The 65,609-nt window shown below is 37.5% G+C and overlaps 1 protein-coding gene and 1 long non-coding RNA gene across 10 annotated transcripts; one reads left to right on the top strand and one right to left on the bottom strand.

Annotated features, from left to right (window-relative positions):
- Positions 1-5,598: 5,598 nt before the first annotated feature.
- Positions 5,599-11,590, bottom strand: LOC136710599 (uncharacterized). The gene is made up of 3 exons (XR_010804649.1): positions 11,434-11,590; positions 9,419-9,480; positions 5,599-6,028 (listed from the first exon to the last, which is right to left on the bottom strand). It is a non-coding gene; the product is annotated as an uncharacterized lncRNA (long non-coding RNA).
- Positions 7,722-33,281, top strand: arhgef7a (Rho guanine nucleotide exchange factor (GEF) 7a). Of its 9 annotated transcripts, XR_010804648.1 has the most exons (23): positions 7,723-8,392; positions 11,914-11,997; positions 17,510-17,594; positions 17,896-18,029; positions 18,592-18,790; positions 18,939-19,027; positions 19,680-19,774; positions 20,282-20,377; positions 20,825-20,947; positions 21,058-21,196; positions 21,722-21,781; positions 21,966-22,112; positions 23,513-23,599; positions 23,751-23,829; positions 23,965-24,104; positions 24,811-25,032; positions 25,214-25,307; positions 25,390-25,479; positions 27,757-27,856; positions 27,998-28,052; positions 30,657-30,721; positions 31,720-31,980; positions 32,270-33,281. XR_010804648.1 is itself a non-coding variant. In XM_066686261.1 (22 exons), the coding sequence occupies exons 1-22, from the start codon at positions 8,228-8,230 to the stop codon at positions 28,277-28,279; spliced, it is 2,577 nt and encodes an 858-aa protein (XP_066542358.1). In that variant the 5' UTR covers positions 7,722-8,227; the 3' UTR covers positions 28,280-29,544. The 9 variants fall into 9 exon arrangements, 7 of the variants coding, with proteins under 7 accessions (XP_066542358.1, XP_066542353.1, XP_066542352.1 ...); XM_066686261.1 differs by lacking the exons at positions 30,657-30,721; positions 31,720-31,980; positions 32,270-33,281 and adding exons at positions 25,921-26,091; positions 28,157-29,544 and having other exon boundaries at positions 7,722-8,392; XR_010804647.1 differs by having other exon boundaries at positions 31,720-33,281.
- The last annotated feature ends 32,328 nt before the right edge of the window (positions 33,282-65,609 follow it).

Below are 65,609 nucleotides of genomic sequence, written 5' to 3'. Positions count from 1 at the left end.
CTTAGCGCTGAGAATAAACTACGACAAACTCACTGATAGCAATGATTTTATGTTCTGAGACATCTAAGCCACAAGGCATTGCAGAAGGCAGAAAGCTAAAGTGGAGCTAAAGGAATTCTGCACTTACCCGATTCATGTGTGAAAACATGTAAAACAGCGGTAATAACTGTTTTTCCCTTTCTCCTGTACTTCTCCATTTTGGTGCGTTAAAAGCGCTCCAGCGTTGTGCAAACAGCAGCTGTGGAGCGCAGGATGGGCGGAGGCACCTCCCATTAACTCCAATCACCTCCAACCACCACCACAACTCCTCTTAACCCATCACTTCCTTCAGCTTCTATCGGCTCCTCCTATCTCCAGTAGATCCTGAGAATAGTAGCAAAGGGAGCTGGAGGGGAGGAGGCAAGGGTGAGTTACTGTTGAGCAAGAAACCTACTCCTCCCTTCTTTTTAAACAAGGCAATATACAGACAGTGCCTGGCTAATATTAGATTATGGATATTTACATTCTTATACGGACATTAGTAATGATAAAAGTAAAAGAATTCAGAATGTGTGTTGAAATCTTTACTAATGACTGTTAATCCAACCTATCATCTAATAGTGAGTTAGTTCTCCTCTCTGTTGTAATAACAACCTCCTCTCTTCTGGGGAAACTTCCCACCACATGTTGGAATATTACTGTGACGAACAAGTAGTGTCACTGCCACGTAACTCCAGGGTTTTGAGACACTTGGTATGATACTCACCTCTGGGGAGTTTGGTGTCTTCTCTCCATGTCCATGTAAGTCTCCTCCAGGTGCTTAGGTTTCCTCCCAAAATCCAGAAGCAAATATTGGTAGGTGGAATGGCTGTAACAAATTTTCACTAGTGTGTGAGTTACTGGGAGAGAGTGTGATGTCATGAAGTGCCCAGTGTGTGGTGCTTGCTTAGCATCCAGGGATGCTGGGTAGGCTCTGGACTTACCACCACCCTGAACAGAACAAATTGGTTACAGAAGTTGAATGAGAGAAATAAAAAATCGCCTATGTACTGACATGTTTACTTCCATAGATGATGCTTGACATTGGGCACAGAGAGCATAGGCTGAGAGGAAACTGTTCCAGAGTGACTCGGTTTATTGGCAGTGTTCTCCTTTGAGTTTGTGTGTAAATACTTGAGTAGTAGCTGTAATTAGAAAGCTGTTTGGGTACTACATAGTTTATGTAGAAATCAGCACTGACATTGTTTCTGGTTATGCCAAGGGAGTCTTTATAGTGCATTTGACACTAGCTTAAGGATATGTTCCAAGTGGAAAACAAAGCACAGTAAGTCCCTCTTCATAAAATCATCTTCTGAGATCATCTATGAGTTTTAAATCTTTGAGAAGTATGAATACTTTATTGTACTGTGTCTCTTCATAAAACCCAAGAGCTAATCTTTTGGACTGCTATGATTCCCCCATGATATAGATCCATACACTAAAATAATTTGCAAATAATGCCAGCATGCACATCCTGTGGTGGATACATTTGGGATACAGTGGCACTAGTAATCTAGAACTAATCATCCAGTTTCGGCACCTTATCGGACGAGTAAGGTGTCTTTTAGACCATACTCTTGATTTCAGAATAAATGTCAAATGTAAAGATTCTTACAGGATTTTCCAGTTCCTATGCCAGTACTTGAAGAGTCTTAAGGATTATAGTCCAAGATATTATACCTTATTAATGCTTTATCTGCACTGTATCTGACATGTAAAAAGACAAACACAAAGCAAACAGAATACTAAAGCCTGGAGCAAATAAACGTGTCAGGAGAGATTCTGGAGCCTCGAAAAATTTACAGAGATACTGTCTGAGACACAACTTGCTTGTCTGTGTATTGATTTTTCACTGACTCACAGAGAAGCTGAAGAGAAACAGGACAGTATGAGTCAGCCTGAGTCCTGGGAGACATTAAACTCAACATAGCACCTCACAGGACTACAAAATAAGGGCAACATGTACAACTGACCACAGATTTTCATTCCTCCATATCTCTGTTTCACTCTCATTTTCATAAGTGTTGCTGTTAATGACTGTGATTTGACTACATGGGAACAAGTTCTGGAAGTGACCTGTTATTGCTGCCATTTCATGATGTCATTTCACCTCCTGACTGGAGACTCATGCAAAGAGGTTTAATTATTTCACTGTAAATTCAAACAATAATTACAGTAAATCAGAACTGGACTTATCCCCTTATTAATCAGTCGTTAACAGTATGACTGATTAATATCGATAGAATGCAGATGAAATGGCTTAATAAACAACACCAAAATATATTCACATTCTAAATCATATCTTATTAAAATTAGGATATTTCCTACCCAATTTCCAAAGAAGTTGGGACATTTTGCAAAACGCAATAAAAACTGAAATCGTTGATTTGTTAATTTTCTTGGAGCTTTATATAACTGATAAAAACACCAAGAAAAGATGACTTCACTTAACAACCTAATTTAATTTTGTAAATATAAACATGTTTAGAGGAGTTTGGTGTGTTCTCCTTGTGTCCACGTGGTGCTCTACTTTCATCTCAAAATTAAAAAACCCACGTTAGTAGGTGGATTGGCTACTCAAAGTGTCCTTAGGTGTGAGCAAACATGTTTAGAGTTTGATGCATGCAACACACATGAGACCTGGCATTGTCCTGTTGAAATAACCAAGGACTTCCCAGGAAAACACTTGGTCTTCACAGCAGCATATGTCTCTTTTTTATACCTAGTGTGTACCTTCACATCAGTAGAGACTTTTCACATATGCCAGTTGCCAATGCCATGGTCACTGATGCCTAGGGTGACCAGATCTGAGATGGTGAAAAAGAGGACACGTCTCCGGGGAGGGGAGGGGGGGTGTGCACGACTACTGACGTGCAGTCTTACTCAAGCAAACCAGTCGCAGTAGGGGAGGGCGTGACTAGTTTGTGAACGAAACACTTCTCGAGATTCTATGTAAACTCTAGAAAAACAAAATCCCGGACGTTTGTGAAATTCCGCCCGGACATTTTAAGTCTAAAAAAGAGGACATGTCCTGGTAAAAGAGGACGTCTGGTCACCCTACTGATGCCCAGTACAAGATTTTCGCTTTTGCACATATCACTGGTAACATTCTGGATGGTCCCTTTTGTCAGTTATCACAGTTATCACCATCTGTGAAGAGCGTGGGTCCAGAGAACTCATTAGTGTTTTCCCATACTGATGTGTGACTTTCTAATTGTGTATTAGAGTTTCAGGTTGCATCGATATACTAGGGAACTGTTTATGTTACAAAGGTTTTCCAATGTGCTCTCAAGCCTATTTCTCTATATTTATTGTGATAGCATGATTGTTAATTATGCCATTCAGTAGTGTTACCCTACACAGGCAAGAGGTTTCTCCAGTTGAACCCAATCATTTTACAATATTTTGTATAGTAGACACTATATTGAAATATATCAACATCTAGCATTGAACAGGGTAAATTATCACAATGTTTGGCACAAAGTAGTGAGCCACAACTTATATTTGCTTGCAAAGAGTGAGCTTTTGTTGGATACACTCACTTGTTACCATACAAGTATTAAATTTGTTTATATTTATGATATACATTCCAGTTGTTCAGTGGTAACTCTGGAAATCTATTCTTTGTGCCTTTTCAATTTTAAAAAACCTGAGGAGATTTAACACATGACAGATTCTGCTTTTTATTACATTCCAGAAAATTTACAAACCTTTCTGGAAATGTGGTTTGTGTATAAAAACTGTTTAAATTTCATGCAATAATGTGACATAGACAATGTGCAAGAGTTCAATACACAAATGCATATGGTTTCTAGCCCAAACCAAACAGATGTACTGCAGATCCTTGTATGTCGGTCTTTTTTTGCAGAGTTTCATTATTCAAACAGAGATTCAAATAGAAAATGGGCTGCTTTTGACCTCTCTAGCATTATTCACTGAGCAGAGAGACCCACCTGGACAGGAAAATAATCACATAACGAAACCAAGAAAATGTGCTCTAGAGTGATTAGCAGTGAGATAGATGGGGAGAGAGAGAGAGAGAGAGAGAGAGAGAGAAAGAGAGAGAGAGAAAGAGCGAGAGAGAGCTCTCTTAGAGACTATAAGAATTTTAGAAGACTTAGCTTATTTGAATGCAAAGCCAGTTTGCAAGATGACACATCCACAGCAAAGAGCTTGTGTAGAGCTTGTGTTTAATGGTGCATGCAGGTTTATAGGTGTATTTGTTTACTGAAGTCTGTAGGAGATTTTGAGTGATGTGTTTATTAGATCTCAAGTGCGCAAGTGGAGCACATGTTTTACGTTAAGTCAGAAAGAGTCAGTACCAATGGTCACAACCTACCAGTGGCTTTAACAAAAGAACATGCACACACACATAATCGCATCACATTACCTCACACTAGAAAAGAGTACATAAGAAAATAATTTTTACAGAAAGATTCTTGTATGCACTCAGAAGAATTTTGCTTTGAATTTTCATGATTCCAATATGTCTGATATGTGTAAATAAATTTAAAATGTGATAAAATTCATGCAAACAGAAAGACAAGAATGGTATTTATTTAAAATTTTATGCTATGTGTAACAGTGCAATCATAAATCAAGCTTCTGTTTTTCATTAAGATACTTTTCTTGGACATATGGCCTAGGAAAAAACTTACACTTAAAGAACCAAAACTAAGGTGAATTTTCACACCAAGAACAACTTGTTGCACATATATTTTAGAAACTAAGGCTTTTGTAAAAGCTACATGCTACTTCTCCTAGGCTTGTCACAAGTATTAGTTGTTTGGTTGTTATTTTTCTCAGTGTTTTCACTATAACATTTATTTTGTGAATTGGATGGGTTTGATTGCACTGTATCTATGAAAATACATCTGCAAAAATTAAGAACTCTCAGTTGAGTTGAGCTCTCCTTGAGCTTAAGATTAAATCTTCTGAATGAGTTATCATATATTTAGAGCTTAACGATATGTAGTATTTGTTTATCTGAGCTCAGTCTGTACATTATTATGGCATTAAAATACACTCTTATACAGAACAATGTATCAAGAACTAGGATTAGCACATCATGCAATTTGTTCACTTTAGACCCATAATTCACTTACTCATTCATTGTCTGTAACTGCTTATTCAGTTCAGGATCACGGTGGGTCCAGAGCCTACCTGGGCACTGGACACAAGGTAGGAACACACCCTGAAGGGGGTGCTTTTCCTTTGCAGGGTGACACACACTCACACCAAGGGACACTTTTGAGTAGCCAGTCCACCTACCAATGTGTGTTTTTTGACCATGGGGTGAAACCAGTGCGCCCGGAGGAAACCCACGTGGACACGGGGAGAACACACCAAACACCTCACCGACTCAAACTCACAACCCTAGGACCCTGAAGCTGTGTGACAGCGACACTACCTGCTGTACCACCATGTTGCCCACCCATAATTCAACAGCAGCGTAACAACAAAAACAAAAAAAACATAATAAAATAGTTAATCATAACCATTTATCTGACAATTAATAATCAACTAAAGTTTTACTATTATAATAGCTCTTGCCACATAGAGGTGAACCTAAGAGCATTCAGGAATTTATTACTGACAAATGTTTCACAAAAGTTTTAAATTACATTGAAAAATTTCTAAACAAACAACTGTGTGAGGAAGGAAAAAATGGACAAGGGGTTTCTCTTTAACAGCAAGGCTGAGGTATGTTAATGAGAGTTGTAAGATAAGGCTGAACAATAAACATGACATATTGCCCTCAAGCATGCACTGAGAGAAAGTCTTTGCAGTATCTCTCTTGGTTACAGCTCCTGGTGATGGTTGACCTGAGGGATTATTGGTGGTCCCATGGCAGGCCTGTTACCACAGGTTATTCTGTACTGCCAGCCTCTGGAGTGCAGGCTCTCCCACCTCAACACCCCAGAGATGTTCCTTGAACCTCCACCGGTATCCATGGTGACCCGCTGGGACCTTAGATTCCTCTAGGTAGCCTGTCAGGTCATACTGTGCCCTGAAGAAGAAATGCATTAAATTCACTTTATTCAAGGCATTTCACATAATTTCTGCATGGGCATATTATTACATCAACATGTTTTGTCTTCCACTGCACCTATTTTTAATATTTTATTATGTTGTGTGTGGAAATGTATAATTACATTTTAAGCAGTGAACAAGGTCATTCAGAATGGTTTATTGTGGAATGTGCTATATAGACATCTCGCCTTATCAAACCTTTTCACAGATTTAGTGATAAACCTAGATATCTCACATGTCTAATACCTCTAAAAGCTGTCTTAGAAAGTGATTACAAATGGTTTCACTGCTTGATGTTTGATTAAAACATTGTGTTGCGATAAATACAAAGTGTTTAAAGGCAAAAAACTTATTTTTTTCACTTGTTCATTCATTTGTCTTCAGTAAAACCGTGGACAGGGCAGAAGTCTGTCACAGGGCAGCATATCCTCACACATTCACTCCCACACAATTGTGGAAACTTTTCCTCAACCAATCCACATACTCACATGTATTTTTGGAGGAAACCTATGCAGACACAGGGAGAACACATGGAATTTCTCACAGAAGAGTGGATCAAACCCAAAACCCTGAGGCCTTGAAGCTGGGTGGCAGGGACACTACATGCAGTGCTGCAGTACAAACTATTTACTAAAGAATTTCACCTGTAATTCTGAATAACAAATACATTACTTCATGGTAGATTTTTTTAATGTTCTGAAATTGCTGCATTCATTTAGACAATTCTAATTGCTTAAACTTGATTTCTGCTGTTCAATTCAAGACTTCACTAACTGAATTCATGTTTATCCCTGCATTATCATTTCAGTCTGAAGAACGTCCACATATATACAGAATCATCACTGAATTAGGAACACCTACCTTGTATCTACACACATTATCCATTTTATCAGCTTCACTGACCATACAGGAGCACATTGTAGTTTCACAATTACAGACTGTAGTCTTCCTCTGTATACTCACTGCATACTTTGTTATCACCATTTCACCCTGCTCTTCAAACCACAGAGCAGGTATGTTTTTGGGTGGTGGATCATTGTCAGCGCTGCAGTGACACTGACATTTGTGGTTTAGTGTGTGCTGTGTGTGCTAGGAATGGATCAGACACAGCATGGCTGATAGAGTTGATGAATCCATTAATATCACTGATGAAATGACAATAGTCCACCATCCAAAAGTATCCTGCAAGAAATGTCTTGTGCCCACGAATGAAGGACTAGAGGACGGCCAACACAAACACAAGATGGAGCAACGAGGTAGGTGTGTCTAACCAAATAGACGGTGAATGGATACATTGTCTGATCCACTCGTACCAACGCAACCATCACTAACACACCACTACTCTGTCTGCATCACTGAGAATGATCCACCACCCAAATACCCAAATCACGCCTGCTCTGTGGGGGCCCTGATCATTGAAATTGAGGATTCATAAGTATGCAGAGAAACAGATGGACTACAGTCTGTAATCGCAGAATTACAAAGTGCTGCTGTATGGTCGGTTGAGCGGCTAAAAATGGATAAGTTTAGAAACAAGGCAGGTGTGCCTAATGCAGTGATAGTACCGTGTATAATAGTAGGGTGGGCAGCACCACCTTGTGGACAGCGGTGGTACCGCAAAAGGACCAGTGAAACAAAACAGGCCTGTGTTTTACGAGTAGGGGGAGTGATGCGGTGCTCTGATATAGGCCTGTACCTGGGCTCTGGTTTTGTACATAATGGGGGCAAGGACAGCTGAACACGATGATCAGCCAGTAGCTTTATAGGTTTTAACAATTCGGTCTTTCCACGGTGATATGTCATGCGTCTTTGTGTTCTGAACGTGTTGATCTGAAACGCAGAGAGGCGGTGATCCACAGACGTGTCTTCGGAGCCGAGAGGCGGCCCGCGGGAGTGATGTCATCCGCCGGAAGACGCGAGGTGGCGGACGATGCGGCTGGAGTGCAGTGCGGTGCAGCGGTTGTTGTCTCGTGAGCATTGAGCAGGAGCGCGTAAAAAACGCTTGAAACACAGTCTACAGCCCAGAGAGACGGCACCGCGTTCACACTGATGGAGGAAGAACAGACTGCTTCATTCAGCGGCGACAGGTTGATAAACCGTGGCTTCCATTTTCCATAGGAAACCAACACAAACCAAAACACTACACCGCACGAGGAGAATATCGACGCGTGCGAACATGAATCCCGCGGAGCAGACGGTGACCTGGCTCATCACGCTCGGGGTCCTGGAGTCGCCCAAGAAGACGGTGTCGGACCCGGACGCGTTTCTGCAGAGCGCGCTGAAGGATGGTCTTGTGCTCTGCCGCTTATTGGAGCGCCTGCGCCCCGGCTCCACCGACAAAGTAAGAGCTCCATTTTTAGCTCATCTCTCTCTCTCTCTCTCTAACACACACACACACACACACAAACACTTCTCATTTGTACATTGTAATGCCTCTTTAATGGGAGAATTCCCGTCGGTCCGTCGAGCTGCTGCAGTGGACAGCGCAAAGTGGACAGCGCACGTCTCAGCGCACGACGTTACCGATGTATCACCGTCAGCACCGTGGTGAAAAACACCAGTGTTAGTGCAGGCCTGTGTGTGCTTCTGCTCACTCCTCCGCTTTTTTAATAGAATCGGGCCTCGTGTGTGTGTGTGTGTCTGTTTATCCGTGTCTCTGTGTGTGGAATGACCGTCAGGTTTAGGCCCACTGCAACACTACAGATTAACCTACATTATCCGTGTCTAGTTATGGAGGTACGGCGAGGTTCGAAATCGCATTACGGACAGAGGCGGATGTCTGTTACAGATGATCGCGGTTATTTATGCCAGTCGAAGATGAACCGACGTTAAAATGCAACACGACCGAAAACAGAAACAGGTGCTGCGATCTGTTAAAACATGCTGTCTAGATCAAACGCTGTTGTGCTTGATGTGGCAGTATTAAAAGCCCATTCAGCTTTCCGCGAGTGAAAGGAGCTCAAGCCAATTCAGTCTGAACTGACACATTATTAACTGTGATGCTGTGGTGAAGCTAATTTGCCTCAGTGCAGCAGCAAGAGTAGCACAAAGGAGCTGTGAGAAACAGGCACACAAACAAGATTGTTTTCTGAACATTTGGGGGCACTAAGCCACCAACTTTGGCGCCCTTCCAGTAATTATATCGATCAGGGAAAATTAAACATGGATAATACAAACCTGGACCTGTAAACAAAGTCTGTATTAGTATTTCTGGAAACTCACTGCTCTTCAGATTCTTGAAAATGTCTTAGACGATTTTAACTGGGGGTGAGAGTGTTCACTGTGATGTTTGGTCCTTTTAATTTTGGGAAACCCAATGCAGTTTTAGATATTCATGGCTCAAACACCTGATGGAGCCTATAATTACCTCAAGAGCTGGATCAGGTTTGTCAGAGGCATGAGAATCATCAAACCAGAGGGTCCACAGACCTGAAGATGAAAATTATTATATAAATGAATTAAATGACACACAACTGACTATTTTCCTCATTTTATTTAATCAAATAATTGAGTTTGGACTTTTAACCATACAAGAAATATTAGTGCTTTATTATGGTTAAATGTCAGATTTTACAAATGGATAACCATCATTTTAGAATGAAATACTTTTATTATATTTTTGTGTCAAAAACACAACTGTCATAAAAACCAACAAAGATGATAAAACTAAATTAGAGATATGGTGCTGAAATCAAGATTTATTTTTTATTTATTTATTTGCTATTCTTTAGCAAGTTTTTACTTTAAAAAGAAAATAACCAAGCCTCTTTTTAAATATTTTACTGAACTCATGACCAGAAATGTTGAAATGCATTAAAGGCCTGAGATAATTATAGTGCATACTGGATTTAATTTAACATTTTTATTGTTATATTAAAGCCCATTTTTTTATTTACTGAGAGGCAGAACCACATCTTGCCCTCAGCTCCCTTTTCACTTTGTGTCTGTCGTGTTTTATTTGTTGTTGCCAACTAAAAGAATATTCAGGGAGTTCTTTAATTATAGTTAAGTAAATTCATAAAAGAGGGTTCTAACATTCACCAACCATCCAATACCAAATAGGTCATTAGATATCATAATGCTACAAAATTGTTACAGATTTTACATTGCTTCTAAGGTTATATTATGCACAATAGGAAATATTTTTACATTTGTTTATTTAAGCATTATACTATACTGTTATAGAAATCTTGTAGTTTTCTGATATTGTTTTTTCATGAGTTCACTCATAGATTAAACAAACATCCTGAGGGAGGTGGCTACCACTAACGAATAAAAATACTAAATTAGTGAGATTAAAAATGGTAGGACTTTGCTTGCCATATTGACTAAGGCATTATGTATAAAGACATTTAAAGTTGCCTGTGTACATATGTCATTTTATAAATTCTTTCATTAAAATTTACTGAAAATTTTTGAGTAAATGATAATGAGCCCTTCTCAGTGCCAATCTGAATCTCAACCGTTAAAATTGCTTTGACTAGCTCCAGCTTAAGATGTAGCTATAACCTCATTCATTCATTATCTGTAAGCGCTTATCCAGTTCAGGGTCGCGGTGGGTCCAGAGCCTACCTGGAATCATTGGGCGCAAGGCGGGAATACACCCTGGAGGGGGCGCCAGTCTTTCACAGGGCAACACACACACACACACCAACTGACAATTTTGAGTCACCAATCCACGTGTGTTTTTGGACTGTGGGAGGAAACCGGAGCACCCGGAGGAAACCCATGCGGACATGGGGAGGACACACCACCTCCTCACAGACAGTCACCCGGAGCAGGAATCGAACACACAACCTCCAGGTCCCTGTGTGACTGCGACACTACCTGCTGCGGCACCGTGCCGCCCTTAGCTATAACCTCATGAAATAAAATTAATAATGTTTAATTTTTGTCCCGTTTCATTAAAGTAAACATAATTTTGCCAGACATTTAGTCATTTATCTTTTTTTTGTCATTAAGCTTTAACAGATAACAGCCCTGTATAAGAGGATAGCAAATGAGTGTTAATTTCTCTGGAGATTTAAGATCCCTTCCATTGCAAAATCGAGTTGTTCCTTGTTAACCTGTCTGTGGTGTATTCTTATTTACTAGAAATATAATTTATAAAAGTAAATAATAAACAAAATAAATAAGCTTTCAAAGCCATAGGCGATTATATCTGCTTTGTAACTTGTGTTTAAAATTGGCGAAATTAAATAGCCAGGACATAAACCTAGGTATTCAGGCTAATGAAGGAGAATGATGTAGTTCTGTGCTACAAAATATACATAATATGTTTTTTAAAATAACAGTAAAGGCTACATTTAGCCGCAGGTCCCTTTTTAATTATCAATGCGTATTCAGACTATTTAGCAGAGAAAGCCTATGAATTTATTTTACCTCCATAACACACCCAACAGTTACTCTGCGCCAACTCTCGGTCGTCACTTCCTGTCTGTGCTGCTCTCTCCCAGTGGCTCCCTCTTTAGTCTGTATGAAACGGTGTAATATTTTATCTCAAACTGACTCGCTCTATGGCAGTTATAATATATTGGCTTCTACTCCCAAGTGGTGTACCTGCTGTGCATAAGATGAATGTCTACATGTGAGTCTTGACCGTTTGTATATGCTGCAGTGTGTAAATATGCCCTTGTTTCGATGACTCAGGAGTGCGCTACTTAGGGCTCAAAGGGTGCTTTGGGACCGTCCCCTGTGTTTGGTTCAGTCTGTAGCTGTGGACGGGCTTTGAGCGGCTCATCTTTTTACACTCATGCCCAGTGTTCAAAAATCGTATTCTGCACATTTCACAGAACCCCATAAAGGAGAAAAGTGGAACCTGGGCTCACTCCCCTGGCTGTTTTTGTTGTTTACCTCTCTCAGGTTTTTCACGATCCCAAGAACGAAAGCGAGTGTCTCAGCAACATAAAGGAGTTTCTGAAGGGCTGTGTGGCGTTTCGTGTCGAGGTAAGACGATAGTCATTTACACGAGAAACACAATTAAATGCCTCTCAGGGACTGATTATGCGCAGTTTTATGGCAACGAAGAGGTGAGAGATGATATGAGCAAAAAAAAAAAAAAAAAAAAAAAAAAACAGTCAACAGAGGAGAGAGGAGATTCAGCTACAGTAGTCTCAACCGTCACACTTAGCACGTCGCTACTAACATCAGTACAATACTCTATTATTCTAGAGAAAGGCTCACATTCTGGAAGTTCAACATTTATGTATTCCTAACGACAAAAGTGCTCTTAAACTTAGTCATTGCATTCTCCATAGTCACATGCTATTCACTTATTTAAAGTTGATCATCTCTTTGTTATGAACAGTCTTGCTTTGTTCACGTTGTCCATTCAAATGATACTTTGTCCTTCAGTTTTTTTAGCCCAGCTCTGGCATTATATGGAGATAATATATAATCTGTACTCCGCTTTTTTAATAAAGCTAGGTTTACCTGACCATGGTTCTGCATTTAAGGTCCTGATTTACCTTCAAATAACACTAGATATTTGCCAAAATCAGCGTCCTGTCAACATGAGTGCAATTACACCTCAACAAACTCTTCATTAATATATATATATATATATATATATATATATATATATATATATATATATATATTTGTTCAACAACTTCACCGTACACATCTTTCAAAATAAGCCTAATTTTAAATTATTTTTTGTTTTTTTTTTCTTCTGCATTTCAAGAAATTTATTAAGTGGAGAAAAAACACTGGCAGATCCATATTCGTTTTCATACATATTGGCACAGACACATTTGAACAACTAGGTAGAGTACCATATAGATTTGTAGACATCTACAGCTTTAGACATGGTAAATTTTACCTGTAGTCTGGTAATATTTCTCCATAGTTTGTTGGCATATAGGAATTCTATGGGTTTCATTGTGAAATACAAAAGGCCAGATTGGAGCAGACTTAATTATGCGCATTTATTATGGAACCAGATGGTTTTGGATCAAGCTCATCTATAGGCAAGTGCACTGGAGACCAGTCATGTATGATGGTCATGTATAGTACACATTTTGTTACGTGTATTGGCGACAAAATAATCTAGTGAATGTTTTTATAATGTTTTGCAGTGGAATGATTTGATAGTTTATTTAAAGAACATCACACAGAATATTAATGCACTGTGAATTAGTACAAATCTAAAAATAGCTGAGGCTGACCGATTGTGTCTTCTATATTTACATGCTGTTTTGAACTATGTAGTATTAGAGTAGGGTAGTGCAGTGTTCTCAGCACATCATACAGTAGCATGCTCGCAGAAAGATGCCTTGGCAGTGCCCATGTCCAGCTGGGACATGCCTACACAAGCCCCTCTTTGTCCATGCTGAAAACTGTGTTTGAGAGGTTAGTGCATTGAGCTTTCGATGATTGCTGTTGTGTTAGATAAGAGATGAATAGAGTAACTGTCCATCTAGTGAAAATTTTTGCTGCTGTCACTGCCATGGTCTGTTTACTGTAATTGCAAAAGCCGTTTAAACATTTGTTTCTGGATTTATCCAATATTTTTTTTTTAAACATCTACCGTCTTATCAATTTCGGTGGGTCTTCAGGTGTGCATCTGGCATGTCTCATTACTTTATTATTATTTTTTTTTGCTCATTTTGCCTAACCTTGCTCTGTAATCTTCATCCTACTTATATGCCATTCTGTTAGTCAGTGTCAATCAGTATTTTGACCTTTCGTTTCTGTTTTTGGAACTCCTACATTCATACACATGAGCTTTTAAATGCTTGAGCTGTAGTGCCAGAAGCTGCTTATTCTCTGACATACAAAATTGTAATTTATCCAGGACAGCTTACTAATCTGCTCAAACAGCAGTTACTCCACTTTATGTACACTGTGTGCAGCAATATTTAGCAGTAGCATTTTAACCATTATCAGTCGTTTTTCTCAACTGTATTGTTTGATTAACTACTACAATGTTACTAGAATACATTTATTTATACATGTTTGTTGTTGGTTTCTCCCTGCACGTCCCAGTTATTGGTTGCTTTCTGCAGATTTGGATTAGTCAGTTTTGCTGTTGTACTTTTGTTTTGTGCTATTGCTGACTGGGGTGATCACAGAAACCTAAGTTGGAAGCTAATTTTATGTATCTAGGGCTGTCACCAGCACCGACCAGTAATACAGATGTATGTGTATAGACACACACACACACACACACACACACACACAGTTTATTCATTCTCCCAGGGCATATCTGTAATCAGAGCGGAATTGAAAGGGAAGTGGACTGTGATTTTTCCATGGCTGTCACTGCTCCAGCAACCAGTTTTTATTTTCTACAGAAATATCACACATTTGTGTTCAAGTAAGTATTCATTGTCCCTTAGATTATTGAAATGATCTGTCATCTTTCAAAGTGAAATGGCACACCATTATTTAAAGGGTTCCATATTAGAAAATCTCAGTGTAAATCATCCTTTAGATTGCATAGCAAGCTCATAACTTTACATAACTTTTGCTAAATATTAAAGGGAACATATTATTGTGGGCATTCACAGTACTCTCTGGTTGTTTACATTCTGCGTGTCAGAGGGGAAAAAAAACTGTTGTTTGTATGTGGCTGAAGTTTAACTTGTCTGTAAATTTTTATTCACTGTTTGAATTACCACAGTAACTCATATGTAACTCGAGATGTTTAGATTTGTAACACTTTTGGTAATGCACTTAGCCGTGTCCTGAATTTGGAGGCATTTCCACATTAAGTGATCTGAAACAGCAAAAGTAAGGTAATATTCATCATTTCGGTTCATGCTTTTCAATGTTTAGAGTTCTCTCTGTTGTCTAAAAATACTCCAGATACCTCTGCCATCAGCAGAGATGGAAAAAGACTAGCATACCAGACAGAGCCAGGCAGACTTTTCACTCATTTATAGGCACTGGTGCTTTATAAACACATCAGACTGGTTTCCAGCACCACAAAAAACAGACTGGAGAGCTAGCAAGTGGTGAGGAAACATCTTCTGAATTTTATAAAAAGTGTTTTTTGATTACAAAAATGAACTACTCCTTTAAAATTACTTGAATATGTATACTTAGGTGTCAGAGCTTTAAAAATCACTGCCAACACTTGATGCTCAATGATTCGCTGTCCCAAGCAGTTTGCTGAAAGCGGTAAGATAGGATTAGGGAGACAGATGACCTCAAAACATACATTTCAGAGTTGAAGAAGGATTTGGGAAGATATCAAAGATGGGGAAAAAAAGAAATGTGTGTTTGTGTATATCAGGGACTGGAGTTCTGCAGAATAAAATAACGAATGCTAGTCAGTATCAACAAATAACATAGCAAAGTATCCTCCCATCAGTCAAAAAGCTAAAAACGAATGGATAGATCATGCAACAAGACAATGATACAAAGAAAAAGCAACATCAGAGGAGACAGGGCTTCAATATAATAGGCTTGTGTATAGAAAGAAAGCAATACATAACCAACCCATCAATCTTATAAAATTGTAGTAAATATTCCAGCAAGAATGGGATGAAATTACAACAATGGGGATACAAAACTGCTCAGAGTTTATAAAGGCAATAAGTGGACATGCAAGATATTAGTATTTCATAAAAAGGGCATTTGAACAAACATTTGAACAGTTATCACTGTGTTTATAACTGTTGTTTTCCTGTCTAATATTTTTGACAGTGTTTTTTTTTTTACAGCATCAAATCTAAAACTGTTGTCATTTATATTTGAACACCTGCAATGCAGTGGATACTTTTGCTGAAAATATATCTGAATTGTAGCAGAGGTGTACTACTTACTATTAAAACGATAAACAGTGATTTACACATAGCCCCAACAACATGACTCTAGATTTAGATATAAATATGACAGAGTGAATCCACACTGTCATTAAAAATCCACTGAAATAGTTGCAGCAGTAGGCTGGCTGGCTGTTCATGATACTGCCTAACCTGTACATCCACATCCTACATTTTGCTCCATTGTAAACTGGAATTCCTGCAAATCTGTAACATTTTTCATATTTTATAGAGCTCATGGTATAAACAATGGATACTCAACTGTTTTTGTTTTTAAGTGGATGTTTTATATTGAATTATGCTAAGTTTATAGATTCTATAGTACTTTTATATAATTTAAAGTCAAAACAAAATCATTTGTCAACATTAAACAACAGCAAATTACAGAGAGTGTTCATGCTCACCCTTCATTCATTCATTCATTGTCTGTAACAACTAATCCAGTTCAGGGTCGCGGTGGGTCTGGTGCTCACCCGGAATTGCTGGGTGCAAGGCAGCAACACACCCTGGCGGGGGCGCCAGTCTTTTAGAATATGACACACACAGACACATTGACCCCTATTGACACTTTTGAGTCACCAGTCCACCTACAAATGTGGAATTTTTGGACTATGGGAAGAAACCGGTACACCCGCAGGAAATCTACGCGGAGACGGGGAGAACATACCAAACTCCTCACCGACAGCTGCAACACCATACTGTCCTTCATCCTTTATTACTAGTACAATTAATTTGGGTAGACTTTGTCAGTTTCGCAAATAAATATGCTGGAGTAATTTTCCACACTTTCAAAGTTCAGTCTTATTAGCCTATTAGCATTTTCTAATTATAGCTATCCAAATAATCTTTTGCATATTTAGTGATTTAGTGATTTGTAATGATGTCCCCAGTTGAGTTCCCAGAACAACAGAAGTGTTCATTTTTGGTAAAGCTACGCATAGTTTTTAGGCACATCATTGTGTTTTAAAATGTATGTGTGATATGTGTATAGATATGTATATCCATCTTATTGTGCACGTTTATTTTAATTGTCAAACTTTATTTATTATATTATTATTATTATTATTATTATTATTATTATTATTATTATTATCAGAGTGGGAGAGAAAAATATGGGTCTGGATGCTTTTCTGAACTATGGGGAGAAACGGAGCACAGAATGTTAGGTACTCCTGCTGTTCGTGCTTAGACATTAACATTTTGGTAACATAACATTTCATGAAGCGCTGCAAAACCTACAGCAAAATATATGTGATCTGTGGAATATTTCTAGTGAGCGTTTAGTGCATATTATTGTCCATTAACATGCATATGTTCCCAAATACTGATTATAGTTGCTTGTGATTGAAAGTGCAGCTGTTCTAGCAACTTTCTCCAGCCATTTTTTTCTTTTTATTTGTAACTCTTGGTGACAGTTCTGCTGATCTGCCAGGTCTTATAGGCTTATCTAATGTTATCTAATGTATCTCGTATTCCCAGCTTTGGAATCTTCAGTCGTTTCACAAATTTTGCTTGACTCTCCTTTGGTATGCGAGTAGATTATATTTATATGTAATCTCCTCAGTTATCTGACATTTACAAAGCGTCATTTATAAGTTGGATTCAGAATGTTCTATGGACCTGAATGGTTTGAAGATTAACAGCTCATATAAAAGTGAATTTATCTCTGTATTCTTTCTCTGTAGCCTTTTGAACCTAGTGACCTGCTCCAAGGCCAGAATTTCAGCAAAGTTCTCACTACACTGGTTGCACTCAACAAAGTGACTGCAGGTGAGCTGCACAGATAAGTGGACACTTTTAAAGATAGGAATGTTATGGTTAACTGAACAACCTACCAGCACACTGAAAAGAACTGTGACAGTTTGGTATTTTATCAGCAGTATGATCAATATAAGCACAATATATTAATATGGTGCTATCCTGAACATAGAGTAACACCTCATACACAATTTTAGTAGAAATTACCTGTGTAACATTAGCTGCTACAATTGTTTCATTTATGTTAAGAATGGGGGATATGTTGTTGAAATCATCTTGAATGTTTCTTTTTTTGTGTTCTTGGACTGGATAGATATAGGCATTGGCAGCGACTCTGTATGCACGCGGCACTCTTCCACCCACCGCATCAAATCCTTTGAATCTCTGGTGTCCCAGACTTCATTGGGACGATCATCCAAACTGCTGCATAACCAGTTCCGAAGCCTGGTAGGTGGCAGACAATAAAGTGTTGATATCATTAGCAAGAGAAGAAGGTTTTTTTGTTATATTTTGGTAATGGGTAGGACACGGTAGGTATCTTCTTCCCAAATTCACATATCTACACGGTCAGAAAATTTGTCACTGTGGTGGTACCTTTTACTGTCTCTGTGGGGGTACCCTCAAGGGTACATATTTGTACCTTTAATTAGGGAACAAAATTTTACCTTATTTTATTATAATTGTACATTTTGTAGTTGTGTTGATTTCATACACTCCATTTCATCTCTGGGACTATAAGGAAAGATTCTATAAGGAAAGATTATAAACATCTATCTCTCCTTCCAGGGAAGATGATATAATGTTCCTTTAAGGAACAAAACTGGACTTTTAAACACTTTTGTACCTTTAAAGGTACATTTAAACACCTTTTTTTCTGAGAGTGTAGTGATTAAATGATTGAGTTTTCTAAATTTCTGGTTACTATTAATATGAACACTTGTTATATTTATATACTTGTTATATAACTATAAAAATGTTATAGGTAAACTTTGTCTGTCTTTTTCTGTAGGATATGACGGAAAACAACACTCAGTTAGTGGTGAAAGCTCGCTTTACCTTTCAGCAGACCAATGAGGATGAGCTCTCCTTCAGCAAGGGTGACATCATCAGTGTCACCCGAACAGAGGAGGGTGGATGGTGGGAAGGCACCCTCAATGGAAGGACAGGATGGTTTCCAAGCAACTATGTCAGAGAGGTCAAAGGTTGTGGCAAGTGTCAATCAAGTGAATCCAGCAGCTTTTTATCGTTATTGAGTGAGAAAATGTAGCTGAGTATCAGTTTACTGACTGTGATAAATTGTCATGGTTTGGAAATGTTTTTCTGTTTAAGACTGACCTGTAATATGCTTTATTTTAGACAAACAAGTCTCTCCAAAATCTGGAACACTTAAAAGTCCCCCTAAAGGCTTTGATACAGCTGCTCTCAGCAAAACATACTATAATCTGGTGAGAATTGTTTACATCATTATTAATTTTTTTTTATTTTCTGACAATTTTTTTTTATTTAGTTAAATTTGCACTCTGATTAACATTAGTCATTGATGTTGTTGGATTGAAAAGATTATAATAATGTTTAAATCTGAAGGTGAATGAATAAACAACCATAAGTACAATCTTGTCAAGAGTAGAATTTGATATGTAGGAGACTGGATGTTCTAATGGTGAAGTTTCACTAGCCTAAGGGCTTTGATGTGCTTTTATGTAACCTTGTCCTAGTTCTGTCAGGCTAAGATCTTTTTTTGACATTTTAATGTGTGCCCCTGCTTCTGGTTATTGAAAACAATTCCAGCATTTAACTTTGAGAGGTGGATATTAAATGGATTTTTCTCACCATACTTATATATACATTTGAATTACTGCAGATTGTCCTCTAAAGCAAAAATGAGTCTATGGAAATATACTTTAATTACCACCATTTAAGCTGACATCATGATAGACATATTCTGCACGTTTCTGTTTTCAATTATGTTATTTTACTGCCAGTGTAATAGAAACATTGTTGGAAATGATATCTTACATTATTAGCGTCAGTATTCTTAATTGTTCAGATCTTCAGATTTTTAAAACTTCTCTTCATATCTGTCCTATCAAAAAACAGGTTCTACAAAACATATTAGAAACAGAAACAGAGTACTCAAAGGATCTTCAAAGTCTTTTGTCAAACTACCTGAGACCATTACAGAACACAGAAAAGTGAGTCCTGTTGTTATTCCTCAACCAACCTTTTGTGTCAGGTATTTAAACTGCTGGATCTTGCATATGCATTAATTGAAATAAATTCTTCTGTGCACACTTACCTGGTCCTGATTCTTAATCCTTCTTCCTCTTTTTTGAATCAACTATGAGTAATGTTTGTATAAGCTTTTATGATGCCCATTCTCACTGCCTTTACCATCTATGATCTATATTTGCAGTTAATTAAAATGTGGAAGTGGGCATTTGATTATTGTTTTTTTAATTCATGTGGTTTGCATGGCATTCTCTTGCTGTTGATTGTAGGATAGCAGATGGCTTTTTAATTAGAGCTTAGCCAGAGCAAACACCAGTAATAGCGCTGTCATGTTTATTACTGATCTTTTGTAATCCTGGATTATCTTTTTATAATTGGTTTATCCACAATTATCTATAAATCTATTTTTCTCTTCTATTCTCTCGATCTCATCCTCTCACTTCTGCGGTGAATCCCTCTTTCTACTATAGACTAAGCTCTGCAGATGCTAGTGTCATCCTGGGGAACTTAGAAGAAATCAGTACCTTCCAACAAACCCTTGTCCAGTCTTTGGAAGATTGCACTAAGTGAGTACCACTCTTAATGACAGCCTTCTGTTATTTGTTACCCAAGTGACTTGGTATAGACAAGAGCTGCTAAATGAATATCAGTCATGCATTTTTCTAAGGGCTCAAATATGGTGAAATGTGTACTTATACTGAATTCTAAGGTAAATCTGTGGATAAAAGGTGGATATTTGTCTATAAATAAGCAGCTCTATTTAGATAGGAACATTAGGGAAGTCTGGGGGAAATATAATGGATGTTTCCTTTCAAATAATTACAAGAATGTGAAAAAAGTACTGACTTTTTTGACAGTGCAAATTGTTTTGAACTCTGGGATTGTATACATTTTGATACCTGGGGCTTGTTTTCACTAGAATGATTTCTCTTATTAAAATACCTAGCAATGTTTTAGCAAAATGTTGGCAAAATATTAGTGAAAATTAAATGCTTTTTTGTGTGTGTGTTTAGGCTTCCTGAACTTCAGCAGAAAGTCGGAGGCTTCTTTCTCAACCTCATGCCCAAAATGAGAGCTCTGTATATTGCTTACTGCTCCAACCATCCATCAGCTGTCAATATTCTGACTGATCACAGGTATGTCATAGCGGTTTGGTCTGCTTGCACAGTTAAAATTGCCATTATTTATATTCAAATTCCATTGCATTATTCAAACAACATTGTGCGTGTGTGTCTCTATCACATAGTGATGAGTTAGGAGAGTTTATGGAGGGAAGAGGGGCAAGTTCTCCAGGCATTCTCACACTGACCACAGGCCTTAGCAAACCTTTCATGAGACTAGACAAATACCCTACACTGCTTAAAGAGCTAGAAAGGCACATGGAGGTAAGAATAAAAGCTGTTATGTTTTTTTTATGATTGTGTATTCCTGATATATGTAATAAGCAGTAAAGTATGTCTTTTGGTGCATTTCCTCTGCATGGGAATGACTCAGCACGGCTCTACATGCTTTTAGCTGGTTGCATTTCCACTAGAGCAGTTCCCCCACAAAATGGAGCCGGTGATGTTGCCAAGTCCCTTTTCTATCAGGAATCTTAGGCTTTGAAAACCACAACAACACTGGCAGTGAAATAAGCTTGCTTACTTGTGGTGTGTTGTTTTTGAGTTTTGGACTAAGCATGGCTCAGAGCACCAGTTCTCACAGATCAGTTTTCCTTGTTGTGTTTTCAATTTTCACTGGAGAGTTTTTCGTCTGCCACACACCCAAAGAGTACTCCCGTTTAATCTTGGTACTAGTATTGGTCCGAAATAGTGGAAAAGTGGAAAAACAAAAAAGCAGAACTGAGTCGAGTCGTGTTGGCTCCATGCAGTGGAAAATGCCTATTGTTTTCTTTCTTTTGTCCTCAACAGGAAGGTCATCCAGATCGGACAGAAATTCAGAAGTGCATGACTGCGTTCAAAAATCTTTCTGTAAGTGAAGAATTAAAGTGGTTTTTGTGGTATGGTTTTTACTGTCAGTTCCTTGTTAGTATGCCACAAAGTGCTTCTCCTGTCTCTTACGCACTACTGTCCCGATGCTCTGCCTTGCTAGTCAGGTGTGGACCATTCCCATGGCAACCAGCCTGTTTTTTTCACACTGTTTCCATGGTTACAGAGTCAGTGTCAGGAGGTGCGGAAGCGAAAGGAGCTGGAGCTTCAGATTCTCACTGAATCCATTCGGCTATGGGAGGGGGAGGACATTAAGACACTAGGCTCTGTAATTTTCATGAGTCAAGCCATGGTACAGAACCATGGCTGTGAGGTGAGACAGCATTACAGTCAAACCCATACACACTCCAGAGCAACATTGTTTTAGTGGTTAAGACAAATGATGGCAGAAATTGCTGCTCTTGAATTATGCTTTTTCTCATGTAGGCCTGGAACAAGAAATCAATAAATCAAGCCAAAATTATTGATTAATATTGATGTCTTAATTATTAAGTCTGCTAATTTATTTAATTTATTGTAATTTGTGTATCCAGGAGAGTTTCAATTTACACAGAGTAAGTGACAAGGGCCTTAAAGTTTCTGAACGCCGAGTATGACCCTATTTCTGATACTTTTATTAGCCTTCTTTTTACATCTTTAGTTGTTTCTAAACTTAAAACCTTTGGTTATTGTAGAAATGATTGTTTTATGAGTGAATATGTTTTTGTAATGTTCTTGTCTAATTTGTGTAAGCTTTACAAGCTTTCATCTCAATTTATTTGTTATTTCATATTCCTCATATTAATGATTAAGGCAATTTTGAAAATGGTGCCTCCTTACTGTATATTTGTCTTTATTCATATATTATATATTATTTATTTCATTTATTCAAATGAAAAAACAATAAAAGCAAACAAAAATAATATTTCAATATTTTAAATGAAATATTTAAAATATTTTATCATTATGAATATAATATTTTTAAAAAGAAAAATATAAGACACTCAAAACATCATAGTTTTACTAACAAGAGTATTTTTTGCAGAACTTTGAGTACTTGTGTTGTCAAAACATCCTTATTCTCCACAGTTTTTTTTTCCTGATTTAATTCCCTCCTAATATGTCTTGGTGCATTTCTCATTCGTGTTTTTCTTGATTCCGTGTAGTGTTCCCCATGCCCTGTGACATTTCTGACACTGCAGCTTGGGTGAAATATATGTAGCAACATATTTAAGATGAAACACCAAAGCACAAAACAATATAAACGTTTGATTGTTTGCATCATGAACAACTGCAGTATGAATAAAATGTATTTTATACTGTGATTGTTCTACTAAAATTCTGTACCGAACATGTCCACATTAAAAATTAGGCCAAATATTTGGGTACCCTCCCAGACACATTTTTAATATATCTCTAGTGCTTATATGCAATGCAGATTTACATATTTAATTTGTTTTTTAGATGGTTTCCTGCAAACCACACTGGATTCATTTGTATAATCGAAGTTAACAAGTTTGGAGATGGATGAGAATTTAATCTAAATTGGCCAGTAAAAGAACCAATGAGATAAAATCCCTCTCTTTAATCCCTCTTCTGCTCTTCTGAACCTTCTGGTTCTACCTTCAGGAATTGATCACTAGTCAAAAGGAGAAGGCTAAAAAGTACCTATTTTGAGGTGTGTGTGTGTTATTATTATTATTTTTTTTTACTTATTTATTTGCTGTTTTTCAGGAGAGGAATGAACGTTATCTCCTGCTCTTTCCACATGTGCTACTAATCCTTTCTGCTAGTCCAAGGATGAGTGGCTTCATATACCAGGTCAGAATCTAGACACAAAAAGCAGTGTTTTTCTCCCTCAAATCCACTCACAGCCTTACTATTCATTATAGACATTAAAGGTTCTTGCATCCTTTTTATGGAATAAAATGTTCATTTTTTTCACCCCTTTTGTTTCCCTTTTTTCTCACAGGGCAAGCTACCTTTGAGCGGCATGACAGTAACTCCATTAGAGGACTGTGAAAGCCACAAAAATGCTTTTGAGCTTTCGGGTGAGAACAAACCTGCACTATTTCTTTTATTTTAAGTTAAGGCAGCAGGTAGGGTTTTAGTAGATATGTTTATATGTCTGAGATGAATGCAGGAAGTGGGCTGGTTTGTTTAGTGTGTTTATTTCATCCCTGCAGGAAGCATGTTTGAAAGGCTGCAGATTGTTTGCTTTAACAAGCAGGATCAGCATGACTGGCTGGAGCACCTCAACCGTCAAACCAAGCACACCACCATGACAGCACCCAGCATGAAGCCACTCACAGTGCCATGCCACACAGTGAGTGCTTGATTAGGGGACCAACTCTTTTAAGTGTTGTTATAGCAAATATTTATAGCTATATGTTATATTTAGCAAATACTGAGAAGCAGTAACATTAATATCAGTGGCCCCATTTTTTGACTAAATGCAGCTTTGGCCACTAAGGTTGGCCATTTTAGAAGATTATCTACTAAGAAATGTCATACAATGGAACACAGGCAATATTTTATGATTGACATGAGATCAGTGTAATATTTCAGCGTTTTCTTCTAAAATATTTCTGGCAGATAAAAGTTTAGGTGTTGGTTATTGTGAACCATTTACCTGTCTGTTTCAATGAGTGAGATATGTTTTGAATGTGTCATATTTCCATCTCATATTAAATATTTTTCTTTTCAGTATTTTGTGCTACTAAGGTCAAAGTAATACATTTTCTTGTGATTTTTACATTCTTTTTAGAAAATATATAAGTACACATACACTTTGAGAGATAAACTCCTATAAATGCATAAGAAATGAGGCATTGCAAAATAACTTATAAAATAAAAATAGTTATTGTCACTTCTTATTTGCTCCATTACTAGTGCTCATTGCTAGTTTTGTCTATGTAGTGGATAACTATGAAGCTATGATGCCTTCCAATAAAAATTTATTTTGCATTACAGGTTCCTTTTCCTAATAGTTGCTCTTGTGCTTAAATGAATGCTTTTCTGTAATCCTCCAGCTACCATCCCATCCTCTTACACCATCAAGGCACGCAGAGAGCCGGAGCCTTACAGTGGCTCCTGCCTATCACACCCTCCCCCACCCTTCCTCTCATGGAGCCCCACACAGCACTATGATGTGGGGCCCCTTGGAGCCGCCAAAAACCCAGAAGCCTTGGAGCCTTAGCTGCTTGCGGCCTGCACCCCCACTTAGACCATCAGCTGCACTCTGCTATAAAGAGGTCAGTGTACATTCTGCAGGGTTGAGCTGATGTTGGTGTGTCAGCAAAGTAGACATTAATATTTGCAGGGCAGGTGTTTTTCAACAGAAGGACTGAGAACCACTGCCTTAATCTAGAATTTCTCTCATTCTTTCTCCCTCTCTTTCTTCTCCCCCTTACTTTGTTTTCATTTTTATTTCAGGACCTCAGTAAAAGCCCCAAAAGTATGAAGAAGCTGCTGCCTAAGCGGAAGCCTGAGAGGAAGCCATCTGATGAGGAGTTTGCATTGAGAAAGAGTAAGTTGATTGGTTTCCCAACACTGATGATAGTTAAGGTCACTATGGAAGCACACCTCTAATGGATCTCTAAACCAAACAGGTACTGTAGCTTTGGAGGAGGATGCTCAGATCCTGAAAGTGATTGAGGCCTACTGTACGAGTGCCAAAACCAGACAGACACTTAACTCAAGTAAGACTAATCGGAATTTACCTCACATGTTTTCTTATTAGATGTACTCACTATCTCTCTCTCATGGCCACAAGTTTACATAAAACTGGGTCTGTTAAATCTTAACAAATTAATTTTTGGGGCTCTGGTAACAATATCCTCTTTTTTCTCTTTCCTCTTCACTCATTTTTGTTTTTGACATCATTTGTCCGTTCACCATTAATCTACTGCTCATTTATCCCATCCTCTTTTGGGCATTTTCACATACCCATTTTCCCATTTCCATGATATATCTCCATGATTTTCTCCAACTCGGTCATTTTTTTCCCCCTACCCTATTACTCATATGGTTGTGTCCTACAAACACATGCCCATGTTTTGTGGGGAAATAAAACACTTCATTCATTTAATTGGACTATCATCTCCTGGTGGTTGGCGTTCCCTCCCCTGCCTCTATATCAGCCTGGCAGGGTACTGACTTGATGCATAACCACGTGTTGGATCAGTCCAGTGTGGACTCTCTGGGTCGCCGCAGCAGTATCTCCCGGCCCGAGGCCACATCAGATCTATCAGAGGACTCGGACTATGACAGTATATGGACAGCCCATTCTTACAGGATGGGTTCTGTTTCCCGTAAGAGCTGCAGCTCCTACATCTCCCACCAGAACTAAACTCTTCTCACTGCTATATAACTACCGTGTCATTAGTTTTATTTAATTTATTTTATTTATGTAGTTATTTATGTTTTATATTTATTATATTTATTTGACCGTTTGTCCACATATATCGAGCGGCACTTCTTGCTCATTTTTATTTATTTATTTTTTGGGTCCTTTTCATGCACTTATCCAAAGCAGTTCCTTGTTGCCTTGACAACTTTAAGCCCTTTTTTTTGTTGTTTTTGTTTTTGGTTTCCCCTCATGGTATATTTGGGGAACACGCCATTCTCTCCCTCCTTGCTAACTATTATTTCATCATTAAAATTAATTAATATAATTTCTGGAAGCAGTTTTATCTTGATTTTTGTCCTGCTAGAAATAGTAAGATCTCGGACATTGTAAATATTGTAGTACTGTCATTTATTTGAGATGTGAAGTATTATTGAAAATGGCTTTGATGAATTTAGGACAAGCATCAGTCACAAGAATTCCAGTTTCATGTTTAAAGGATGCAAGACAATAGAAGAGATTAATGTCATGAAAAATACTTTGGTGAAAAAAAATAGATCATGAGTTGTTTCTTTGGACAGTATTAGTGGATGATTCTGTATTTCTGTCTTATATTTATGTATTTATTTTAAGTTGTACAGAACTTACATTTTGAAATATTTTTGACATTTAAAAGCTTATATGTATCATGTATGTTCATAATGGTGTCTACATATGGTATGAATGTCTGCAATAATGTTTTAATGTCTGTTCAATTCCTTTGGATGAATTTAAAGCAGGTATATAGTTGATACTAAAGGCTTCTTTGCTACTCATATGAAGCTCTCTGAATACCTGTAGTGTTTAAGTAAAGATGAATCTTTTCCTCTTTTATGTATAGGGTTTTTCTCAGTCAAAAGAAAAATCCATCTTGCCAGTTGCAATGCTAGCACCTGAACAAGAAATAAGATTATATCTCTTCATGTTGTGTAGTATTCCTAGTGACCAAGTTCTATTTTACGGTAAAACAAAAAGACATGAAAACATGAACCAAGTGGACAAAATTACTGCCCTTTTTGTCTGTTGTACTGTGCAGGTATTCCAACTCTGTATAATTCAGAAGTCAGTGATGTTTACGTGGTTTGAAATTAAGATATTACTGATGTGTTTGTTATAAATATATATATGTATATGCAGATTCAATTATGACACAGATCACTGTCATTGTAATATACATTTTCAATAAATTTTGCCTTTGTTAGATTCTTTTGTACAATATTTTGTCATTTCCAGGGCAGTGACTCTTAATTTCAAGTAAATATGTAATTTCAGTTCATTTACATATTATTTTATTACCTCTGCCTTTTTGCTGTAACTGTAACCGGGATTTGCCATATTTAATTTATGATGAAATAATGTAAGCTGTAATTCTCTATTGAACTTATGTTGATCCCCTTTTGTCTTGTCTGTTCACTGTCTGCATGACTAACTTGTCTCACTCCTTTCTCATGCACAGTTCTTTGGAAGACTGATGCTGTCAAATCACTATTTTTAAGTATCTTTTTCTGTTTAACTGATCTCACCAGTCAGTCCAACACATGGCGAAGTGCAGAAACCAAACTGTAGGGCTCTGACTTTTCTTTTGGAACAGGAGAGCGAAGAGACACTGCTCCAGCGCTGATAGTGCCAGCTGAGGAGAAAATGATTGTGGAAGGGTTGAAGAGCAATGGGCAGACTGTTATGGAGGAGAAGTAAGCTTAAATACATTGTCATTCCTCACTTTGGTTAAAAGTAGTTGATTGATATATCTGTTTGACTTTGTTTTTAACATGCCTAGTGAAAAATATTTCTGTGATAAACTACCTACCGTTTGAATCATTTTAATGTTTCAGGACTCTGGTAGATGTTGTTTATGCTCTGAGAGATGAGGTGCAAGAGCTAAAACGGGTGAGTATTGAATAATGTTTACAGGACATTTCTGTCTCAGCCATGCATTTCTGAATATTTCCTGACACATATCAATCTTGTCATATGATTTAATCTACAAACAGGAAAATAAGAAAATAAAAAGATCTCTGGATGAGGAGCAGAGAGCTCGCAAAGACCTTGAGAGGATTGTACGGAAAGTTTTAAAGAATATGAATGACCCCTCCTGGGATGAGACCAATTTATGAAATCATTATGACTTGGGCGTCTGTGTGTGTGTGTGTGTGTTTTTTTTCGGTTCTGCAATAACAGAAACTAATCCTACCTGTAAAGTCTTTAAATGACAGAAGGTGCATATTATTCCCTTTGGAGCTCAGAAACGATAAAATGAACAAACCACAAAGATGAAGTTTGTAATTTGCAGGCAAATTAATCAGTGAAAGAGCAGTCTCATCACTTTTAATACTTTGGTCAAACCTTATTTTGGTGAAAGGAATCACTGTATTGGAGCTTTCCAACTTTAGGCTTCAGTGCATTCATTGATGATTATTATTCAGTGATGCAGAAATGGTGTGTTAATAAATATTCCATGATACCTATTTAACTTTTAATTGAAATTTCAGTTATATGCAATGAATGATCAAATATAATCTGAGTTCTGTGAGTTCTCTTTAAGATGATGTGATGGAATAATAATTATTAGCTGCTTAATCACAGACTCTTTTAAAATTGTTTAGTGAAATGTTTGAAGATTTTTTCCTTTTTCTCTTCAGTCAATCAAACTTCAATGTCTGTAATTACTTTCTAAGAGACCACATGAATGATGTGACCAGGTATCTAGTCTGGGTGAGAACAGACCACTGATGACCACACAATAAGGAGCCTAAAGAAATCCTCATTCACTTTAGCTTCTGAAACAGAAGGACTCCAGTGGAAGTCTTCATATTTTACCTTTGTACATTGTTTTAAAAAAATTTATCTTTATCCAGAAATACTGCAAAAGGTACTAGCATTGTACAGTAACTTGTATATAATGAGTTCTCAAGAGAAAAATAAGCAATTGTTTTCCTTTTCCCCCCGCATTTTTATTTACAACATAAGTTCTCTCCGTAAAATGATTCATTCGGTTATGTTTAAATGAACTTTATGCTCTGTGAATCAACAGCCATATTGAATGCTATATCCAGGAAAAACTAATATTTGGTATATATTGTATTGACTGGAGCTTAATCTTGCCTTATTTTAGCTATGGTGTGTTTCAACACCTCAACAATTCAGAAAACCATTCCTGTGCTTTCAATCTGACATGCTCATTTCAAGTGGTGTTACACTTAATGTTTATGAAGACATAACAAATGCCAAATCCTTATTTATGGACTGAATTTTCTATGATATTTCATGGAAGACTATGACTGACTTTACTACAAGAATAACCTCATCAGAGCTCCTAGAAGGTATTTATTATGGCTTTTCTTAGACCTTCAGATGACTTCCCTGTCAGCGTGTCATGTTAGCATAAATGAATTCTGTAAATAAAGATCTGTTTATTTGTTTCACTCTGTGTTTTTTGTTTTAGTTCTCAAAATACATGCAGTCTCGTAGGTATTATCTTGTAATACCTATCTTGTTCTCCTACAGCGTTACTGCACTCTTAGGAGAAAAAAAAGATACTGTAGGGGTACATTATTGTCACTAAAGGTGCAAAGAGTGTAATTGTACTTTTAAAGTCCAGCTATGTTCCCTAAAGGTACATTACATTCTCTTCTCCAGAGGGCAGGGTGAATATTGGTAAGATTTCCTTATTGAACTGTGTAAAATAAAAGAAGTCCTAAATATGAAATTGGGTATGAAATCAACATAATTTTAAAATCTACATTCATATCAGAACAATGTATATTTCTGTTTCTTAATGAAATAGGTGCCTTTGATGTGGTACCACCACAGTGACAATGTGTGCTGCAGAATGTCAAAAAGAAACCAAAATTTTAGCTGCGCAAATTTCTTCTTAGTCCCTGAAAAGGGGGCCAATGTTGAGGATGACTTTGTACCCTTGTCTTTCTTTCTCATGCAGCAGTGCTGGATGAAGGTTGCGCATGCACCAGGACCTATTACAGTGACAAGGCAATCTGGGCCCTTTGTGGGCGATGATTCTACTTCATTGATTTACAATGGAAAGGATATAATTTTGCTGGTGTTGGCAAAAAGCTCAAATGTCAGCCTTTTCAGAATGCCAGCATTGCCTTGTTCGCAGATGAATAAGGAGAAAGTCACCTTTTGTCTACCGTTAAATATTCCTGCATAAATACAAAGGGGCATAATGACCTCCTGATAAAAGGAAGCCCTGATTTATCCCAATTTATCCTTTAGTGTATAGATAAAACCCACAGATAAATGCCAGGCTGGCCTTTTCATTTTTGTGTGCTTCTATTCTTTCCGTTTTTTCACAACCTTACTGAGATCGGAAGACAGCAGCGCTGCTGTCACTGGTGATGCTGACATTATGTAAAAGACAACTATCTGCATCACTGACCGCCTGAAACCACTGAATATTATATATAAAAATATAAAACCACATGCTCTAAACAATAATAATACCAACAATCTGTTCACATCCTGTTTTCACAGCCCTGAATCAGTTCCCCAGGCTACTCTGCACTGTGCTGGTTTATGGGGCAGAGCTGAGTTGTCAGGCAAGTAGACAGTTTGGGACAATTTTAATCACACCTGTAGAGTGTAATGGTCCTCTATTTGACTCCAAGTGTCAGGCCAGGTATTAATACCTCCTCCACTGTTACTGACAGTGAAGTATAATAGCTGTCTTTGAAGGCCCAAGTGAAAGGGACAGCAGGACTCTGTGGACATTGAATCAATTAGCTTTTGACCAACCTATACACACACGCACACTCCTCTAAGACCCTGTCTTTTCCTTTCTTCCCCTGGGTCTATTCAGTAGCCTGTGATCATTTAGATTTGACATGCATTGTGGCTGAGCTTGTCTCTCTCTTTCTCTTTTGCTCTCTCTCCCTCTTTTGCTACTGTCTGTCATTAATTTCCAGGCTTTACAATTTGCCAAAAAGAAAAAGAAAGGAGAGTGAGGGATGGATGGATGGATAAGAGCTCAGTGTCCTTTTGAAGGGGTTTGTTATTGCACAAAAAACAGCCGCCCAATAATTTTTCGTCAATGTTTAACTCTAAAAGCTTTTCCCCGTCAGCTTTTGAAAAGAAGAGCAATAAAGCCCTATTGAAAAGGATTGAATAAAAACAGTCCTCTGGGGCTTTGACCGAAGGGCTTCTTTTCTTCTGCCTCTAATCAAATAGGAACTGAAATGAATTAGAGTTTTCTTATGAAAATAGCCTTTGTTGGCAGGGAGGCCAGTAATTCATAAACAATAAGCAGCGTCATTGTGTGCATAGTAATATATTCATGCTGTGGAGAGGCTAGAAGGCAGTGCTATGGCAGTGTGGATGAAGAGAGGGATGGATTGCCTCTGGACTCTTTAGAAACAGCCTCAGCTCACAGAGTGCACTTCGCTGCAAATCTCTCTGCTTTTCTCTGTCATGTTTGTACCTTTATGGTTTTCACACTTTCTTTTCTCTCCTCCTCTTTCTCACGTTGATTTTGTTTTCTTTCTTATCTGTAATTTTCTCACTTTTTCCTCCTTCAAATGTTCACTTTCTGATGTTTCAGTGATCTGCCTGGGATTTGGGATCATCCTCCGCCCTCAGAGACGGTCCTTCACTCCAGAGGAACCCCGACACAGTGCTGGATTTGGCTTTGAACACTTTTTCACCTCAACCTCTGTCCATGCTCCCTAGGGGAAATTAATGGACTAATAGGATTGTGCGTTTGGATGCAGAGTCACTGGCGAGCAGAGGGACTATTTGATGTCTGTCATCACAGAGCAGGTTGAACTGAGAGAACGTAGGGAGTAGGAGAAAACCAAAGAAGGTAAAACTACTTTTAGGTTTGATGCTATATATGGGTATGATACTGCTGTGCAAGAACTCTTAAAGGAACCACTTGACTAGGAGCAACCGGCACTGCTCTTCAGTCTTCAAACATAAAGTGTATAAAATTTGTTAGGAAGAGTGCAGTTGCTCACATCTGAGCTCATTTATTAACTTCCAGACTTTTCTTTTGTGTGACGTTTGACACCTTCAACTCTGATCACAGTGGGTTTATCTGTGTTCTCTTACAAATCTTGACGTTGATGTCCTGTTCTCGTCACTTTCTTCAGGAAACTTTTAAACTTCACTGCTGATCATCTGGACCCTTTCAAAGAAGTCAGCTATTGCCTCTTTAAACAACTTGTCAAATGATGCCCTTGGGAATTATGTAATCTTCAGCTTTTTAAAGGATCATCAACCTGAATTTGGATGGTATTTTCAGGTCAGTTGACCATAAGTACTATATCAGCTACAGTTTCAGGATTTACAAACAGCCTGCTCCATGAGGAAGAAAATAAGCTCCCTGGGAAGACTTTCATGCTGGAAATATGCTGCTGGTTTAATATAAAGAATCCTCTGCCGGAGCAGAGGCATGTTCAAAATAAATTAACAAGTAAGTGAGGGTTTCTTTGTGCATGAATTCAGTTTCAGAATTTCCCTAGGTTCATTGCTGTTTAAATGTTTTTATTTTAGTAGCTGTGTGTCCAAACCTCTAATCAGATGTAAGTGCACTTGTGCATGGACGTGCTTTTACTAGTTTTCATAGGGAACACTTGATTAATCTAACACAAACCGTTTCCAATACATTGTAATAAATAGTTAATAGGAATGTTATATGAATTCTGTAAAAATACTTAAAAACTGTTGACAATGCCTGTGTTAGTCAGAATAAGTTAGTCATTACTTTATTACAGGTGCATTGTAAGCAAATATTTAGCAGCTTGTACTAGAGGTCAAAAGAAACAACTGATAATTCAATAAAAAATAAACCTTAGGAAAAATGCTTATAGCTTCTCTTTAAGATACATAATGACACAAGTATCCTACTGGATTTCAGTATGGGAAAGTGAGGCATATCCTAGACCAGAAAACTGACACACTAGGCTGAATATATTTTAGCAGGGATCTCGTGCAGCTGGTATATTTTGTTATCTATAATAGCTGTGCACATCTATGTTTGGTTTGATTGTTGTAACAGTGTAAAATCTTGACTGCACCAATGCTACCAGCAGGCTCACTGTGATATGAAATGTACCCCACTGAGGTGCTACTTGTATAGTGCTTATGAAATACAGTGGGTGGATTAGGATGGAACTGTGTAATTTATTTTTCCAAGCTTTGCTTTAAAAATAACAATTGTGGTGTAATTGTGGAAATTTATTAAAATGTAATTTCTCTTATTATAGCTTTACTTCTAAAAGGCTTCCCAGAGTTTCCCCAGACACAAATTAAAAATAATTTTCAACTACCACTGCATTTTAGTATATAACTAGGTTTACTCTATGTTTATTCTGAGACACCAGCCCAAATGTTCAAGCGTTTGTACACATTCATATAACATTGCTTATTTAATCATGGGTATTATAACTCACTCCTGTTGCAATAAAAGCTTCCTTTAGGAAGGACGTACATTAGCAGTTAAAATATTGCGGTGAGCATTTGATGGCATACAGCCACAACAGCACTGGTAAGGTCTGGTATCGAATGATGATTAGGCACTCCAACTTCTCCCAAATGGTGGTCCTGAACAAAAGCAAATACTCTGTGGTATTGTGCCCCTCCAGAAGACACTTGGTAATGGGAATGGGTGAGCACTTGACACTTTGCTAAACTCCTCCCCTAAATTGCACTGTGGAAGCCTAGAAAGTATCTGAGTAATATGCATCAATGTTTTGTGTTTGTACAGTGTTTGAATCAGATATCTAATATCCCAATGTTGGGATGGTCTGCAGGGCTAGAGAAAAATGTTATACATTTTCTGAATAAAAACAAAAAAAAAAAGAGATTGATATTGAGCTAGTTAACCAACACAATAATGTGGACTACTAACAAAGAGGAATTAACAAATGGAATTTCCACAAACACTGTTAAAAACGTCATTTAGCTTTTTTTTTAAGCATTATCTCTGTCCATGTGATGAATACAAGGGCATTTTTGTAAACTTATATCGGATATTTTTAATGTAAACGAGAATCATTTTAAGGCATAAGACTTTACCATTTGACCCTGTAAAATTCCTTTGGTGCGGTACCAAATGTAGAAACATAGAGGGCGGGACTTAGCGAGAAGGACACGCCTTAATTTAGCCGCAAACACAACAACTGTCTGAACATTTTGAAAAAGTGTATAACGTTTGTTACACTTTGTACTCAACACTTTTGAACATGTAGTGTAATTTTCTGCTCATTACCGTCCTAAAATGCTAAATTTTCGACTGTCTGCATCCACACGTCCAGAGAAGTTTGGGCTTGTAAGCACTGAGAAATTTGTATGCCTTCTGGCTAAACATTACCTGCTGAAATAGACTGGGGGTAAGCAATGTTTACACTTGGAACATGAATGAGCCATTTATTATCCAGGGAAGGACGTAGAGGTCTACATTTTAAAAATTGAATTTACTGTTGATTATAAACTACTGAAACTGTGTTGCTATGGTTATATGCACGTCTGGATGTTTTTTTCACACTGTCATTAAGTATCAAAATGCTTTGTTATCAGTTTAATTTTGAAAGTCACAGTATTATGTGTTGTGTTTCTAATTATATTTTGGATAATGTTAACATTAGTTGTTCTGAAACACTGGGTAACTGAATCAAAGTGGAAATGATAGTAGTGTAAACCTTTGTGCACCAGAGGGCAGTGTTGTTCTTAGGAAAAATACAGGCGACGGAAAATTAAAGTGAAAACACGTTATAGATTTAAAAATATATATACATATATATACTGCAACTTCCTTGATAAACATGACATAGTATTTTTAGTATAGCTTCAGTTTGACTGAAGTGTCTTTACTTATTTATTTATTTTATATTAGCACGCGAATATTTTTAAATGACCCCCCTGGCTAAATAAACTTTCACACAGTGTTCATATAGAACATGTTATTTTGAATTTACTAAATGACTAATATACATGTTAGTTACGTGGGAAATGGGAATTAAATCTTACCAAGACGTGGTTCGTTGTATAGGTTAGCTGAAGGTATTTTTCAATAACCTCAGTCCAGCACTAGATGGCGCTCTTGTTGCATTTCTGTGCTCCGATTTGCCCCAAAAGGGGAGTTTGAACTGTAGATATTAAAAAACTATGGCCTGCATATTTCAACCCTTATTTCATTATACATTAATCTCATCTGTCGATTAAATGTTCTTGCACTTATTTCCATTTACATGGCTAAATGTATCTGTTGAGTTTTCCATCATTGTATCTTTATATGTGATTTTATGTGTATGCATTTCTCCACCTGTCATTATCCATCTGTTTTATCATGTATGTGTGTAGCACAGGCAAGTGCAGCTGATCTAGGGGCACCATTCTGGTCAATGTGTTTATCTGGCACATAAAAACCACTTAGCTGGGCACTTAGCTAATATGTCATGGTGGCACAAGCCTTAGAGCAATATGATCCCAGCTTATCCATGAACTGACACAAATATGAGAGAGGAGCCAAGTTTAAATGCCAAAAAGGGTGGCCTTCTCACTAGCCAAGTCTACCAAGCGTACTTAGTGATGCCTAAAAGTGTTAGTGTCATGATCTGTATGATCTTTTGTCTTCTGTGTGTTTTAGTTTATCGTCAGTGGAACCAGTCCCGGTGTGAAAGGAAGAAAAGAATAGAACTAATAACTAAAAATTTTTCTCTCTCTTTAGTGTACAACCAGTGACCTTCGGAAATATTGGCACCTTTTGATTAGCATGAGAAAAAGTTGCTGGATTACATTATTAACAGTTGACGACTGTGTACAGTCCTTGATACATACGCACAGACATGCACTTGAATAAACAAATCAATACAACACAAAAACCCTTGTCGCACACAGGTTCAAAGAAGAAGGAGCAGTCGGTAAGGAAGTAAAGATTTTAAGCAGCTGCCCTTTTCTCTCTACCTTGCTTTGCACTTCACCGGTAGAGCAGCGCTAGCTGGGCATCACACCTCACACAGTGGTCTGAATAGGGAAGTAGGGCCTTTTCCTTTCATTTTAAGCAGCAAGACAGCAAGCTGTGCTTTTACTACAACTGTAGCCATGACGACAGCATCCCCTTGCCCTCTCTAAGACTCAGATGTTGAGTATTTGATTGACAGGTGTCCAGATGTCACCCTCAGGTGAGCAGTCCTACAGATTACAAATTTGTGTGTTTTTTATTTTCTCTTTCTACCAAATCTTTTGTCTTTCTGTGGTTATTAGTGGCTCAGTACTGAGCTTTAGTGCATGACTGTGTAGGGTTTCACTGTTCCACTTTAACCCAGATCTGATTACAGTTATATACATTTACTTATCTAATGCCTTTTATATATATATATATATATATATATATATATATATATATATAACTGAAACGCATTAGCAGCGCCAGACCCTCTGTGTAGAGCCCAATGACAGAGATGGCAGACCATCAGTTTCATCTTAAAGACTATTAATCCATCTGCTTAGTCCAAGTAGACTGCTGTACCAGAATTTCCACCATATGAGGGCATCACAGCAGAGATTCAATCAGAGTAATGGTCAGAGTCTCACAGTGCATTTGTATCGATCCTTAGGACATTGTATTTGCTGCTTTAGTGAAAAGGAAATTGAGTGCTATTTTCTAGTCGTCACAGTCTATTTGTCATTTAGAATTTGAACATCCATGTCTGTGGTTTATATATGAATTGTAAAGGCAGTCTTGTTTGTATGCTTGCTGGCGTGCCAGTATCCATTTGGATGCCTGTTTTGTCGTGTGCAGTGATATATAGCTTGAACTCACAGTTTGAAAAGATATTTAAAATTCTGGCAGGGAATATGCAACTGACAGAGAAAGAATACATTCTCCCGAGTTTCAAAATAAATGAAAAATTTGGAGGTTATGGGACTGTTATTAAAGTGTGTGTGGAATGTTGGTCTCAGTCTGTTGATGTAGCTAGCTTGTTCCTGCTAGTTTAATGCAGCCTGTGTTAAAAAGATAATTACATATGTCTCCATAATGGAAAATAGTATGTATTTACTTATTTATTGTTTTATCTATTTATTATTCATTTATTTATTTATTCATTCATGAGGTATTATTAGATGTGTATTTTATGAGGTACAATTAAACAAAACCGTAACATACAGCACATACAGCACATACAAATCCTTTTGTTTTGAGGCATTATGAGAGTTATAAATTCTTTTTATCTCCATCTCCGATAACCCATTCATGATCTAGTCGTAAAGAATTTGATAGGCTAATTGAATAGGGCTTGGCCTCACACTTTTGTAATAGGCCATTATACATCAGGAGAGAAGGTGACAGGGAGACAAAAGCTTGTGTTTTAGGTTGAGACCCCCACCCCTTTCTGCCTTCGACTTTACAATAAGTTTTGCAGCTTTTGACTGTGAGGGAGTGTTTCCCTTGTGCATTGATTGTCTCCTTGCTATTTCTTTCTATTCTCTTTCATAGAAGATGAGAGTAATGGCTCTATTGAGGGCCATGATACAGGGCCCTAGCTCTTATCTAGATCCTTCATGTGCTGCAGGGCCATGTGCTCCATTAACCTCCATTGTTTTATCTAACACTAGTGATTAGTGCCAGGACCTACAGTTGTATTTGTGTATATTTGTGTAGTTTTAGGGATGTGTTTGACAGTGTGTTGTAATGTGGTTGTTGTTTGTGTCTGTGTGAAAGATTGCCAGCAATCTCCTAAAATGCGTACATAAAAATATATTTAGCAGTGTTAAAACAGTTGCCTGAAGAAATTGACCAAGACTAACCTTTAATGCGTTTTGCCTTTTTCTATTGTCATCTTGTTTTTCAAGGATATTAAAAACACTAAGAGCTCACAAGAAGGGTTTCCAGTTTCATACATGCTATTTTTCACTGTCACAGTGTATTCTTCTCATGGGAAATTGCCTTAATAGAAACTACAGAAATAAAAGTGGGAAGAGAGACACTTGTGTTGATGAATTTTAGGATGTTATTATAAAAATAATTGATTGTTTATGTTTAACTTTAGCTTTTCCCAAACTGTGACATTTGCTATTGACCAAGCTTCCTCTGGACCACCATGTTTTAAATAAAGCCAATTAAATATTCCTGATGACACTAATGATTGTTGAAACAAATCAATGTATGTGATAAAACAAAGGTCTATTCACAGAGACCTCGACCTGTGGAAACTCCTGTCATTATATTAGGCCAGATCTCTAGGTTAGAACACTGGTAGTTTCTGAGAAAACTAAGAGTAGACAATGAACCTTCCCTTATTTATTTAGGATGGGCTTAATATGTTCAAAAATAATATAGCATTTGTTTCTAATGTCAAATAAAATTGGTGTCAACAAAACCAAATTTTTAAACATATTCTTTTGTTTAGAGTTGACTTAATACAAACAAACACAGGTTAATGTAAAAGTAAAAAATACCCTTTAAGTAAACTACTTTAACTTCTAGATGTAGACAAATAAGAGATCAAACTATGAAAATGCTGAAGACAATGCAAGATAAACAGGATATCGCATTCCCCTGGTTTTTATAATTAATTTAAAAAAGCAGTCCTAAATTAGACATGTTCATGTTTGAAAGTTTAGTTTTTCTTCACTTTTTTAACTGTTAATATCTTTACATTTCACCACACTCTTGGACCTAATGGCAGTGATAAGTGTTTATATTTAGTAGTCTTTCACTAGTAGTCTCCTTATTTTATTTTATTTTTTTTTCAGATCTTATAAATCTGAAAGATTATTTCCAAAGTTCAGATCTGATATTTAACATTTGACAGTGCTAATGAAGCTAAGTACTACATACATTTCTGTGATTTATGCTTGTTTCTCTTTGTAATCATATTTCATAACAATTCAGTTTTCATCTTTCCATTCTCCACAGACTGCACTCACTAACTAGCCAGTCATGCTTGTATAATGTTTTATAATTTATATTGTTTTGGTATGACTTCCCAATTTAAAATGTGTGTAGTGCTTCTTTTGTGTTTTGCAAATAATTGGAACATACTTTGTACTGCAGATATCTAGGGCTGTGTAGACATGCCTGTATATTTTTTCCAGTAGCAATTAGGCATTATTAAAATTGGTACAATTCATATTTACATAACAGCAAATTGCACCTTAAATGATTTTCACGTAATTAAAAATACATGTAAGATGAATTAAAACATGTTTGGCATTCAAATGCATTCAATTTGCTATTGGTATTCAAATATGGCCTATTGGACAATCCTGTTTTTTTCCATTTGTCTTTTCTAGATACCCTCCTAAAATTAAGGGTGAAACTATGCCTTGTATTGTTTTTTTCTTGAAGAACACATTCTTAAAACTCCAGTGATTTGTTCTAGTGAGTGATGTGAAAGTCTTCATGAAGAAAATGACATCACAAATGTCTCTGCAAAGCAACAAGATGTTTCTTTAGGATTTTTCTCAACGTGTTATGTTCAGACTCACTGTAGTATGTCCAACACACTCTGTTACTCACATTTATGCACACCACACACACACACACACACACACACACACACAATACACTGCACTAATATTTATGTACTTTATCTGCAGTGGTGTTTTAGTGTGCTCTTGAGCGCTGAGTGTTGTTGACAGAGAGAGTGGAGGTGTGTACTGCTATCACTCTACCTGTCAGAGAGAATACACACACACACACAAACTTGTCATAGAGGATGCTCCAAGTCAATAGTGCTGCATGGAGAGGCTGGTAATGGCGTCTATTTCGGCAGAAGTGCGGCTCTCTTCAATTGAGTGACACTTACTAATGTGTCATCATCCTCACTGAAACATGGTCAGCATCATTTATGGATTTTAGTTCTTTGGGAATATTTGTTAGGTTTATTCATGTGATTGTGTGATGTCTAATAAAGTGAGTTTTGTTGCAAATCATACTACAGCCACAGGTTTTTTTTTTTTAATTGCTGAAATAAAGAAATAGAGTGCCAACATCGTCCGTCATTTTATAAATGTTTTCCTAGCTTAATAACTGTAAGCACGTTCTCATTTTAAATTAGCATCTAGATCATATTTCAGAATAAACCACTAAGACGTGTAACAGCCGTATGTACTGCCTAACTTTTTAAAATGAGTTCTAAATTCATCACTGTATTTCTGAGTGGCATGAGTAGTCCATGATTTAAAAAAAAGCCCTGAGGCAGTTCATATTTTTGTGCATAGGTGGCGCTTTGGCTATTCACTGGAGCTTGAAAAGCATTTACAATTCACTCTATTATAGAACATAATCTAACCCTCAACCAACTGAAATCTAATTTTGAAGAGGCCTTTATTTCAGTCAGTTTTTTTTTAGCCTTACCCTGGATCATATTTTCTCCCTATTGTTTGTGCAAATGTAGTTTTTCCACTGGTCCTCATTTTATTTTTTTTTTAAGTGAATAAAAATTCAATTTGGACGTCAAAGAAGTGATGCACTTTTTTATGCAGCTTTTTTCCTTTTTCTCAGTCCCATTTTCTTTCGCTCATTCTCTCACTTTCTTTTTGGTTATGTTGGTTTGTGTGTGTGTGTGTGTGTGCGTGTGTGTGTTGGCACCCTTGTAAATCAATGAACACATGCGCATGTATGTTTTTTGCATGTGTGAGTGATATGCATGATTTTGGCAATTGCTGAAGTGGAATGTGGAACTCATCTTACTTAATAGAGAATGGGCCAATTAAGGCCTAGCAGGGAATGAGTAGCGGTGCAGGAAGCCCACTGAATGTTCCATTGATTAGCAATGTTAGCTTAATCACAGAGTGTCATAAGCTCATATGCTCCAGTCAGCAGGGGCTCACTTGCTGCTCTCCACTAAGAGGGCAAGGTTTGGGTGGCAATGTGGAGGTGAAACAGGCCAATGATTGCATTTCCGTCGCCTCAAAGACGTCAGGATGTCATCCAGAAAAATTAGCGGCGATTAGTGCCTACAACTTTTCCTGCTCCATGAAAAATTTCCCACTTTACAGGAAACGGGAAGATTTAGATGACTGGAAGGTTTGAATGTGAGCTAATGTTGGTGTGTGTGTGTTCTTTATTTATAACGCTTAATGGTTGGTGTGAAACATCAGTTCATATTCATTTTCATTCACATAAACTCCCGCTTAGCCTTTTTTTATCCCTGCCTAAATTTTTGCAAATTGAAAAGCGATAGAGATTCAGACTTGTCTAATAAGCATTACTTATCATATTAATTAAAATCGGATGGCACAATATGGCTGACAGCTGTGGGTTTTGATTTGTTGTGTTGCTAATGTGACACTCATTATACAGGTCATGGTAAGACAAAGCCGCAGGGGTAGCCGTGGTAACATGCAGATGCGGAGACTGAGGCCTGCTACACAAACACGGGGGGCTTGCCTAAACGGCCCATAATTACCCCAGCACACAGCCCCACAGTAACCATGGAGAGGTGAACAGCAGTTGTGACCTCAGACATGGGACACAAATTCATATGTGTAATTGTTTTTAAAATGGAATTAGTTTTTTTTTTTTTTTTTTTTTGAGATGATCTGTTCTTCTCTGCAATAGCTTGTATTCAAAGGCAGGGCCATTTAAATGAATACTGAACTCAAGATGTGTCTTTCTCTGTCTCTGTCTCTCTCTCTCTCTCTTTCTCTCTCTCTCTCTCTCTCTCTCTCTCTTTCTCTCTCTCTCTCAGAGTAAGATCTGTTGTGTATACAGAACAGTGCTTTAACCCCCAAGGTTACTGTATTTTTCTGTTTTGCACCTTTCCTTTTATTCTCTTACTGCTATTCATAATGAATATTTAATAAAGAATATGTAGGACAGTGGTATTGCTTTGTGTATGTGTGTGTGCTTGTGCGTGAATGTGGCTAAGTTGTCTTGTTAGAGGCCACTGCAGGCTGTCACTCTGAGTGTGAGTGAAAGCTGAATGCAGAATGTGTGATTGGTGGTCTCTCCTCATTTTCTGAGCATTGCCGTCTCAGCATGGTCACTGCCATGAAATACACCACAGTGCTCTTGCTAGGAGTTGTTTACACCATATATTGTTTCTTTGGTAACAAAACCTCAAATCTCCAAAATGCTAATGCTTTGTTTTATCTTTATCTTTGTATAATCTTTGTTTCTTTTTGTTTCTACTGTTTGTGCTTGGATATGACATATTAGCTTGTAGCTATAGGGCAGATTAGAACACTCTCTCTCTCTCTCTCTCTCTCATAATTCAGTAATAATGAAACCACTCTTAAAATGTGCATTATGTTATGGTGTTAAATGTTCAATATTTCTGTTTGTTTGAGCTTTGAGCATTTTAACAGTACAATATTTTATACTAATGCCCATGGCTTGATTGATTTATTGTTTTCATTTTCAAATTCTGAGAGCTGGCATTTTAATTATAATCCATAACACTCAAGAACTGACAATCTGGCGCACCACATTCAGCATTAGAACTTGGTTTATAGAAAACAAAGATCACATTAGAAATACAATCTCAGAATTGGTCAGAAAGAAATGCAATAAGATATTGTCCCAAAAGTGTGCTTTTCCTTTCTGAGCCTGAATTTGAAAGTATAATAAAAGAAGTAATGTTTTCAAGGAGGAGGGGTCTGCTTTCGTTATTAATTTATTTATTTATTTATTTTATATATATATATATATATATATATATATATATATATATATATATATATATATATATATATATATATACACATTTTATGCAATGTTTTAAATGTTTAATGGAGTTCTTTATTGGCTCCAACCTGTTTAATGAATTGTTCAGTACATGTTTGCATTGAGTGGCCAATTCTAAACCATACTGTATAATATGTACTTCTTGATACAGAGCCTTCTTGTGACTGTATATATGACCATTTTCCAATTCTTTTTATCCATTAGAATTAAGCAGGTTGTTTCTATGCCTTTAAGACGGATTTATGCAAATGATATCTCTCCTGCTCTGCAGTGTGCCTCATGAAAAAAACACTCTAGCTTGTAACATTTCTTATAACTTCAGTGTGAGTAGGCATGGTTCAACTGCTATGCACTGTATGCTCTCTCTCTCTCTCTCTCTCATATATACCTGCTATACCTAAGCTATTTTAGCAGCTTAGTGTGTTTTTCATAAAGCATGTGTACAGTGGAATTAATTATATATTTTATAATTTTAACAGTATTTTATATACTGCAAAGTAGTCTTTGTGGCAAGACTTTGGTCACCTCCAGCTTTATGGCAGCTCCAGTGTCTCTAGGTTGTGGGTTCAAATATTGCTGTTTGCCAGTGACCTTTGTTGGGTTTGGTGTACTCTTCCTGTGTCTGCATGGGTTTGCTCCAGGTGCTCCAGGTTCCTCACACAATCCAAAAGCACTATTGGCTATTTAATTATGAATGTGAAAATAGGTGTAAATGTGTGAGTGAATGTAAATATGTGATGCCCTGTGCTAGACAAATGCCCCATATCGGTTGTATTCCTGCCTTGGGCCCAATGATTGTATGTGTGTAAGTTCTGGGTGCACCCGACCCTGAACATGATGAAGTGGTTACAGAAAAATGAATGAATGAATTAACATAGTCTTTCATTTTTTATAAAAATTGAGAGGAAATTAAGTAGCTTTATTGGCATTATTCCATATACGACATGTTGCAGAAGCTGAATTTGTTGTGTTGGATGCTCAACACATGAAGTTATTCATCAGATCCTCATGAACTTTTCTCACAATGTGAAGGCTAAATGGAGTTTAAATATAAGCATCCAAATAGACTTCATGGGTATTTGAGGGTGTGGGCCCAGCCTGGGAAATGCGATTTTGAATGGGGCCTATTTCTAGGGAAGTGGAGGGAAATGGAGACGAGGTCTATCATTCTTGTGTGAGAGAGAGAGAAAGAGACACTAGCTGTAACTGGGGTTATGGAGATTTGGCAGGCAGCAGAGAGGAGCAAGGTGAAATGCAGGGTCAGGATTGGACGTTCTGAACGCTCACCCCAACAGCACAGAGAGTGGGGCGTCGCTGTGGTAGGGTCAGTGCAGGGGTGATCCAATTCCCCCAGGCTGCAGCACAGCTTGATTGGGCTAGATTGTGTGCAGGTCCTTTTGAACCCACTCCATGCAAAGGTCAACAAAATAAGATGAAGAATCATAACAAGGAGAACAACGCTTGTGTACACCGGTGCGTCTGTGTTCAGAAATGCATGTGTGTGTGTGTATGTGCATGCGTGAAAATTTGTGTATGTGCGGCTGTGTTTTTGACGCCACATTAGTGTTTGTGGCGGCAAATCTGAATGACATTGACAGGGCCAGACTGTAATTAGTGGTCTGATCAGAGGCTCTCAGGAAGCAGTGCATTGTGGGATGTTTCCTCTGACACTGAGCATTTACCAACAGCTGCCTGTCAATGTGATCTCCCTCTCTCTGAGAGAGAGGACGCTTTAATTAGTTAGAATCCCAAGAGGAGCCTCTCATTTACAGTCGTGGCCATCTTCATTTAAATCAGTCCCTATCTCTCCATCCCACACCGCTCTTTTTTATCCATCTTTTTTCCCTGCCATTGCTCCAATGGTGATTCAGCCTCGTATCTACTTCTGTTTACCCTAACACACCTGCCTATACTTTTCTAAAGTTCATCCATTGTCTCTGCCTTCCTGTCCTCTGTATGTCCACCCACTCCCCTCAGTCATCCATGACATTCTTTTCTTAATCTTCCTGAAGCAATCTACTCTTTCTCTTCACCAGTGTGCTAATTTTCTCCTACACCACCTCACTCCCCTCCTGGCTGTTTCAGTCCTACAGTGGGTTGGTCAGGCCGATGCTTTTTGCTGACCCCTGTGAGTGTCCTGTGTTGGGATGACATTGTCCTCTGACACTGATCTCTTTCTCTTTTCTTTTTTGTTTTACAGTAGGGCACCATATCTCTCATCACGGCAAGCCCTGGCTCACGAGAAGCTTTTTTCACCTTCAGTTACTACTACTCACGAGAGCTGTGTTTGCGTTCAGCACATTGATGCTCAGTCTTGAGAAATACAGGTCAGCTAAGGGTCAGTGGGCTTGTAATAGCTGTCCTTTAAGGCTCCTTATGCTGTTCTGCGAATCTTTAACTGCAAAGTGTCCTGTCCAGGGACAGATAATCAACACTTATGGTCGTCCTGTCGAAATGTGCTGCAGTCTTCGCTCATTTGCTACCTTGGTTACTACCCTGAGATGTTTTGCTGTGTGTTTTTTTCCCCTTTTTTTATGCGCTCTGTCAATTTTATTCCATTGTTCATGTTCCTTTGTGAGCTCTGTGAATGGAACAACACACTGTTACTTGTTGCCTGTCAGTCATGTTGCTTTGAAAGGATTGGGGGGACTCAGTGTCTGTTGGATGCTGTAGTGCTGTCAGAGCTGGCTGTCTATCTATGTCAAACAGTGAAGTTGTCATTTCAGATGTCATTATGACATGAGGATAATCAGACGAGGCAAACCGGCTGGGGAGTTCTGTTCCTACTCCTCTAAGCACTACTGCATGAAGTGCTTTGAAGCTTTTAGCTCACTGCCTCTTTTCCTGCTTCAGTGGTAGGGTGTCTTGGCAGTGAACAGATACCAGACTAAGTGGCAAACTTCAGCAATATATCAGATCTAACTTCCTGTCTAAGAGTTTCTTTGTGCTGACAATTACAACATGGTTTTGGATCTGTAAATCCAATTTATTTACCAATAATCTGGGCAGTATACTGAACAGATTTGAAGTTTAAAAAACATAAGGAGGTTCTAAACCAGTTTAAGGGTTTTGTGAACCATGTCCAGGTTATGACCCATTTATTTTAAAGAATATTCTTCTGAGGATTTGCCTCACTACAAACATTAGCTGTTTCTTTACCATGCTTCTCCTCCCTATCTTTTTAAAAATTCATCTCATGCTACAGAGTTAGATGCTCTGTAATGATATATAATTATCCCATTTAGTGTGTCTGGCCCTGTTGCCAGAGTGAGTCAGTCTCACTGTCTGTCCTTATGCTCGTCCATTTCTCTCATTACCTGTACTAGAATATTGGCAAGACAAATGCCCATATCCATGCCAAACGAGTGTACATTTTGGACCCTCATAGAATCTGTGTCCACTCTTCTCTGCAGCTCATAGAATTTGTCAAATTAGGAAGATCACCACCTCTCCACAAGCAGCACTTTTCAAGTGGTGTCCATTTTGGCCCCTCTTGGTAGTCTAATAAGCTTGAAATCAGTGCATCATTGACAGGATGACATGGCGGCAGACTCCAGATCATCTCTAATGGGCTTTGATAACATGGAGGGGAGACTATATGACACATACAATGGACAGCCTTCTCAGTTACATTATGGTGCATCCATACCATGCAATTACTGGACTAGGGTCAGTTTCACTCAAAGAGGAATGTGAGGCAGCCCTCTAGGCAGTGGGCACAGAGGTGGAAGGTGACATATGGAGGTTTCATTTTCTTCTGTTTAATCCTTCTTAGCTACAGTAGACTCTTCATCTTCAGACACAGCTTAGAGTTTGTCCAGTTTGTCTGCCTAAGGGATTATTGTTAGGGTTTGGGTATGTCATGCCTCCTTGATCCCATTTTGTTCTAAAGTGTTCCTTTGAACTTTGTGTCAGATGTCTGAAAATAATCATAGATCACATTTTATTGATATTAACACTCTAAATTTGGCCCCAGAAGTCAGTGACTGATGAAATCTTAATCACTGATGACTCCACCACGAGTCACCCTTAAAAAAACCCTTAAATCCATTATTCAAAAACACCGGCTCATTAAAGAGTTTTAAGTTGTTAAAATAGAGCTTCACATATGGATTAGAAGAGACCTTCTAATCTGCAAGAAATGTTAGTGAAAACAGATTTACATCCTCCTACAAGTCAGCATTTACTTTTGTGAAGTAACGTTTTGGTGACATACCTTATGCCGACTGGAAACAATGTGGTTTTACATATGAAACACAATAGGAGGATTAGAAGATTAAAGGAATCCACACTTACAATATAGTTTGCACCTCTAAGAAATGCTGAACAAAGTACTTCATTTGTTCATTCATTCCGTCATTTATTTAATTTCCTAACTACTTCATTCATATATTTAAGAGTTTAAATATATATTATATATAGCTTCCATATATTAATAAAATGATATGCCAGTTTTCTCCTCACAGAAAAATGTATTAAAGCTAAGAACCTTCATGGAACTGATGTTTTATGAGTTAATATGTTGTTCTGTTATGCAGATTTTTATGTCTAAATATAATGGGAATATCAGTTTTTAACTGAATTCAGGAGGATAGTGAATGACTTCAGACAAAGAATCTTCAAACCATGCAATGTAGTGTTTTATTATTATCTGCTATCTTCTGTTAGGGTACATTGGTTGTTCATTACTTTTTGTGGTGCCTTATGGAACTGTTTGAATGCACCGAAATTTGTGCATTATGTTTTCAGACAGCATTTAAAAATAGTAGAACCCAAAAATAGTGCAATATACCGAATAGGCACTCTTTCAGACACAGCATTTTTTCTTTTTTGAAGATGACTTGTATGGGACTTTCAAAGTTCCAAAGCCAAGCATTTCCTCATGTTATAGGGCTTTATAGTCAAACAGTGGACCACTTAGTTAAGTATATCTGGCTGGGTCAGTTGAGCAGTGGTCCTGCAGTGGGTGGTTGTATTTTAGAGTTGTTTCTGTATGATGTTGTGCGTGATTTGTTTTCCTATTTTATTTTTCTCGTTGAGATGTCCTATTGTGTGCATGTGAGATTTTATGTACAGGCTCATTATTGTTCCTGAAGGTATAATAAGTTTAAATATACCTTTAAAGGTATAACAGTGGTATTAAAATTATGTTGTGTTCCCTATAGGTACATTACATTCTCTTCACTTTAAGCACAGGAGAAAATTCATAAACTTTTATTATAGAACTGTGTAAAATGAAAGCATATAAAATAAGACTTTTAGATGAAATTGGGTACCATTGTGGGTACCATCACAGTGACAGCCAAAGCCACCTCAGTGACATCTACTACCAAGAACTGATGTTGTATTGGATTTGGAATATAAAAATGATGGGAGCTGAATAGTGTATATTTTAAGTATCCTGTTACAATGTTTAAAATCACATATCTCTTATTATTTAAGCATTTAAAAGCTCCTGGATTATGCAATGTTCCTTCCTACAGCAGGAGCAGCATGTGCAAGTCCCTTAAGTGTCAGATCCAGATACTGGAAGTGCTGCCCATGTCTCTGGATATTCTAACCCTCTTAATGTTTTCCCAGAACACCAATTTTTCAATCCAATGAAGTGAAAGTATTCTGTATTTTGTAATAATACAGATATGGGTGTTACAGGGTGGGTTGAGAAGTTCCACACTACTTCTACTGACCATGCATGCTTGCTTGCTTATTTATTTATTTATTTGCTCATTTGGAGGAATAGGTGAAGGGTGAAGTTAAGTGCAGGGCTGACAGAAAGGATCCTCCAAAGGTTTTGGAGCTTGGAGGTTTTGGTGGTTCACTATGATGTGTTTCATTGCAGATAGAATTATTTCCTAGAAAGCAACTATGTGTTCAAGCATTCGTAATGCAACATATATGCTTCTGTGTGGAATCTATACCATATTTCATAGGCTAACACACACCTCCTCAGAAATGTAACTATGCATCATAATGACTATTATTGGTACGCATTTGGACAAACATGATTCAGGTTAAACTGAGGAAGTCCAGAAATATGGACTCCATTGCATTACAGATCTGCAAACAGCTACAAATTAATGGAAAGATATTTTGTCATACCTTGGTTTGGACGCCATGGAGCATGTAAAATGCTGAAAACCTCAAAAATATAGACGACAAGTGAAATTGTGCTGACATTTATTTGTTGCTTTCCTGGCACTTTATACTCTGTCCTAAACAGTGCCCTTCTCCCTAAATCCTTTGTAGATTTGGACACACAAACATAAATGCTCACAACAGCGTAGGACACAGTAAAGAGCTCTTCTGATAGTCTAATTCTTTAGTGTTATTGAGAGATCAATTGTTGAGCATGTTTTTGATGTTCATCCTTACTGGATGTTGAAGGAGTTCATCAGAGCTACACCAGGATCCACTCTTCTGGATGTACGAAAGGAAGCCAGATAGTGGGAGTGTGAAGGTAGATCTCCTGACGTCAGAAGGAGATGCTCAATACCACATTTGTGTACTATGCCAGAAAAGTACATTTTTTTTGCCAGGTTTAGCCAGAAAAACAGTTATCCATCTGCAATATTGGGGTTTAAGAAATGAAGAAGAAGTAGCCAGAACAGTAAAGTCAGCTAACAGAACATGCCTCCTTCTCAGAAACACTCCAAGGCATTCAAAGCAAACACATAGTTATTTGTAGAAGGCATCAAAAGCCAGGTCAATTAGCCTTTCGTAATCACAATGATACTTATCAACTCTGATCTTCTGTCTGATTAGCCAAGCCACACTTCTGAAAGGGATACTCTGGGCTCAATTACGTCAGATTCTTTATGCCAGAATATAGTCGCGCTGCTCCTTGGTGCATGCCTTCATGTAAACATTATTATTGGTGAGATGGAAGTGGTGGGGTTGTTCAGTGTCAAATGCCTTCTGGACACTGGTCCCATAGTATGAACTGTTACAGAAAAGGTTTACATTATTATTATATTTTTTAAACATTTGAAGTCCTTACATGTGAGTGTGTTTACAGCTTTGAGTAGCTTATGGCCTTGACATTTAAACTGGGCTACTAGGAAATTCTTTGGGAGAGTTATTTCTAAACGAGACATTTTGGTAATGGCGTAGATTTGCTCTTGACATTGGTGGGGACCTATGAATCTACCACTCTTTTTTTCTTTTTCTTTCTTTTTTTTCCCCTTTGCTCCGTGATAAAACGGCAGTGTAAGAGAGCTGACAATTGGCAGTTTGTCGTGCAGTTAATTTCCAAACCATGTTATTCATAGCTACAGACAATTTTAGCCTGCTGTTATTATGATGGACTCATTTCACCAAACTTCAGAGACTCATGTGAGAGCAGGAAAAGCACAGCCAATCACACTGACCATATGTGTTACAGGGAGGTAGATCTTGAGTAGAGAATGTGATTTAACCCTTTTTGTACCTCTAGGTTAGGTGGGGGGGAATCAAATTATTGGTGGGGACAATTCAATAATCGCTGGATATTGGTGGGGAGATGTCACCTCTGTCCATGCTAATTCTGCGCCCTTGCATTTTGGCCATGAAGGATTCCCATGCATTGCCAATTACAAATGAAGTAGAGAAGTTTGTGGGTATGAACATCACATGTGTTTTTTTTATTGTTGTGATGTGATGAATTATTTGGACAGTATGGTTAAACTTTGTTTACACTACACCAAGTGCAGCAAGTTTCAGTGGCCTTGAAGCAATTTCTGCAACACTGTCAGAGAGTGTCAATTATCCATTATACTACTAAAAACAGAGTTAAGTGAGTGCATTGTAGATACCCTGTGCTTATTCCTGCATGGACACTTAAGAGCTCCCGTTGCATCCAAATACCATTTTTGAACCATGTTTTAGACTGTGGTGTTAGATATATTTTTCTTTATTGGGATGCTGATATAAAGTGAGATCTGGAGTGTAGCAGGAAGCAGTACTTGCTCATAGTACAATAGAGGAGGGTCTTTTCAGTCTTACAAGTTCCAGTGACCTCTCTGGTCCACTGTAGCTATTTCTCTCTCATTAAGCACTTGCAGGCAGTGGTGGACAGTAAAGAAATAACTGTAATGCGTTACTGTACATTCATTTTCCATTTTTGGTGACATTTTACTTTAACTCCACTACATTTCAAAGTCAAATATCTTTTTTTTTTGCTCCACTACATTATGAAAATCTGTCGTTCCTTTGGTTTGTATGTGAATAAACTCGTGAGGTGTCTGAACAATTCTCCATGCTCCGCACCGCAGCACCGTTGCTAGGAGACGAACAAACACAGTCGCAGCGCTAAAACAAGTGAAAATAGTTATCCACCTAAAAGCAATAATACGAAAGGCAGACTATTTTTACCAACTGTTGTGCGAATTTGAAATTGTAAGTAATCACATTTCGTTCTTAGAACAGTTATGAATTAGCAAAATAATTTGTACCATTTAGTATTCTGCTGTATTTGAGTCATTGGTAACTACTATTCATTCATATACATGGTTTACGGATATGCAGATGTCACAAATCACTTACTAAAAGTGAGAGTCAGTTGGAGATTTATTAAACACAATATGTGAAGCAAGGTCAAAATCAGAAGAAATATTCCAAAACCCAAAAATCAGTACAGAGATATAAACAAGTCCAAACGAAAACAATGAGCAGGCAAAAATCTGAAAAACAAAACCATCCCAGTAAACAAGGAACATCCCTGGACGTTCAAAATAGGTCTAAAAGTAGTCTGTCCATCAAGGACACATTTTAAACGTCAATGGACGTCCAAAATCCATCTTAATAAGTTAGCTAGTTAAGTGGTGACCAATTGATAACGTTAGTGGACGTCCAAAATGCGTTTTTTTATACAAGTAATTTATTTCGGGACCAATTAATAACGTCAATGTACGTCCAAAAACGTCTAATAGTTGTCTTTTCAATGTCTGTGTTTGGACGTATTTTCAACTTTCATTTTCAACCTTAAGAGAACGTTGATTAGACGGCAGTCATTACGTTATTTCAACGTTGAATCAATGGCTAATTGTTTACTGGGATAGCCTGTTTATGAAATAGGTGTCTCAGAATTGCAAACATCACCCAAACTATACACTGCAACTATGTAGACAAAACAGAGAGCTTAAAGGAACATTATGTAATATTTTAATCTTACAATTACAGCTTCAAAATTATTGTGATGCTTCACTGACCTGTAATAGAGAGAATAGACACTCTGCCATTGCTACTCTGAGCTCAGCACTGCATAAACTGCACTATGTAACATTTGGAAGAGAGTAGGAAACCATAATTTCCCTCCCCCTGCCTACCAATTTCAATATTGTGCTGTGAAAGTTAATTGCACTAGGGGGACCCCCAGGAGCAGATAAAAACATATCTTACCTAGTGTTCTAGTGCAGAGAACACACTAAAAGATCAATAGCTTGCATTATGCTGTAGCCTGCACAAATGTCCTATGCCACTGTTAAAGTTTGTACTTCTGCGTTGGCGTCTGTGTTGCAATTACACCGCCAAACAACTAGGGCTGAATTTCAAACATCTTCTTCAACCCCATATAGTACACAATGTAGTGATGTAGTAGTATTAGCTTTAAAAATCTTTAAAGTGCACTATTTAGGGAGTGTTGTGTAGAGTTAATATTTCTTGACTTAAACCATGTTTGTTCAACTGCAGACCAATCACTGTTGTTGTGGCCTGCGTGAAAACCATTAATTGTATCATGGAACAGGAACATTGGTGAGATCAAGTACTGTTACTGGATGCTGTATCACAAGGGACATCCAATTGCATAGCATATATATGTGCCTGACATTTAGCACTGGGTGTGGTGACTTTGTACTTATGTAGCTTCGTCAGAGTGTCCCATTGTAAAGGTTTTTTTTTTTCATTAAAACATGCTGTGTGCAATTGAATGCATCTCACAGCAATGCTTACACTTTAAAGTAGCTGAATTCAGTAATTAGAAGGGGTCTCAACAATCCTTTGATTACTGAAGCAATTTTATAACTACATATTTTTATGATTCTATATGGGCTTAAATGAAGAACTATACTTTTGTGTTATTAAATGAGTGCCTCAGTCTACTTGTCCCCTGGTGGCTATTTTGGAAAATAGCTCTGTTAGTTTTAAACAATAATAATAAGATGAATTATTTTTCTTTGTAACTCTGTTATCAGATTAGCACTGTTAAATATGTGCAAAATATGTGTTAAGCTGCAAATGAGCAATGGCTGTTGAAAAGGGAGTGGTATGAACCCTCTGCTTTGAAAACAGTTCAAATCTCTCCACAAACCCCTTTGCAGAATTGAAACAGACCACTGAAATGTCTTTTTATCAAAAATGTTATAAAACACAAAAGACAATGCTGACATGATATTTTTGAGAGTTTTTTAGAGTCAGACATAACTTGTAGCTTTTTTTTTGGTGAGATTCCGCTTTTTCGACTACTGTATTTTGTTTATTTGTGTGTAAATCTGCTTATTCAAAATGAAAAAGGGAAAATATAAAAACTAAATTATGATACTGTGATTTTATTTTATTCTTTAAAGAATAATTAATCTTTCTTTTATGATTATTCCTTTAAGCATCAGTTTTTGGCTATTACTATTGGGGATTAGATTTGAAGTCAGGCTCTTTATGCTCCTATTTGCATGTAAAGGGTAAATACAGGAAGAAACTGTCACAACAAAACATTTCTTAGAAAAAAATTTTTGAAGGTGTGACATAGAAACATATTGCAGAATTTTGGAGTGTATTGAATATTAGTGTAAATATAAAACACACAAGCTTTTCCTCAGTGTATTTGTTAGAGTTTGTGTGTGTGTGTAAATCTCTGCTGTTGGTTGGGGTGCTGTTGGATGCTGTCCAGTGTTGCCAGCTGGAGGTGATGGGTTGAAGGCCTTAGAGTGACATCATGCCCCCCTCTGTCATTCCCAGCTGCTTGGCTGTGCCCCCACCTGTCTCAGCCATTACAGGCTGATGGTTGCTTGTCACTAAGCCACAGCATTCACCTTATCACTCCCTTCAGAGGTAATATTTGTTTCAGTGTATTAAATTCCTTTTCATTTCAGCCATTTAAGATAACTTTTTACAGTTGCTATGATTAACAATCTCTAATTTTGAAGCAAAGCAGAGTGATCTTCAGATGTAACATATTAAATTATTGAAAGTCTTTATATGTCTCTCTCTCTCTCTCTCTCTCTCTCTCTCTCTCTCTCTCTCAAAGGAGATAACTCCAAACATTCAAATGCACAAATTGAGATGAGGATATTGCTCTATCCCTGCTCCATAGGGGGTAATATTGATTTATTTTTGCTGTTTCTGATCACTTAAGTTGGAAATATCTCCAGATTCAGACAGCTAACTGCATTACCCGACATGCTACAGAATGAAACAACTAAAGTTACAAATGAGTTTCTGTGGTAATTCAAACAGTGAATTGATTGAAAGTGATAGAGCTAGTCTGAAAGGTAACAGCTCCAACTGTCAAAATTCGAGGTAAATATAAAGAATTTTCACCTTGAACAATATTAAGTGGAATTCAATTAATGCAAGTATACACACCTTGTAGGAATAAAACCATGCAAGCCTAGTTTTGCCACACTGCCATCTGCATCGGCTGCATAGCATTTGTCATACAGGCATCTTCTGGCATTTCAAGCGTCCAAAATAAGGGCTGGAAAAGCTTTGGTGCTTCATATCAATGTTTTTGTTTACATTTGGATTTTATTCTGTGACATTGTGGTATAGGAAAATGTAGGGTAGATCCAATTCATTTCCAAGAAAATAGCAGGATTTTGTAGCAGCAGTCTGTTAATCTTAGAAACATCTAGAGTATGTTTTTTACATAGGCATAGAAGACCAAGGTTTCATTGATTCAAAGAATCACAATTATTTATTTATTCAGTATAACAGTCTACATTAAAAAGAAAATTTAACTTTGGCCTTTTAAGGTGGAATGGACTCATTCTATTATGGAAAAAAGGTGAAAGCAAGTCTCAGCATGGTGTTCTCCACAAGAATTGAAATCAAACAGATTCAGCACCTGTCTGCAGTTATGGTGGAAGAGCTAGGCTTTGTGCATGCTCATTTCAACGAAGTTACTTTTTTGGTCACTTACTCCGTTGTGCGTTGTCAGTTTGAGAAATTGCCTTACCTAGACAGGCTCATAGCTTTTAATCCAACCTCACGGCTTGTGAAAACACCATCTGTTGTCTTGAGATTCTCTAACAAAACTGTCATAAGCCTTTGGTAATAGCTAAATATAAACCTACATAAACTGAACAATTATTCCAGTGAGCATCAGTTTGCATAACACCTGCTGATTTAAAATAGTTTTAAATATTCTATTATTACAATAATTGTTAGAATTAGCCTTTATAAGTGTACATTTAGTTTAATGTCAGGAATTACAATAGAATATCTAGCCTAATAAATGCTGTTGTTTAGTGAGTAGGGAAGCCAGTTCTGTTTAAATTTAAACAAATCCAAGGTTTGGTGAAGCTGTGAACCAAAGCAAAAGTGTCTCAGGCTTATGCATAAAGTTGGTTAAAGATAATTGAATCTTTGGTCTAAACCTGTAGATGTTTGAAAAATAAAAGGTTATTTGTCTTAAGATAAGTTTAGGCCCCTGAAGGTGCTGTGATCATTTTGTGTTTGTGTGTTCTCATGGTGGTGTGTTTAAGCCCTGAGAGATATGAAAACTCTTTCAGATTGTTTTGTACCACAGACGAAAACTTGAACTGTGTGATATTCTCACCCTATTTGTATTACACAGGCTTTATTTGGTCCAGATTAGTCTATGGAAGAACTGCAGAAAGCATGTCATATCTGCATAATCTGTTAAATTACTGGGCTGTTATTGCTGATGCCCTCTGTGCTTCTGCATGGAGCTGCTGGGCAGAGGACATGGCTTTATTTTTCTGGCATACTAAATAATTTTAATCAACCCTCTCTTTGCATAGGAATGGCCCAAGGGATTTGGATGAAGGGGATGTGTTTTGAGAAGCTGGGTCCTATTTGAGGAGGGTAAACCTAGACCCATGTGGGAGAGAGAATTATATTTGATATTTTTACACATTTATTAACTAACAGTGGAAGTTGTGGACATGATCAAAGGTTGAAAGATTATGTCTGGGTTTTAGAGTACTGTTTCAGTGGCACAGTTCCATAGATATTATGGTGTATGTTTGAATGGTTACCGTACACTCTTAAAATATACGGGTGCTAACAATGGTTCTTTGAGTTATGCCATAGAAGAATCACTTTAAAGATTCTAATAAACAACACTTTGGTCTTAGGGTCCTTTAACAATTTAAACATAATGATTCTTTATGGAACTAAAATGCATGGCTGTGTCACTTTGTTTTAGCACCTTTTATTTTTAAGAATTTACAGTTGCATTTTTTAAAAGTTTGGTGAAGTTAGCTCTTAGGAAACCTGCCAACTGCTGCACTGGTCTGCTTTTTTTGTTTGTTTGTTTTTGTTTTAACAATTAATTAATGGGATTTCTATAATATATGAATTTCAAATGACACTTATACAGGTTTATGTAATCTTTGTGTTTTATATATAGACAATAAATATGGTGATACTATGTTATTTATATGCTAATCTATCATAAAATTTCATATTGTAACACACTTAATATATCATGCAAATGACTACCCCATGTTTATTTTTGTGAATTCCAGTCCAAAAAAGTTTTTAAATGTTCAGTGTGTCCTTAATTACAGCCTTTAGTCTTTTGGGGAGAATTACATTCAGTGTTTCAAGTAAGTTTCGCCCATCAAAATTCCAGTGTATTGTTTTGAAAATGTGTCCAGCTTCTTTGTTTTTATTTGATTTTTAAAAAATGTTTATACTCTTCAGCTTATTGAGAATTGCACACCCTTCCAGTCCCATTTCATCACATTCTAATAGTGGAAAGATATGCAGAAACACCTGTGGATTCTTCAAAACCTTATACAGTCTCGCAACACTGCAAAGAAGTCAGTTTTGAGAAAAAAAAAGTATGACAAATAGCCTCTCACTTTGGGACAGTACTGTGCTTATAGCTTATAACATTTTAAAGTGAGATGTATTAAACTCATTTCTTCTAAACCACAAAAGCCAATGCAAAAATACCTTTGATAATTTTGTACAAGCTATTGTTTAAATCATCACCAAGCTGCTGTTTTCTGTTTCGGAGTGCAGGGCCAAAGCAGTTGTCTTATGTCTGATATGTGTGTGCTCTTGAAGGCCTTTTTGGAAAAATGCTATTGTCATGCACTAAATGTCATTAGAGAGACAAACATGAGCTCTATATTGAAGGTGAGTTAACTTTATTTTATTTTTCCTCAAATAAACACACAGGCAGACATTGTCAAGGTTGTGTGTGTATGTATGTAGGCGTGTGGCTGAGATAGAGATGAGGACCAGACCACTGCTCATCATCTTAACCTATTGTGCCAGAGCCTCAATACACTCAACTGACCAAACCCACATGTTTCCTGCTCATAGATGACCAAATATAATGGAAGCTCCAATGTGAGGTTGAATAAAGGAGTGGTGATGGTTGTGCTGAAGCTTTTCCAGAAGGACCTTGGGTTTACTGTGTATGGGGACATTTGTATACATACACTTCTAGCCTTAAGTTATAATCCTGGATGCAATGAGGTTTAAAAGAAGTTATCTAATAACACACACTTATTTTTTGTGTATGTTTTCCAAGTTTAAACTGCATGATTCCTTCACATTTTAGAGACAGTAGCATGAATCACATGCACATCTAGCACTCTTAAGCACCACTCCTGCCTGCACAGAAACTCTCTCACGGCTATTTGCACAAACGCACACTGCACATGCTCAAAGACAGCATTGGTGAGATAACTTCTAACTTTGTTTTGACACTTTTGATTAAGGACCATTGAAGGGACACCTGTACTGTGGCGGTGAACAATAGCTGGGCCCCAGGAGAGATTGATTTTCTGCATGAGAAAAGGAGTCTTTGTCTAAAGCCACACGCTCCTTTCTTATGCTAACGAGTCGTGGAAGATTTCCAATTCAATTTCACCTGAGCGCTGGTCAGCTCTCTGCTCTTTTGTGTGCTGTCCCTCGAGCCCCTCTAACACACACGCACAGACACACACACACATTCGCTTCCCCACTCCCCCATCTTTTAAACTGCAATTTAGCGGTGATGGGTGGGTAGTCCAGGGGGAGGTAGATGGAAGATTGACAGGTGGCGGGGAGCTTCCTCTGTGATATCTCTGAGGCTCGCTGCCACACAGGAGAACAGTGGGGTATGTATGTCTACTTCATACAAAAAGGCCAGTAGGGTGGTACCTTATAAAGAAGATCAAACAGAGCTAGAAATGATCTGAAGTGTTCTTATCCTTTTAGAACTGTGCATCTGACTTTCATGTAATAAAAGGTTTTGGTGCCGATTCTGACTTATCACTTTAAGTCTTACATTCTAGCTTCATAATCCTAGACCGTAAACACATGTTCAGAAACAAATAAAACTGTAATTCTGCCTCCAGAAATACATTTAGTATCCAAATGTTTGAATGTGCTGAGACACCATGGATAGGTATAGTCATTTGTCAGTGTGACACAGATTAGAGTTGTGCAGAGTTGCTTTACGTTGCTTTTCTTATGCATAGTGCTATTCCCTTATTGCATAACATTCAAAGGAGATGAATGGATAGTGATGGATACTAAAAGCTGTTGAAGTGCTATAGCTATACAATGTTTAAAAGAATTAGACTGCTGAACACAACTTTATAATGAGCCTGTTTCCCAAAAAAATTACTAAAATTATTATTTAAGATATGTTTGTAAATATTGTAATCAATATGTTTCTTTGCGCACACACAACAAAAATCTTTTTTTTTTTTTGTGCAAATAGCCATGAGAGCGTTTCTGTGCAGGCAGGAGTGGTGCTTAAGAGTGCTAGGTGTGCATATATATATATATATATATATATATATATATATATGCATGTGTATGTGTATATATATATATGTATGTGTATATATATATATGTATGTATGTATGTATGTATATATATATATATATATATATATATATATATATATATATATATATATATATATTGCACTTTACAGTCTTCACAGTTCTAGCACATGTTTTTCTTCAAGTGTTTGGGCCCTCTGTGGATAAATTCGGACAATTAGAAGGTTTTCTTGTTTAACTTCCTACAAATCTGTAATTAAACTTCATGTACAAGCAGATCAAAGATCAAAATAGAGAAGGATTATATTGTAATCAGTTCGCGAATTGATTATATTCTATCACCTAAGATGTTCAACATTCCTGCCACACACAAGGAGAGAACACTAAATGCTAAACTGAGGCATCCTGCCTCCATGACCGAGTTTCTCAGTGGATTGTTAAGAAAGGTATTCTGTGCCATCTTGAATGAATAGGTTCCCTCATGAAGATGACCATAATTGAAATAACATAATTGAAATAGCAGCGAACGCATTATGCAAGCAAATGCTGGAATATTTTATTAAGATTATTCTCATGATTTGAGTATAGGCATAATATGGAGAGAAAGTGCTGATACTAACACAATACATGCACTAAATCCAAAAATGAATATGTGAGATGAAATACTTGAATAAGCTTTTATTAGGCCCACTTCATAGCTGTATTATTTCTATGGAAATTCGCCAGAGATTCATGCCATGTAGCTCAATAAAGCAAGTAGCACTTAATTAATTTCTCTCATTAATGAAGTTGATGGAACCATACAAAAGTAAATGAGCAAAAGTGCTTAAACAAATAAGCTAATGTCTTCTGCAGTTCTTCATTTTGGGTTTAAGTAGACAAAGAGTTGTCTGCTGGGCTGATGCTAAACAGCACCAAAGAAGCAGAAAATTGGCAACTCGAATAAACCAAATGGCATCATCCTGCAGAAATAGACAGTGTATGATGGAAAATCTGTTTTATATTTTTTCAAGTTTAGCTCATGTTGGGATCAAACTTTTCAAGCAGTTTCTTCTACGATGACCCAGAGATGATCTCCATGTTCAAATGAGGACAGAACCTATTTTTTTTTTTTCTGTGGACTGTTGATTGCATCCTGTATATTTTTGCATAAGCATGTGATCATTAGCGAATGAGGTCATATGATGTTAATAAATGTGGGTACAAATAAGTTTTAAAATATTGTGCTTTCATGCTTTTCATTTCCATTAAAAAACAGCTAGCCTTATAACACTTGGCATCTCCCATGACCTTAAATGGTTTATATGGTTGATGATGCTGGCAAAACAGGAGATTTGATGCAATAATTTGCAATTATGTTGTTCTAGCACGCAAGAGTGACTCAGCCATTCACAAAAAATTTTTTCTGTCACATTGCTAATTTTTAATTAATTTGTCATTTATCTGAGCTTATGAGGAGCCGTTTTTGTTTTATATCATGCGTCTTTATTAGGTAATGTGATGCCTGCGTACAAGCAACATGTAATCTTGGCCTGAGGAACTGATATATTTAGTGACGTGTGTATTGTAAAGGATGTTATAGTGAATATGAAAAATAATTAAGGTTGTTTGATCCTGAATCAGTGCATGACTGTTCTTTGAGATGTGCTTTCTTTGGACTCAGACTGTAAAATCGTTTGAGTGCTGTCTCCTGTGGCTCTCTGTTCATTCCTCTGAACTGAATCTGTGACATGCTCACCTCTAGCAGATACATAGCCCTGCAGGCTCCTCTCAGTGCAAAAGCACAGGAAAATTATTTAAAAGAATGAAAAAAGACAAATACTCTTCCTCCTGGGTTTACTCTTTTTGGTAAAAACCCAAATCCCTTAAGATTTTTTTCTATCCAATGCCGATTCTACGCTTGCCAATCTCAAGAACAGGATTTCCTTGGTCAGCTTCCCATATCTCTCCTTCTTTTCCTTTCCTTCTGTTTCTCCACACTGCTGGAGGCATGATTAGGGGTGTCCAAATTCTGCCCCCACATGTTGGTTACAAGATGCACCCCCTCCCCAAAGCCTTTCCGTGCAACACTCTCTACACACATCGACAACCTACATTTATCACTTTTAAATCCAGAAGCCTTCTTTTTGAAATTAAGGAGATCCAGCAAACCTTGTCTTTTTCAGCTAAAATATTGTGATTTTGTTTTAAGTTTTAAGAATTTTTATTAGATTGGAGAATATGCCACCACTGTTTCTCTCTTATGGGGCATTTTGGTGGAAAGTCCAAAAATTGCAGATTTATTCAGACAGGCAGTTAAAGTTTTATTTCTGAAGTTCATAATGTGTGTATAATTATCCTGATGATTGATCTCCATCCCAAGGCCTTTAGAATGAAAAGCATGAACATCCTTCACCACACTTTGCTGAACATATTCATGTGGTGTTTTTTACCCACTTTACCAGAGAAACTGGCAACATTGAACAAACTCCTTTTGTGAGTGTAGCAAAAGAGAAATTTTCTCCTCAACAGTTTTGTTGGCATAGAGCCAAGGATGAATTAATGACAGGGACAGTGGTGCCAATGTCCTGGGGTCTCTGACTGATAGAGGCCTTGTGGGGCCTCTGACCGCAAAGCCAGAAGAGGCTCAATTCTTAAGGACAATCTACTGCAGATAACAAACAGTAACAAATGACCCAAATGTAACAGTGACCAAATAAACTAGGAAAAAAAATGCTTTTCTGAACAAACCACTGAATGTTTGCACAATGTAAGTGGTTCCCAGGTGTTGTTAGGGCATCCCAGGCAGTTGCTAGGCTGTTTCTTTGTAGCCACTGGATGAAATTCATTCATGTTTTGTAACAGCTTCACCCTGTTCAGGATTGCAGTTGATCTGGAATCATTGTGCGCAAAGAAGAAACACACAATGGACACTGTAGCAGTCCATCACAGTGCAACACACACTCACTCACACACACATACTGTGGACAAATTCACTCACTCAATACACTTACAGACATGGTTTAGGATTGTGGGATTAAAAACAGCGCACCCAGAGACAACCCCTACAGACCCAGGGAAAACACATCAGACTCCTCACACACAATGCACCAAGGTTATTCAGACCAGAACCTCGAGTCCCTGCAGATGTGTGGAAATGACATTACCTAGGGTGCTACAAATCTACTCTGGATGAAAACGCTTACTATGGTATTTCAGGTAGTTGCAAGGGTGTTGCTAATTGGGTTCTATGATGTTGTTAAAGTGTCCTAGGTGGTTGCTGTGGTATCCCAGATGTATGCTAGGAGAGTTGTTTTTGAGGTGTTTGCTAGCGTGTTGTAAATTGAGTGCTATAATGATGGTAAAGTGTTTCTAGAAGGATGTTAAGATTTTCCAAGTAGTTTCTAAGGTGTAGCTAAGTGGTGTGATATTGTGGTGCTGAGGTGTTTCTCAGGTGGTTGTTAGGGCAGTTGCTATGGTATATCCCCACACTTGCTAAGACCTCCCAGTCCGCTGCTCCTAAATGGTAAGTTTAAATATGAATTTAATATTATGGCAAATTTTTATAGGAACACCCACACAATAAGAACACACTTCATTATGTTCACACATGTTTGAGGCTTTTCTCCTTATTTCAGTGAAGCTGTTTCAGACTACCACTGGTGTCTCTAATGTCAGACACCTGAACCATTCATTTTTCTTTCATCTGTGGCAGAAGAATGTGGAGCTGATATATGATCCCATCAAGTTCATGTCTAAGGTCAGCATTTACCTGAAGGTTCCTCTGAGGTTGAACATTATGGAGACAGTTAGTGGAGACAGATCAGGTAGAGTTACACCTGTTACACTATGAGAATTCTGATTTGTGTATTTGCTATTTCCACTCTCCCCAAGGCAGGTCCTGTGTGTCCAGATCATAACATTATCCTCTGTTACCATACTGAATCTAAGAGGTTTTGATATTAATGCTTTGTTGTCAAGTGTAAGACTTTGTAAGGGAACATTGCTGTTCACTGCCATGGATGTCCAATCTGTTCATGACCAGGTTAACTCATTATTATCTATTGAAACATTTATATTTAACTTGAGGGATGTGGGATGGGAATCAAGGTAATTTCCATGAGTCTGTGAAAGTGAGAAAAGGAAGTGCTGCAAATTTCTTCTTAAATTCCATATTCCCCACAGCGTACATATCACACATCAGAATAGCATGATCCTTTGTTCTGATTATATGATTATCCCTTCCATATCTGAGGGATGTCATAAAATCTTCTAAAACAACATGAACAGCAAAGATTAAATGTGACTAAAATTAGGAATCAGCTTGTAAGTGTTTTTGTTTGGTTGTGTTATGTCTCCAGGAACATGATTGAAATATGGCAAAATATAATAGAATACCCCCAACACACTTTCTCTGTTGGTGTAAGTTCTGCATTTTAGCTAAATAGGGCATCATGGCAATCTAATCACCACCTTAACTTAATTCTTTTAAGAGTTTAAAAACTTGCTGTCATGTACTATTCTCTGGGTGTAGTGTGCAGTGTGCTTACCGTCTTTGGTAACTTCTGGTAAGTTAACATAACTGAAGCTGCCTGAGCCGTCACGCGTCATGGTACAGAGTTTCATACATAGTCTTATGTATCAATCTGCATGTGGTCTAGTCGTGTTGGCAAAGTTTGGATGTCTATTGTGGAAGGTTTGTTTAGGAACCTACAAAATATATGGACATGTAGTGTGTATATAGTGTGCAATTGTGTCTTGTGTGTTTTACAGGGGTTTACAGTTCTGTGGTGGAGAGTAGTGTATAATAAGTCGATTCTTTAGGGGGGGTGTATGCACTGGTGTGTTTGTGTGTACTGGCGTTGGGGTGCTTATTGGCGTGTAATGAGATCATCCCTCTGTGCTGTTGGATATCAGAGAACACCATCAGTGGAGAGAGTGGATGATCCATAGGGAGATGAGAGGCCTAATCCTTCTCTCTCTCTCTGACACTCTGTATCTCTCTCCCTCTCTCTTTCTGCTTCAGGGGAACTAACTAACTCTTTCTCACTCTCATTCTCTCTCTCTCTCTCTCTCTCTCTCTCTCTCTCTCTCTCTCTCTCCCATTCTGCATTATTATCTGTAGCTTGGCATCCTTCCTCTGCTTCTGCCAGTGCCAGCTAGTGGGAAGAGGAGGCATCAGGGGAATTTAGAGTCTAAATATACTCACCGTGGGTAAACATGTCCGCTCACACTGAGAGAGAGCAAAATAATCCTAGAGGCCTGAGAGAGATTAGAGATTTTCATTTATAATCCACTCTCCCCCTCCTTCAGGTTGGCTCAAACAGAGAAGGGCCTGCGACGCTTGTCATGTTGCTCTTTTTTTTCCCTTACAGAGGAAGGAGCTCTATTTTGGTTTGCCGCTGACGTTTTACACTTAACAACAGGTTTTAAGATATAAAAATTTTACACCGATAATGGTTTGCACTGACATTAACACATTGACACTATGACATTGTGAATGCATTTCTCAGAAGATAGTGGGTCAGTGTTTCAGCAGGGTACTCATCAACAAATAAGAAGTCTGCTTTATTAGTGGTAAGATATTAAAACCAAAGTTGTGTATGAGGTCTTAAGAAAACATGCTGAAAATGTTGTTCCCCAAACTCCCATCTTCTCCCATGTAGGAATCATAATGTCAAAATTAAACTGTTTCTTAAATGTTGTTCTTAAATACACTTTTTAAATCATTGTATTATGTTATGTAACTGATAATTTATAGCAAATTAATTCTAAATTTAAAAATCTTCTCCAGTCATTTTGAAATGTTTAATTTAATAAAAATTTAATCGCTCAGTGGTGGTAAACTAGATAAAAAAAATATTTATATGAAATGGCTGCCAATATGTTTGTTATAGACATTCTTAGATGATCCATAAATGTATATTTTTAATCACATTTTAAATTGATTTTTTTTACCATTATTTCAGCATTATCAATGTTACTTAAAACCAAAACTCAGAATGTGTATGGCCAATAATTAATTTTAATTCTAAATAAAATTTACTACACTAAACCATTTCACACCCAACCACTATAAATGCTCTAATCTAAATGTGAGTGAGATCGCTGAGTAACCTCCTTCTCAATAACATTTGCATATTTTTTGCAAGAATTTGACTTTCTAAAAGGTTCTTTAGAGGACACATAGTGGCTTCTCTATGGCATTGCTCCAAAGAGCTTTATTTTTGGCAGCTTTATTTTTAAGTCTTAAATTGTTTTTTTTCTGTACAGGATTAGGCCACTCTAAAGAAAAATATTGAATTTCAATTCATTCACCTGATGGACTTCAGTTTCACCTATAAACTCTTCTCTGCATTTATCTCACATGGCAGCATTTGACGCAGTGCTAGATACAAAAGTAGAGGAAACAGAAAATCCCCCCTACAATGACACACAGGTTCTCCTGTACTCATAGTGAGTCTGCATACAGAAAAATAGTTAGGTAACAGTTTATTAGTCCTGATTCTTTAGCATTTTAGCCATTTAAAATTAATACGGTGGATAGAATGAAACAGAACTTGCTCTGATTGGCTATCTATCTATCTATCTATCTATCTATCTATCTATCTATCTATCTATCTATCTATTTATCTGTCTATCTGTCTGTCTGTCTGTCTATTTATCTATAGATACACCCCTCCCCTACTGTCCTGCAAGATCACTTAGTTGCTCTGATACAGGGTTCAGCATCTGTATTCAGACTAGTTGCTGCTGGTGGTCATTAAGCATTATGGCACCCAAGCTCAGGAACTCTTTACAACAAAGTTTTGTCTGCCTCTTCTCTCAATACCTCTCCACTCCTTTGCTGTTCTATGTGTCAT

The sequence above is a fragment of the Hoplias malabaricus genome, chromosome 12 (assembly GCF_029633855.1).
Source record: "Hoplias malabaricus isolate fHopMal1 chromosome 12, fHopMal1.hap1, whole genome shotgun sequence".
In the NCBI taxonomy this organism is placed as follows: domain Eukaryota; kingdom Metazoa; phylum Chordata; class Actinopteri; order Characiformes; family Erythrinidae; genus Hoplias; species Hoplias malabaricus.
This window is presented reverse-complemented; position numbering and strand designations above follow the sequence as displayed.

Excerpts from the sequence above, each read along its gene's own strand:
- arhgef7a (XM_066686261.1), top strand. The coding sequence starts at position 8,228 with ATGAATCCCGCGGAGCAGACGGTGACCTGGCTCATCACGCTCGGGGTC. Across the intron at positions 11,998-17,509 it reads GTGTGGCGTTTCGTGTCGAG|CCTTTTGAACCTAGTGACCT; the intron begins GTAAGACGATAG and ends CTTTCTCTGTAG. Across the intron at positions 18,791-18,938 it reads CAGAGAGGTCAAAGGTTGTG|ACAAACAAGTCTCTCCAAAA; the intron begins GCAAGTGTCAAT and ends GCTTTATTTTAG.